The sequence below is a fragment of the Acinonyx jubatus genome, chromosome B3 (assembly GCF_027475565.1).
Source record: "Acinonyx jubatus isolate Ajub_Pintada_27869175 chromosome B3, VMU_Ajub_asm_v1.0, whole genome shotgun sequence".
Lineage (NCBI taxonomy): Eukaryota > Metazoa > Chordata > Mammalia > Carnivora > Felidae > Acinonyx > Acinonyx jubatus.
Genome location: NC_069386.1, coordinates 35,820,543 through 35,892,631, shown reverse-complemented (window position 1 = coordinate 35,892,631; position 72,089 = coordinate 35,820,543). Strand labels below are relative to the sequence as shown.

General features: G+C 37.0%; 1 protein-coding gene across 1 annotated transcript; it reads left to right on the top strand.

Annotated features, from left to right (window-relative positions):
* The first annotated feature begins 13,098 nt into the window (after positions 1-13,098).
* SPESP1 (sperm equatorial segment protein 1) lies at positions 13,099-48,528 on the top strand. Its single transcript, XM_015078593.3, has 2 exons — positions 13,099-13,347; positions 44,872-48,528. Exons 1-2 carry the CDS (start codon positions 13,287-13,289, stop codon positions 45,888-45,890), a joined length of 1,080 nt encoding a protein of 359 aa, XP_014934079.1. The 5' UTR covers positions 13,099-13,286; the 3' UTR covers positions 45,891-48,528.
* The last annotated feature ends 23,561 nt before the right edge of the window (positions 48,529-72,089 follow it).

Here is a 72,089-nt window from a genome sequence, read left to right as displayed (position 1 = left end):
AAAGAAGCAGTAATGGAGAAAATGGAGGAACAAAAAAGGTATAAGATATACAGAAAAAAAAAAGGTAAATGAAAAGGTCTTTTATCAATAATCACATTAAGTATAAATGAATTAAACTCTCCAACAAAAGGCAGAGATTGGCAGAATGATTTTTTAAAAAACTATGATGCAATATTATTGATTAAAATAGACTCATTTATTTTATTATTATTATTATTATTATTTTAGTTTCAGGTATAAAATTTACTGATTCATCACTTACATACAACGCTCAGTGCTCATCACAACATATTCCCTCCTTAATACTCATCACCCACTTAACCCATACCCCCACCCACCTCCCCTCCAGTAACCCTGCTTGTTCTCTAAGAGTCTGTTTTCTGGTTTGTCCCTTTTTTTTTTCTTTTTTTCCCCTACGTTCATCTGTAATGTTTCTTAAATTCCACATATGAGTGAATTCATATGGTATTTGTCTTTCTCTGCTGACTTATTTTGCTTAGCATAATACTCTCTAGCTCCATCCATGTCATTGCAAATGGCAAGATTTCATTCCTTTATATGGCTGAGTAATATTCCATTACACACACACACACACACACACACACACACACATACACACGCACGCCTTCAATTTGGCTATTGTTGATAATGCTACTACAAACATTGGGGTGCATGTGCCTCTTTGAATCAGAATTTTTGTATCCTTTGGATAAATATCTAGTAGTGCAATTGTTGGGTCATAGGGTAGTTCTATTTTTAACTTTTTGAGAAACCTCCATACTGTTTTCCAGAGTGGCCACACCAGTTTGCATTCTCACAGCAGTGTAAGAGGGTTCCCCTTTCTCCACATCCTTGCCAACACCTGTTGTTTCCTGTGTTGTTAATTTTAGCCATTCTGACAGATGTAAGGTGATATCATTGTAGTTTTGATTTGTATTTCCCTGATGGTCAGTGATGTTGAACACCTTTTCATATGTCTATTAGCCATGTGTATATATTCTTTGGAAAAATGTTGATTCATGTTTTGTGCCAATTTTTTAACTGATTATTTGTTTTTGGTGTTGAGTTTTATAAATTCTTTTTATATTTTGGATACTAACCCTTTATCAGATATATCACTTGCAAATATCTTCTCCCATTCCAAAGGTTGCTTTTTAGTTTTGTTGATTGTTTTCTTCACTTTGTAGAAGCTTTTTATCTTGATGTAATCCCTATAGTTCATTTTTGCTTTTGTTTCCCTTGTCTCAGGAGACATATCTAATAAGAAGTTGCTATGGCCAATATCAAAGAGGTTTTGCCTGTGTTCTCCTCTAGGATTTTGATGGTTTCCTGTCTCACATTTATGTATTTAATCCATTTTGAATTTATTTTTGTGTACAGTGTAAGAATGTGGTCCAGTCATTCTTTTGCATGTTGCTGTCTTTTTCCCATTGGATAATCTTTCCTGCTTTGTTGAAGATTAGTTGACTATATAGTTATGTGGTCATTTCTGGGCTTTCTATTCTATTCCATTGATCTATGTGTCTATTTTAGTGCCAGTACCATACTGTCTTGATTACTACAGCTTTGTAATATAACTTGAAATATGGAATTGTGATGCTTTCAGCTTTGCCTTTCCTTTTCCAAGATTTCTTTGGCTATTTGGGATCTTTTGTGGTTTCATACAAATTTTAGTATTGTTTGTTCTAGCTCTGTGAAAAAGGCTGTTGGTATTTTGATAGGGATTGCATTAAATGTGTAGATTGCTGTAGGTAATATAGACATTTTAACAATATTTATTCTTCCAATCCATGAGGATAGAATGTTTTTACATTTCTTTGTGTCATCAATTTCTTTCATGAATGTTTTATAGTTTTCAGAGCACAGACCATTCACCTCTTTGGTTAGGTTTATTCCTAGGTATCTTATGGTTTTTGGTGCAATTGTAAATGGTATCCATTCCTTGATTTTTCTTTCTGCTGCTTCATTATTGGCATATAGAAATGCAACAGATTTCTGTGCATTGCTTTTTTATCCTATGACTTTACTTGATTTATGTATCAATTCTAGCAATTTTTTGGTGGAGTCTTTTGGGTTTTCAATATATTATATAATGTCATCTGCAAATAGTGAAAGTTTGACTACTTTTTTGCTGATTTGGATGGCTTTTATTTCTTTTCATGTCTAATTGCTAAGACTAGGACATCCAGTACTATGTTAAATAACAGTAGTGACAGTGGAAATCTCTGTCTTATTCCTGATAGTAGAGGAAAAGCGCTCAGTTTTTCCCCATTGAGGATAGTCTTAGCTGTGGCTTTTCATATATGACCTTTATTATGTTGAGGTATGTCCCCTCTATCCCTACTTTGTTGAGGGTTTTTTTTTTAATCATGAATGGATGTTGTACTTTGTCAAATGCTTTTTCTGTATCTGTTGAGAGGATCATATGGTTCTTATCCTTTTATTTTTAAAAGATTTTTTTAAATGTTTATTCACCTTTGAGAGAGAGAGAGAGAGAGAGAGAGAGCGCGAGCGCAGGGGAGGGGCTGAGAGAGAGGGAGATACGGAAACCTAAGCAGGCTCCAAGCTCTGAGCTGTCAGCACAGAGCCCAATGCAGGGCCCAAACCCACCAACCGTGAGATCATGACCTGAGCTGAAGTCAGATGCCTAACCGACTGAGCCACCCAGGCGCCCCATATCCTTTCTTTTATTAATGTGGTGTATCATGTTGATTGATTTGCAAATATTGAACCACTCTTGCAGCCCATGAATAAATCCCACCTGCTTGTGACAAATGATTCTTTTATGTACTGTTGGATTTGATTTGCTAGTATTTTGTTGAGAACTTTTGCATCTGTGTTTATCAGGGATATTTACCTGTAGTTCTCTTTTATAGCAGGCTCTTTGTCCAGTTTTTGAATCAGGGTAATGTTGGCCTCATAGAATGAGTTTGGAAGTTCTCCTTCCATTTCTATTTTTGGAATAGTTTGAGAAGAATAGGTATTAACTTTTCTTTAAATGTTTGGTAGAATTCTCCTGGGAAGCCATCTGGCCCTGGACTTTTGTTTGTTGGGAGATTTTTGATTACTGAAACAAATTCTTGGCTGGTTATCAGTCTGTTCATGTTTTCAATTTCTTCCTGTTTCAGTTTTGGAAGTTTATATGTTTTTAGGAACTTACCCATTTCTTCCAGATTGTTCAATTTGGTAGCATATAATTTCTGATAATAATTCTCTTGTAATTGTTTATATTTCTGTGGTGTTTGTTATTTCTCCTCTCTCATTTGTGATTTTAGTTATTGGGGTCCTTTCTCTTTTTAATAAGTCTGGCTAAGGGGTTATCAATTTTGTTAACTTTTTCAAAGAACTAGCTCCTGGTTTCATTGATCTATTCTGCTGGGTTTTTTGTTTGTTTCTGTATTATTTTTTTCTGCTTTAATCTTTATTATTTCTCTTCTGCTGCTGACTTTAGGCTTTGTCTATTGTTCTTTTTCCAGCTCTTTCAGGTGTAAAGTTAGATTTATTTGAGATTTTTCTTGCTTCTTGAGGTAGGTCTGTATTTCTATATACTTCCCTCTTAGGACTGCTTTTGCTGCATCCCAAAAGTTTTGGACTGTGTCGTGTCCTTGTTTTCTTTTGTTTCCATGTATTTGGTTCCTCCTCCTCCCCCTCCCCCTCCTCCTTCTTCTTCTTCTTCTTCATCATCATCATCATCATCATCATCATCATCATCATCAATTTCCTGGCTGACCCCGTCATTCTTTAGTGGCATGTCCTTTCACCTCCATGTATTTGTGTTCTTTCCAAATTTTTTCTTGTGGTTGACTTCAGGCTTCATAGCATTGTGGTCAGAAAATATTCATGGTATGATCTCAATCTTTTTGTAGTTGTTGAGGTCTGGTTTGTGACCTGGTATATGATCTATTCTGGAGAATGTCCCATATATACTTGAAAAGAATGTGTATTCTGCTGCTTTAGGATGAAATGTTTTTACTATATCTGTTAAGTCCATCTGCTCCAGAGTGTCATTCAAAGTCACTGTTTCCTCATTGATTTTCTGTTTTTGGGTGATCTGTCCATTGATGTAAGTGGGTTATTAAAACCCCTTACTATTATTGTATTATAATAGTATTTTCTAGTTCCTTTATGTTTGTTATTAATTGTTTTATATATTTGAGTGTTTCAAGTTGGGGGCATAAATATTTTCAATTGTTAGATCTTGTTGGATCTAGTCCCCTTTATTACTTTATGGTGCCCTTCTTCATCTCTTGTTAGAGTCATTGGTTTAAGATCTAGTTTGTCTGATATAAGTATTGTAACTGGTTTTCTTTTGACACCATTTGCATGATTAATGTTTCTCTATCTCCTCACTTTCAATCTGCAGGTGTCTTAGGTCTAAAATGAATCTCTTATAGGCAGCATATAGATGGGTCTCTCTCTCTCTCTCTCTCTCTCTCTCTCTCTCTCTCTCTCTTAATCCATTCTGTTACCCCATGTCTTTTGATTGGAGTGTTTAGTCCATTTACATCCAGAGTAATTACTGATAGATATGTATTTAATGCCATTTTCTTATTTATTTTTTTTGTTGTTTCTGGAGATTTTCTCTATTCTTTCTAGTTTTTGTCACTTTTGGTCTTTTCTTCCCGCTCAAAGAGACTGCTTTAATAATTCTGGCAAGGCTGGTGTAGTGGTCACAAACTCCTTTAGTTTGTTTGTCTGAGAAACTCTTTACCTACAAGAGAGTCACTTTAGATCTAAAAACATGCATAGGTTGAGAGTGAAAGTTTGTAGAAAGAGATCCCCATGCAAATAGTAACCCAAACAGAACTGTATGACTATACTAAAATCAGGAAAAAATAGACCTTAATTCAAAAACTCTAATGAGATAAACAAGGACATAATATGTAGAAGAGTCAATTCATCTGAATAACAGCTAAGTTGTTTCCAACACTTTTGGTTATTATGAATAAAGTTGCTATGAAGAATCATGTCAAGGTTTTTGTATAAACCTAAATTTTCAGTTCTCTTTGATAAGTGCCCAAGATTGAAACTGCTGAGTCATATAGTTGTTTTGTTTAGTTTTATAAGAAAATGCCAAACTGTCATCCATAATGGTTATGCCATTTTACATCCCAACAGCAATTATGAATAATCCTGTTTCTCTGCATTTTTTTTAATCTAAATAATCTCTATACCGAAGATGGGGCTTGAATTCATGACCCCAAGATCAAGAATAACAGGCTCTACTGACTAAGCCAGTCAGCCCCTTTCCCTGCATTCTTGGCAGCATTTGGTGTTATCACTATTTTTATTTTAGTCACTCAAATTAATGTGTGAAGTCGTACCTTGTGGTGATTTTAATTTGCAATTCCCTAATGGCTAATGATAATTAAATATCTTTTCATGTGTATTATTTGCCACACGTAGAATTTCTTTAATGACGTGTGTCTCGCCCATTTCTAATTGAATTTTTTCTTACCTGCTGAGTTTTGAGAATTCCTTGTATATTCTAGATAATAGTGCTTGTCAGATTAGTTGTTCACAGATATTTTCTCTAAGCTATAACTTGTGTTTTCATTCTTTTAACAAGGGTCTTTCTTGGAAAAAAGTGTCATTTTGATGAAGTCCAATTTTTCAATTTTTTGTTGTATAGATCATGCTTTTAGTGTCAAATGTAAGAAATTTTTGCCCAGCTCTAAATCCTAAAGAGTTTTTCTATTTTTTCCCTAAAATTTTACAGTGACCCTTTTTGAATTAATTTTTGTGAAAGGTGTGAAGTTTAGGTTCAGTTATATTTTTTAACCTATGGATGTCCAATTGCTCCAGCTATATTTCTCGAAAAGCTTATCCTTTTTCCACGGAATTGGTTTTGCTTTTATCTATCTATCTATCTATCTATCTATCTATCTACCTATTTTTAGAGAGAGAGCGAGAGAGCGTGGGCAAACAGGGGAGAGGGGCAGAAGGAGAGAGAGGGAGAGAGAGAGAGAGAGAGAGAGAGAGAGAGAGAGAATCTTTAGCAGGGTCCCTGCTCAGCATGGAGCCTGTTGTGGGCCTCAATCACACAAGCCTGGGATCATGACCTGAGCTGAAATCTGATTTCACTCTGAGCTGAAATCAAGAGTCAGACATTCAACCAACTGAGCCACTCAGGTACCCCCACTTTTGCATTTTGTAAAAAATCAGTTGGGCATGTATGTCTGAGTCTCTTTCTGGATTTTCTGTTCTGTTCCATTGATCTATGTGTCTATCCCTCTGCTGCCAATACCACAAAGTCTTGATTACTGGTTATTTTTAAGAAGCTCTGTACTGAGGCACCTAGACAGCTCAGTCAATTGAGTGTCCAACTCTTGATCTCGGCTCAGGTCATGATCTCATGGTTCATGAGTTTGAGCCCCACGTTGGGCTCTGCGGTGACAGTATGGAGCTTGTTTGGGATTCTGTCTTTCCCTTTCTCTCTGCCCCTTCCCACCAAAGTAAATAAATAAACTAAATAAAAATTTTTTAAATAAATAAAAAGCTCTGTACTAACTCTGTGCTGTGAGGACTGAGAATCATTGCTGGGGCCAGAAAAGCAGTTTGAGGAGACTGATTAGTACAATTATCTTTTTAAAAATTTTTAAATGTTTATTTATATTTGAGAGAGGAAAGAGAGAGCATGGGTGGGGGAGGGGCAGAGAGAGGGGGTGTCAGAGGATCTGAAGCGGGCTCTGTGCTGAAACAGTGAGCCCAATGTGGGGCTTGAACCACAAACTATGAGCTCATGACCTGAGCCGAAGTCAGGTGCTCAACTGACCGAGCCACCCAGATGCCCCGTCTCCAGGTACACCCGGAGAAGTACAGTGAAAAGCATGCTGTACTTAGAGGCAAAGACCTGTGTTTTGTAGTTTTAGTGCATGAGGATGTGGCGAGGTAACCAAATCTTTTAGCCTGAGTCTCAATTTTCTCATATATGGAGCTGGGATGCTAATACATATTTAATCTACCCTTCTGTTATACTTGAGTATAAAAGGAAATATAGAGTCTGTAAGGTTTAGACTGAAGCAAGTATTCAAATACAAAGGGTTATTATTTGAAGGAAAAGGAAAATGAGATCCAGAGAGATTAAGGTCCTTCTTACCCAAGGTCACTTTCTATTTTATTTGGTGGTTTTGGCAAGAAAATTTCAAGTTATTCAACAAATACTTATAGAGTACATTCTGTGAAAAGTCCCTGGGACACAAACACAAAAAGGTACAGTCCCTGTCCTTCAGAATCTTTCTATTTAGTGGGGACATGTAACATTTCTCAAAAGTTAAGTGAATTAAAATTTAATTTGTATTGAGAACTCTTTTAGAATTCCAGGACCCTCCTAAGTAGATGGATCCATGGGGCAATAAATCATTGTTCTGACATCTCTGTAAGTCACCGACTACATTCTAAGACTTTCATGGGATTTTGCACACTGACTTTGTAGAGCTAAAAGGAAAGAGGGAGAGTTTCCCTGGAAAGAACTAAAAACATTCCTAGGTTCACATACTTCCAACCCCTTCCCAGCTCTTCTCATCCACATTCCAAAATTTCTTTGCCACTCATACATTAAAACAAAATAAATACATCCCATGGATCCAATTCAGAATCCTGTATTGGGAATAAAAAATGCATTTGCCTACCTCAAGTGGTGCAGAGCCTAGTGAAAGAGGGCAATCCTAACAGTAAGCCTACCTCCTCTGTGTGCTTCCAGGTCTCATTTTACAAATTGATTTCAGGCAAGGTCTGTCTTTAATGTAAGTGCAAATAGAGTAGCTTCAGCAGTTAGTGGAAGACTCGATGTGCAACATTCCTCTAGACAGCCTGCGCTGAAGAAAATCTCTGTTGGAGGACAAAGGCTATTATTATGTAATCATTTTTACTATTATTAAATGCTATTTGGTGTGTTCAGAGTGCAAGGCATGAAAATAAGACAAAACACACGAGAGCAAAACATGTTCCAGCACAACAAAATCAGAACCCACTTCCCAGACTCCCAGCCAGAGTGATGCTCAGAAGTAATTGCAAGTACCATGCCAGCCATTGGCGAGGCTCTGCCGCCCCCAGGTGGCTGAAGTCCTTCTCTGACAAAGTTGCTGGTGCTCCTGTTAGGATTTTTAGTGTTAGGATTTTTAGAACTGTGGAGTAGATGGTTGGGTAGGGAGATGGGTGGATTCATTTAGTAAATATTGAGCTTCAGCTATTCTTCCAGAATAGTGCCAAGTGCTGTTAGGAAGTGACATTTGAGATCTCAGATCTGAAAATTGCATTGGCATTACATAAGGCAAGGGCTATGATCAGGCTTCCCTGTGCTTTGGTTCCAGAATAGTGGGGGAAGTGGCAAAGATTGGGGAAATGACTTACAGTGATGGGGGCAGGACTTCCCAAATATGCTTCATTCTCCAGGGAGACAAACATAACTCTAGCTAACCATAGCCTATGAATTCGAACCCATTGGGTCGGGGCATCTGGGTAGCTTAGTCGGTTAAGTGTCTGACTTTGGCTCAGGTCACGATCTCACAGTTCATGGGTTTGAGCCCTACATTGGGCTCTGTGCTGACAGCTCAGAGCCTGAAGCCTGCTTCAGATGTGTGTCTCCCTCTCTCTCTGCCCCTCCCCTGCTCATGCTCTCTCTCTCCCAAAAATAAATAAACATTTAAAAAAATCCATTGGGTCAACAGGTGAAAGAATACAGAGCAGGTAAATGCAGGCTTCAGATACAACCTAGAAGAAGTATAGGGCAAGTTCTAGGTGGGGGCAGGGAGGGAGAGTAGGCAGAATTCTTTGCCTCACTGAAAAACAAAGTGAGACAGATTAAAAGAACAAGATACCATATTTAATATGGTTGGTCTTCAAAGATGATGACACCCAGGATTAGTAAGTCATTATACTATTGATGGGTATGGAAGTTGGTACAATCCATTTGACAGAAATTCCACAATTAGGAATTTATTGTTCAGAATTACTTGGAGGGGTATATGGAGAAAAGAGCAGATGATGAAACCAGTGCCATTTGTTTCACCTGGGCTTAAATAATGGCGTCACAGACACTTCAGAGCTGAGGAACTCCCTGAAGTTGTCTCTGCAGCTGAGTAACTATTCTTAGTTTCTTTTGGGATTCTGTAAAAGCCTACATAAAAGTCCCAACCTTTTGATTTCCTTTGAACTCAAACATGCATTTATCGAGCAATCCATGAATGCAGGACATTGGCTGGGCTGGGGAGGGTGCAATGCAGGGATAATTTAGATCTGCTTCTTTGACCTCAAAGACTTTAGTCAAGAGGGTCGACTTGTAAAAATGAAATGCAGCAATTCAATGAAAAATGGCTGTAATAGAACACTGTGGAAATATGGGATAGGGAAAATACAATATAATCTAATTGAGGAAGGGGTGGATTCCTAGCAAACGTGGCATTTGAGCCTTGAAACACAAGTGGATTTTGATAGGTCTGGGAAGTTCAGAGGGAGGGAAGGTTGGTGTCTCTTCCTTTAGGTTGGAAGAGCGTGAGCTGTTATGTTAGTATATCTTTATGGGCACCAACAAGGTGCTGTGTGTGATAGAGAAGCATAAGAATCATGATAAAGCGGAGATACAATACATCCCTGAGAAAAAAAATCATATAATAGTAAATGATATTTAACTTAATACTGTGTGATTAAGTTTCAGAACAGTCCACAGAGTCCAGAGGTGAAACAGAGATACAGGCAAAATACTATTTTTGTTTTGTTGTTGTTAGTGAATTAGTCACCTTAAAAATATTTCAGTTAATCAGTAGGAGAAAGTACGAGGCATAAGATATCCATTACTTTTGCTACTGTTTCTCTTCTAAGCTTCTAGATTTTGTAAAAAGTTTTCATTTTTAATTACATGAGAAATTAATATATAATACACTCTTGTTTGGAAAAATTCAAGGGATAAGGAAAAAATTAGAGTAAAGAGAAAAATTCTCCCTTCAAAATCTCTTCTTTCCACCCAATATCATTCCTTTTCCTAGAAGCAAGCACTGTTATCAGCTTGCTGTGTTTTCTTTCAGAAAGATTTCTGGAGTATTCATGTAAATATTTAACTGTGCTATGATTTCACATAAATTGATATGTATTTTTCTGCACTTTAAAAGATATTCAATACCCTATTTTGGATATTTTCCTATGTTAGTACATAGATCATAAAGTACACAGAGTTAAAAGTCATTCTTGGTAACTAAAATTCCACAGTAAGGATATCCTTTGGCTACTTCACCAGGTCCATTTGGGTTTTTTTTTGTTTTTTTAAGCTTATTTGCTTAAGTAATCTCTATAGCCAACATGTGGCTTGAACCCACAACCCCAAGACCAAGAGTTGAACGCTCTTCCAACTAAGCCATCCAGGTGCCCTTCAACACATCCATTTGGATGATCCATGAGAGCCGCTAAGGTGTTACCGGATTTATATAAACACACAAAAAAGCAAAAAACAACCCAACCCTGGATCTAACAAACTGACATCGTATTTGAACCTCTCACTTACAGCCTTTCACTCAAATTTGGGAGAACAAATCTCTGCAACCACCAAAACCTATCAGGGGGGTTCTGTCTGCAAACCACAGTCTGTGTTGGGGTGATACCCCCAATCTATAGTTTATGCTCTCCTGTCCTCAGTTTCCTTGGCTTTTGATATTCAAAGTCAAGCATGTCCAATAAAAATACAAACAAAACAGATGAACAGAAACAAAACTTTTCACCTAAGCACCCACTCCTATAAAGGTGGTTTAACTTTCAACTACATCATGAATTGAAAAACAAAATCCAGCCCCTCTTTTGACTTGTCTGTTCAAGATTCTAGCTGTCTTTCACTGAGGCTCATGCATTAAGGTGGAATGAAAGGTAGTGGGGCAAGGAAGCCAAGGGAGGGTGGGACCTCAATTAATAACTCAAATATAATCCACTCCTATGAGAACATTTCCCCCAAATTAGATATACTTTATGAACCCCATTTTAATAGTTGCCCAGTATTCTAACAGTATTTTAGAATGTTCTTTTATAAACAAAATGTACCATTCTCTTATTTTTTTTATTATATTATAGATAATGATCCATTACGGCTATCTTAGGACATATCCCCCTCTGAATTTATGTTATATAACTTATAAAATAGTATTTATATTATGTTAAGGGTTGTTACATATTCCAAATTGCTTTCCAAGTAGTTGTAATCATTTGATTCTAGAAGGCTGCTAAGACACTGGTAGAGCACCTCCAAGACTCCCGCACCAACCTTGAAAAAGTTGTCTGTGCTAGCTGTCCCTATTTCCTTGGCTCTTGGTCATTCCTCAACTCACATGGTCTGGATTCTGCATAAACCACTCCACTGAAACTGCTTCTGCCAAGGATCCTGTTGCTAAATGGAAGTTCTCAGAAGCATGTGACAGCCTTAGACTCTCCCCCTCCAATGAAGCTTTCATTCTCTCCTGGTTTTCCTCTCCCCACTTTCAGTCTTCTTTGCAGGTCCCTCCTCCTCTTTCTAGCCTGCCATGTTTCCTAGGATCTGACTTAGGCCCAGTGGCCTTCAACCCTGAAAGCTCTCCTCAGGCAATCTCACACTTCTCCTCTTCTAGATTTTGATGCCTCCTACACCTCCCTCTTCACCTCAGCTCTCTCTGGGGCCCTGCATCCATCTGCTCACTGGACAGTCCCCGCCAGTAGTAGTTCCAAACCCATCTCAACAGAACAATGTTGAAACTAAACTTCTCTTCCTCCACCGCCCCTCCCAAACTCCTGTATTCCCCATCTCACACCACATGCCAGGGGCTCCAGCCAGAAACATGAGCATGATCTCCTCCCTCAGTCCTCACATTCAGACAATCTCCCAGTTTTGTCGATTCTAATTAAATGTCTCTCAACTCTGTCCACAGGCCCCATGTCCTCTGCCAGTATGAGTCCAGGTCTCTATCAATCCATGCCAGGATTTCTGGAACAGCCTTCTCACTTGGCTCCCTGCCTCTCAGTCTTGCTTCCTTCCTGCCAACCCATTCCTGACATTGCAAGGAGAGCTTTCTGAAATGCAAATCTAATTATACCTTTCCCAGCTATGAACCTTGCAGTATTTCCCCATTGCCTCAGAATAAAACCCAGGCCCTTTGCTTCCTGAAGCAGAGATATGGGTGCCTATGGATTTTTTTAAATTACCATATGGTAAACTTATTCTTGGTGGTGTACAGTTCTAAGAATTTTAAGTTTTGTTTATGTATTCTTGAGAGAGAGACAGAGAGTGAGTGGGGGGTGAGTGGGGGAGGGGCACAGAGAGAGGGAGAGAGAGAGAATCCCAAGCTGGCTCTGCGCTGTCGGCACCAAGCCCTATGTGGGGCTCGAACTCACACATGTGAGATCATGACCTGAGCCGAAACCAAGAGTCGGACTCTTAACCGACTGAGCCACCCAGGCGCCCCAACAGTTCTAAGAATTTTAACACACGTATAGAATGAGGCCACCACAACTCTCCATCACTCTTCTCTCATACATACTTTTATAGTCACGCTCTCCCCAATCCTAACCCCAGACAACCCACCCATCTATTCGCCATAGCTTGTCTTTTCAAAAAAAAAAAAACAAAACAAAACAGGGGGGGGGCGTCTTTTGAACAAAACAAACCCAAGCCCCTTAAAGTGGCTTTAATGACTACCTAGCTCTCCTCTCTCACTTCCAACATCTGCTCCCTCCCAGTCGCTGCAATTAGACGGAACGATTTCCGGTTCTCTGGGAGTGGGAGCGCCCAGCTGTCTTCACGTGGGGGGACCTCCTCCCCGCCCTTTTGGGTTGGGGAGGGGGGGGCTCCTCTGTGCCCACAGTGCCTAGTGCTTCCCCCACTACAGCACTTCCACGCGGCTGCGACTGCCAGGCTACTTGTCCATGTCTTCCATCACATAGCTCCCTCCAGGCACCGCCACACGCCCAGCTTCCACCGGCCGGCCGAGCTCTGCCACATCCCAGGCCTCGTAGCTCCAGAAGTCGCCCGGGCGTCAAGACATTCGGAGCCGGCGCCCGCCACGGAGGTTGGAAGCCAAAGCGAGCGTGCACACCGGGGCGGGGCAGAACGTTGTGGCCCAGTCTCCTGCGCGCTGGTCCAGGAAGGGGCGGGCCTCGGCCACTCGCGCTCCCCCAAGCCCTCGCTGCGCCTGCGCGCTGGGGACAACCGTTGCAGGGCGCCCACGGCCCTGAGGAGGGACTGTCGCGGCTGACACCCTCTCTTTTCGGCCCTGAGGTACCCGGCCTGGTGGCCCAGGACGTTCCCGTCGTATGGCGGAGTGCTGCGGACGGTGCCCATGAAGTCCTTAGTCCTAGTTGTGCTGTTGCTATGGCTTTCATCCGTGCCTGCCTTTCCGAGTGAGTGACCGACCTGCGGCGGCAGCGACCCAGGGGACAGTCCTGGGGGAAGCTCCCTGCTCCGGGGTCCGCCGGAGACCCGGTCCTGCACTCTTCCCACACCTCACTGCCCGGGGTCCTGGCCTCCGTTGTGGAGGTGTATCCCTCTCCTACTCGCGCCTTCCTCCGCCGCGACCTGCGCGCCGCCGGTAGCGATGCAGCGGGTCCCAGGCGTCACCCGGGATGCGCCCGGCTGGGCACACTGGGCTGGCGGGTGTGACCTCCTAACCCTTGGCGGATACGTTCCTTGACATTAACCTCGTTCCCCTTGGCCAGAGTCGCTGCGTGTGAGAGAAAGCAGGGGTCTGCAAACTGCTGCCCGTGGGGCCAAGGGGGCCTGTTTTTGTAAGGTCGGCTGGCCAAGAATGGCTTTTACGTTTTTAAAGGTGAATATGAGATATACTCGTTCCTGACTTGTGGAAAACTATGAAACTCCAGTGGCATTGTTGATAAATAAAGTTTTATTGGAACACAGCCATGCGCATTCCTTTATTAATTGTCCATGGCTGCTTTACCGCATTGTTTAACAGCAGAGTTAAGTAGTTGCCACAGAGACGGGATGGCGTGCAAAGCCTAAAATGTTTACTTCGGGCCCTTTACAGAAAAAGTTTGACCCCTGTGGTAAAACACGGAGAGCAGGTGGATTGTCGTGGCTGTCTAGGACACTCTGTGTTCCCCTATGCCCCCCAACAGTGGATCCTCCAGTGCACAGGATTCAAAACCTCCGTTGAGCAGAATTCTAACTTACGACTTGTTCCTGCCCCTCCCCAATAGCTGAAAACTAGTAAGATCAAGATCAGACGTGCTAAGACTACTATGTTGACGAGGACACCTTGAAATATTTAAGTGCATGTCTGATATTCCAGATGTAACTGTGAGGCTCATCCATCTAGTTTAACTGTAGTTCGTTGTAACTTTTATTAATGTTGGGGTTGACCTACCCAAGTAAATAAAGTTTAACAGGTAGGTGTGAAAAAAGTACTAAGGAGCATGCCAGTTATGAAGAACTCTATTTCAGAATTGTTAAAAGGTCTTAGTAAAAAATTAGATTTAAGAAGTGAAAATACAACACAACCTAAATCGTGAATACTGGTGAGAAAAGTTCTGGATAAAGTGCCGTATACCAAAGTCAACCCTTTAGGTACTAGCATTTATGATTGTTAGCTATTTTAAACAAAGATCTTTTGTAAAAATTTTCTTCTTTGCCATAAAGGAACAATATACTGACGATGATGATATCTTTTCGTGATGTCTGATGGTCATTGTAACTAACATCAGTTATTGCATTTTGGTAGCTATAGAGTAAGTCGCAACTGACTGACATGTATGGAGACTTTAATTGAAGAGACGTTAATATTGTCACACACCACACTCTGCGATTGCTGGATCCTTAACTCAGTGCAGTCTCCTGCTTAACTGCATCATTTCATGGCTTGTTCTTTTTTGTATGTGTGCCCTCTTCCCTAAGCTTTCGTAAAGCTCGCAGGAAATGAAAAGAAAAAGGAGTGGTATTGTGTTGAAGATACAGATGACACAAGACATAAGGAAAATATATACAGATCACAGAGGATATCTTGGAAAATGTAATTGACTTCTTTTCCACAGGATTGGATTAAGGGATATGTAGAGCAACGTTTACATGGCTACTTTCTCTGTCTCTCTCATTCTCTTTCTCTTGGTGATTTTAATTCTGTTTATTTATTTTTTGGAGTAAGTACACCAAAAGAAAGCAGGCTTATCCTTGTGTTTGGTTTAAATCCAATTTGTATTTTTATTTTATATGGCCACTATTCCAACATTTGTGGGTGAGAGTCATATAAAAAATGCTATCAGGCCAAAGAAAAGGCACATAGGTTTTTATAATGAAAAGTACAGTTTTGCCTTTTTTTTCAAGAATACTAAGACAGTTTTGAGGTCATCTTACACAAGTATCATAGCTATTTTATTAAGTAATTACATTTTTTTGAAAACCTCAGTACTTCTTTTAACTGTCCATACCTTTCTAATGTGCCCAACCCAAGTTTAGCTAGTACCAATTTAATCCAAGTTCAGTTTGACATGAGTGAGGCTTGGATTCTTCCACATGCATACACCTCCTGATGGTGCATGCATCACCTTTGTACCATATACTTAAATTTATATACACTCAATTAATTTTCTTGTAGCTGATTTTTCCATAGTTTTAGTTTTAAATATTACCAAATTTAAAAATCATACCCCTTTAATGTGTTGGTGGTGTATAACTTGCTTTACTTCTTAATGAGAGTTCTGGTTGCTTTAAAAGAAAATTATAACTTCGAAAGTATCTATAGTTATATATTTAAATATTATTAAAATAAATTATACAATTTGCCTTTTATAATTTTAAGTCACCAAATATTCATAAGCCTGAAGCTACAAACACAAGAATGTGAAATACTAGCTTTTGGGCTCTTTTTCTTTTTCTTTTTTTTTTTTAAGTTTATTTATTTTGAGAGAGAGAGTGGTCATGTGTGCTTACACATGTGAGCAGGGGAGGGGGAGAGAGAAAAGAAGAAAGAATCCCAAGCAGTCTCCCAGCCATCAGCAGGGAGCCCCACGCGAGCCTTGATCACATGACCTGAGCCAAAATCAAGAGTCAGACTCCTAACCAATGAGCCATGCAGGCTCTTTTTTATATCTTATAATTAAATTGTTTTTTTTCCCCTGGTTATCTCTTTGGATCGATCAGCAAAAGTAGAGTTAATGATATAGGATTGTTAATGATATAGGATAGAGGATCCGAAAACCTCTTAACTTGCTTCTCTAGATTGGTGTTTAAAGAAGGCTAAATATATAAGTTTTTTTGGCATCTATCTTTGTCCCTAGGAAGGCCTTTGTCCTAATAGACCACAGAAGGCAAAGGAAGTAGTAAAGCAGCAAACAGCAATAATAATTGTTGAAATGTATTGGCAAATAAATTCAAAAGAAAAGCAGATTCCTTTTATTTATTTCAAGTGCAATCAAAAGATCAAATTCACTTGGTTCTGGTGATGCAAGTTCACTTTACACTGTTTCAAGGCCCAAGGCTATGGCTCTGGGAGGGTCTCTCAAACCTGTACATGCAATGTTGTGACATACCTCATTAATGTTTATGAGGAGCATGTTATCTAATATGGAATGTCCAGAGGGGAGGCGTAACAGTAGTTGCATTAGGCTGTCCTTTGATGTTTTATCAGAAAAAATTCCTGTCTTTCTGTTCTTTTGAGCTGTTTTTTGTGTTGTTTTGGTAGGATCTCATGTGTTTTTAAAGACTTCTTGTTTTCTCTTATTAGCTGCTTGTCCCAAGACCACTTTTTATCTTCCCTTCTTTCAGTGGGATCGACCATCCTTCTGAGGAGACATAGGACATAGTATTAGAGACTAAAGTACCTGGGATACATATCAGACTTACATGATGGGGTGATATTGTTATTTACATCATTTTATTGAACAGAACTAGAAGAGATATATTTCAAAGTCATCAGTTTGTTTTGGTTCCAATTAAAATTTAACATTACTCCTGGGATAACTTTCTGATTTTTAACCTTTTACCTGAATTAAATTTGTATCCCTTTTAAAAAATATAATTTGGGGTGCCTGGCTGGCTCAGTTGGTAGAATATGTGACTCTTCGAAAAAAAAATTTTTTTTAACATTTATTTATTTTAACAGAGAAAGAGCATGAGCAGGGGAGGGGCAGAGAGAGAGGGAGACAGAATCTGAAGCAGGCTCCAGGCTCTGAGCTGTCAGCACAGAGCCCAATGTGGGGCTCAAACTCATAGACTGCGAGATCGTGACCTGAGCCAAGTCAGACACTCAACTGACTGAGCCACCCAGGTGCCCCAAGAATATGTGACTCTTGATGTCAGGGTTGTGAGTTCAAGCCCCATGTTGGGTGTAGGGATTACTTAAAAATGTGTGTGTGTACATAAATATATGACACTTTTTTGGTTATGTGTTGCAGAATAAAGTAACACCCCCCAAATTTATTATTTCTCATGATTCTATGGGTTGACTGGGCTCAGCAGGACAGTTCTGCCCCATAAGGTGGAGTTGAGGTCAGTCATTCAGCTGTATTCAGCTGGAAGCTCAAGTGGGATGAGAACATCCAACATGGCTTCTTATCTTCCAAGGTCTTTCTCTACATGATTTCTTATCTTTCAGTAGTCTAGCCCAAATGTCTCTCTACCACGGCAGCTTGCTTCTAAAAGGGAGTTTTACAGGACCCCAGTATGTAAGTTCTTATCAAGCTTAAGCTGTGTCAGACTCACTAATGTCTCTATAGGCCAAGATAGTCACATTGGGCAAGCCCATATTCATTATGGGAAGACACTAACCAAGAACATAAATACCAAGAAGTGCAAAGCCCGAAGTTACAGTTCTTTTTTCTCCCCCAGCCTTATTGAGGTGTAACCGAGAAAACTAATATATTTAAAGTATACCATGTGATGATTTGATACATGTCTATACTGTGAAAGGATTCCCACTATTGAGTTAATTAGTGCATCACCTCACATAATTACCTTTTTGTGTATGTATCAACCATAGTCCCCATGTTATATATGTTATACATTATTGCTTCTCGGCCTTTTGGCTAAGATCAAGTGTATGTATGTTATACATTAGATCCTCAGGCCTTACTCATTTTTTTTTTAATTTTTTTTTTCAACGTTTATTTATTTTTTGGGGACAGAGAGAGACAGAGCATGAACGGGGGAGGGGCAGAGAGAGAGGAAGACACAGAATCGGAAACAGGCTCCAGGCTCTGAGCCATCAGCCCAGAGCCTGACGCGGGGCTCGAACTCCCAGACCGCGAGATCGTGACCTGGCTGAAGTCGGACGCTTAACCGACTGCGCCACCCAGGCGCCCCCTTACTCATTTTATAACTGCAAGTTTGTACGCTTTTACCAGACTCTCTCTCTGTTTCCTCCACCCCCAACCCTAAAGTTATATTTCTTTAACTGGAACACTTAATTCATGGGAACATAATTGTTCATTTTACCTGTCAGCAAAAATTTAAATGTGAACTAACAAATTATAGGAAAACTGCTGGATGAATAACAAGATAGAATGTTTCTCTTTGTGACCATTCTTTGAGTGTACCCCACTAATGAAGCACGGTTATTAGAACCTTGATTTGAGTTGGAAGTACTTCATCTTTGTGATTTAAGTTCATTTTAATTTGAAGGTGTTGGTGTGTTAGCTGGCAGTTCTTATGTGATGAAATATTTCAGATATTAATTCTTATTTGCAGCACTTCTATAGAATAAGGGAAGTCTATTTGTGAGCCCACTTAATGACATGGATGGAAAATAGAAAGAAATTGTTCTCCAAAATTAAGGACATTCAACCAGAGTCTGGTCCACCTATACATGATTCCTTGCTTGGGTCTATATTAAGCTTTATATACATGAGTTCCTTATCAATAAAACCATTCCGTTTTTCATTCTTGTGGTAATAAAAATCCTAGTTATATTTGAACCTTTAAAAAAATGGGCATCCATGATTCTTAGTTAAATTTTGAGTGTGATCACCAGTTTCCCTATCGAGGTTACAGGCCATGGGCAAAGTAAAAACATGTGAGTCCTTAAAGCACAAGGACCAGAGGTATTCCATTGAACTTTAACTTCTTTGTCTTTGTATGAAAGTTAAAAAGTTTACTGAGTTTCCCCCAATTATAAGGAACATTTTACTACTACCTTACCAGGTAGGTATTCTTATACCAAACCACACATTTAAAAATTAACAGTATTTTTGGGCTTTAAAGCCTTCATTTTTTAGGGGCACCTCGGTGGCTCAGTCAGTTGAGCTTCCAACTCTTGAGTTTGATTCAGGTCATGATCCCCGGGTCGTAGGATAGAGCCCTGCAGCGGGCTCTGTCCTGAGCATGCCACCTGCTCAAGATTCTCTCTTCCTTTCTCTATCCCCCCACCACTTTTCCTCTCCAACACTACTCCTCTCTCCTTCTGCTCCTCTCCCCCATTCGTATGCTCTTTCTCTCTCTCTCTCTCTCTCTCTCTCCCTAAAATTAAAAAAAAAAAGCCTTTGTTTTTTTTTAAAACATAAGTTGTATATTACATGGTCAGAAGCACCCATCTTATATTGAGAGATACAGATTTTTTTTTAGAATTCCATCTGACTTAAGGTGTTTTTGAGTGTATTTCTTTGTATAACCTACGTATTACATTATGCATATATAACTTATCACGGTCTATTGGTATCAACATTTTACCAGTTTGAATGAAATGTCAAAACCTTACCTCCCTGGGGCACCTGGGTGGCTCAGTTAAGCATGCGACTTCAGCTCAAGTCTGATCTCACGGTTTGTGGGTTCGAGCTCACGTTGGGCTCTGTGCTGACAACTCAGAGCCTGGAGCCTGCTTCGGATTCTGTGTCTCATTCTCTCTTTGCCCCTCCCCCATTTGTGCTCTGTCTCTCAAAAGTAAATAAATGTTAAAAAAAATTTTTTTAAACAAAACCTTACCTCCCTTTATGTCCTTTACCTCTCCCATTTGCAGTATAATTGCCTAATTGCGTTAAATATTTCCTCTACATACACTGAGAACCATATCAGAGTGTTGCAAATTTTGCTTCAGCTGTCAAATGTAATTTGGAAAACTCAAGAGAAAGAAACTGTTGCCTTTACTCAGGCTTTTACTCATGCTTTTGCTCTTCCTTTTGTTCTTTCTCCCTTCTCAGTGTTCCAAGATTCCTTCTTTTATCAGTTTCTTTCTATTGAACAAACCTCATTTAGCCATTCTTTTAGGGTAGGTCTTTGGACAGCAACTTCTTTCAGTTGTCCTTCATCTGAGAGGTATTGATCATTCTTTCATTCCTGAGGGATATTTTCCCTTGATAGAGAATTCCAGGTTGACAGTTTTGGGTTTTTTTTTTTTTTAACTCTTGACAAATATTGCTGATCTCCATGGTTTCTCATAAGAATTCCAGTTGTCATTCAGATTGTTTTTCCACTATAGATAAGGTGTTATTTCTTTTTTTTTTTCTTTGTCTTTAGTTTTCCGAAGTTTGACCATATGTCTTAGCATGGATTTCTTTTGGTTTATTTTGTTTGAAGTTCACTTAGCTTTTTGAATCTATAAGTTCATGTCTTTTGCCAAACTTGGAGTTTTTTCCAGTTATTATTAATATGTCTTTGATTACTTTTTCAGACTCAACCTCTTTCTTCTTGGATGACTTGAATGTTCCAAGACTTAGATGACATGAATGTTAGGCCTTTTCGTTACAGTCTCACAAGTCTCTGAGGCTCTGTTCATTTTTTTTTTTTTTCCAGTCCATTTTCTATTTTTCACATTAGGTATTTCCCATTGTTCTGTCTTCCAGTTCACTGATTCTTTCCTCTGTCCCCTCCATTCTGTTGTGAGCCTATCCATGAAGGTTTTTTTCATTTTAGTCTTTGTGTTTTTCAGTTCAAAACTTTCAGTTTGGTTCTTCTGTTTCTTTGCTGAGATTTTCTTGTTCTTTGCTGAGACTTTCTATTATTCATTTGTGTCAAGCATGTGCATGATGGCTTGTTGAAGCATTTTTATGATAGCTGCTTTTAAATCCATGTCAGATGATTCTAACATCTGTGTCATCTTCGTGCTGGCTTCTTTTGCTGCCTTTGCTCATTCAAATGGAGATTTTCTTGGTTCTTGTTGTGACCAGTGTCTTTTGATTAAAACCTGGATATTTTTGGTATTATGTTGTAAGACTCTAGATCTTATTTATATCTTCTGTTATAGATTGACTGAATTAGAGATTTAACTGATTTATAGATTTAAATGAATGTTGCCTTGTTACCACATGGTGAAGATGAAAGTCCCAGCTGCTCCTCAGCCTTCTCTACCAGAAGAGAAGGTATTAATTCATACCTGGTAGCAGCACTTCTATGAGATAAAGGCAGAGAGGTTGGAGCACCTTACTGAAGCCTGCCTGATGAGAGTAAAAGTCTGGGTTCTCCACTCAGCCTTTGCTACTGGCCATAGGGCTATAAAGTTTTCTATGGTGTTTGCCTGGAATAGGATGGTTATTGCCTAAAAGCTTTCCATCTTGCTAGGCTACCGTTTTACTTGTCCTTTGGCTATAGAGAGCAGTCTTTTCTCGGAAAATTTTTTGTCTGCATCCATTGGTGTTTCTCAGTTGCCAGCTTCTCCAGTCTCTAGTCTGAGGTGTGTGTGGCAAAAAGAAAACCCAGGGAACTCACTGCTGTGTCATTCCTTAGGTCTTGAAGTTCCTAGTTAGTCTGTCTTCTCTCTGCCTTTCAGATTACTTGTTTTGTATATGGTATCCAGGGTTTTTAACTCTACTTAGTGGGAAGAATAGAGGAAAAGTGCATGCTATGTTTTTGGAAGTGAAAGTCCAGATACATTGTTTTAAAACATTTTATTTGGGACTTAATGGAAGAGACCATGTGTTTTACAAATAAGCAAGAATACCTAAGTAGAGCATACATGGGAATTATGTGATAACCTGATTTTATTTTTAATTTTGGTCAAAATATGTTGGAAGTATGTTTGCAATGCTTTTCTTTATATTATTTCCTAGTTTGTGTATAAAGAAAGTACTAGATATTAGAAAGGAGAGAGGAGTCTTAAAGACCATCAGACATCTAAATTTAGATCGAGTTTTATCTGACTAGTGATTCATAATACTCTACCTAAATAATTGAGATAGAATGTAAATAAATTCAATATTTTGAAAGTTTGTCTAAAATTCTCCGTTAAGTTTTTATTTTTATAGGCAGTTAACCAGTGCACATTACTTTATTAGCAACATTCCTTTTAACTTACAGGCAGTTTGATGCCAAACCTCAATGTTTTTCTTCTAAGTCTTTAGAGAAATACATATTATTAATTTAAATGTTAGCTTATACATCCATAATTAAGAATGTCAGGAAATATAATCAAGTTAATGTCAAAATAAAATACAATTCATGTTAAACTATCAGTGAGTTGTAACACTTAAAATCTATACATAAAACATTTTAATGGAAAAATTCTGTTGGTCATTATGATTTTATAATATTATAACTAATTTTTAAGACACCAGATATTTTGTTTATAGCACATTTTAAGTGAAATTGCATATTCACATTATATTTATGTTTTTCAGTACATTTCTCAAAAAGTTTAGGTACATTAGCTTAAATGCAGAAATCCAAATTGTGCATAGGTTTGGATATGCCTTATTTACTTTTGAGTTTTGTATTCTGTGATAGCAATACAATCACCACACAAATGAAGCACATAAAAAAAATACTTTTTTAAAAAGTAAAGTTTTTTAAAAGACCTACATTTTACCAAAATTCTACCAGAATTTTAAATTGTAGCATTAAGTAAGAAACTCCCCAAAGAAATATTAAAATTACTTACTTTTATTAGAGCCCTGTATTTTTTTATCCTTTAAAGTATGAAAGTTCTCAAATTTGAATTACATGTATATTTTTATTTATTTTGAGAGAGAGAGAGAGAGAGAACACAGGAGGGGCAGAGAGAGAGAGGGAGAAGGAGAGAATCCCAAGCAGGCTCCACACTGTCAGCACAGAGCCTGACATGAGGCTTGAACCCACAAGGTGAGATCATGAACTGAGCTGAAATCAAGAATCAGATTCCCAACCGACTAAGCCACCCAGGTGCCCATGAATTACATGTATATTTTTTAAAAATTATATTCCCCCTCCTTTTTTTTTTTAACCAAAGGAGGTGGGAGTGGTTTAGTTTTCCTTAAAAAAATTTTTTTTAATGTTTATTTATTTTTGAGAGAGAGAGAGCATGAGCAGGGGAGGGGCAGAGAGAGAGGGAGACACACATCTGAAGGAGGCTTCACGCTCTGAGCTGTCAGCACAGAGCCCAATGTAGGGCTCGAACCCATGAACTGTGAGATCGTGACCTGAGCCGAAGTCAGACACTTATCTGACTGAGCCACCTAGGCGCCCCTAGTTTTCCTTTTTTTTTTTTTAATTTTTTAATGTTTATTTACTTTTGAGAGGCACAGAGACAGAGCTTGAGTGGGGGAGGGGCAGAGAGAGGGGGAGACACAGAATTCTAAGGAGGCTCCAGGCTCTGAGCTGTCAGCACAGAGCCAGATGCAGGGCTTGAACCCATGAACCATGAGATCATGACCTGAGCCAAAGTCGGACGCCCAACCGACTGAGCCACCCAGGCGCCCCTAGTTTCCCTTTTTAGTTCAGCTTAGAAACTATTGACTCTTTGCCCAAGATTCAGAGTGACATGTTTTTCCTTTTTTAAAAAAAAAAAATTATTATTATTTTATTTTATTTTATTTTATTTTATTTTATTTTATTGTTCTGAAATTAGTTAACATACAGTATAGTCTTGGCTTCAGGAGTAGAACCCTTTGATTCGTCTCTTACATATGACATGCAGTGCTCATCCTGAAAAGTGCCCTCCTTAATGCCCATTCCCCATTTAATCCACCCCCATTCCCCTATCAACCCTCAGTTCATTCTCTGTATTTAAAAGTCTCTTATGGTTTGCCTCCCTCTCTGTTTTTATCTTATTTTTCCTTCCCTTCCCCTATGTTCATCTGTTAACTTTCTCAAATTCCACATATAAGTGAAATCATATGATACCTGTCTTTCTCTGAGTGACTTATTTCACTTAGCATAATACCTTCCAGTTCCATCCATGTTGTTGCAAATGGCAAGATTTCATTCTTTTTCATAACCAAGTAGTATTCCATTGTATATATACATATACCACATTTTCTTACTGCATTCATCAGTTGATGGACATTTGGGCTCGTTCCATAATTTGGCTACTGTTGATAGGGCTACTATAAATGTTGGGGTGTATGTGCCCCTTCAAATCAGCATTTTTGTATCCTTTGGCTAAATATCTAGTAGTGCAATTGCTGGGTCATAGGGTAGTTCTAGTTTTAATTTTTTGAGGAACCTCTATACTGTTTTCCAGAGTGGCTGTACCAGTTTGCATTCCTACCAACAGTGCAAGAGCATTCCCATTTCTCCACATCCTCACCAACATGTGTTTCCTGTGTTGTTAATTTTAGGCATTCTGAGGTAGTGTCTCATTGTGGTTTTGATTTGTATCTCCCTGATGATGAGTGATGTTGAGCGTCTTTTCATGTGTCTGTTTGCCATCTGGATGTCTTCTTTGGAAAAGTGTCTATCATATCCTCCGCCCATTTCTTCACTGGATTATGTTATGGATTATGATAAGTTCTTTATAGATTTTAGATACTAACTCTTTATCTGATACGTCATTTGCAAATACCTTCTCCCATTCTGTTGGTTGCCTTCAGTTTTGTTGATTCTTTCCTTCACTGTGCAGAAGCTTTTTGTCTTGTTGAGGTCCCAATAGTTCAGTTTTGCTTTTATTTCCCTTGCCTCTGGGGACATGTCAAGTAAGAAGTTGCTGTGACTGAGGTCAAGGAGATTGCTGCCTGTTTTCTCCTGTAGGATTTTGATGGTTTCCTGTCTCACATTTAGGTCTCTCATCCATTTTGAATTTATTTTTATGTATGGTATAAGAAAGTGGTTCAGTTTCATTCTTTTGCATGTTGCTGTCCAGTTTTCACAGCACCATTTGCTAAAGAGACTGTCTTTCCATTGGATACTTTTTCCTGCTTTGTCAAAGATTGGTTGGCCATATATTTGTGGGTCCATTTCTGAGTTCTCTGTTCTATACTGTTGAGCTATGTGCCTGTTTTTTGTGCCAATACCATACTGTCGTGGTGATTACACCTTTGTAATATAGGTTAAAGTGTGGGATTGTGATGCCTCCAGCTTTGGTTTTCTTTTTCAACATTACTTTGGCTATTCAGGGTCTTTTGTGGTTGCATACAAATGTTAGGATTGTTTTCTTGAGCTCTGTAAAGAATGCTGGTGCTATTTTGATAGGGATTGCATTAGGTAGATTGCTTTGGGTAATATTGACATTATTAACAATGTTCTTCCAATCCATGAGCTTGGAATGTTTCTCAATTTCTTTGTGTCTTCTTCAATTTCTTTCATAAGCTTTCTATAAGTTTCAGCATACAGATCTTTTACCTGTTTGGTTAGGTTTATTCCTAGGTGTTTTATGCTAGGTTTTTGGTGCAATCGTAAATGGGATCAATTCCTTGGTATCTCTTTCTGTTGCTTCATTATTGGTGTATAAAAATGCAACTGATTTCTGTACATTGATTTTATATCCTGTGACTTTGCTGAATTCGCGTATTAGCTCTAGCAGTTTTTTTGTCGAGTCTTTTGGGTTTTCCATGTAGAGTATCATGTCTTCTGCAAAAGGTGAAAGTTTGATTTATTTGCCAATTTGGGTGCCTTTTATTTCATTTTGTTGTCTGATTGCTGAGGCTAGGACTTCTAATACTATATTAAACAACAGTGGTGAGAGTGGACATCCCTGTCGTGTTCCTGATCTCAGGGGTAAAGCTCTCAGTATTTCCCCATTGATGATGATATTAGCGGTGAGTCTTTCATAAATGGCTTTTATGATGTTAAAGTATTTTCCTTCTATTCCAACTTTCTTGAGGGTTTTTTTTTAAAGAAAGGATGCTGTATTTTGTCAAACGCGTTTTCTGTATCTGTTGACAGGATCATATGGTTCTTATCCTTTCTTCTATTAATGTGATGTATCATGATTGATTTGTGAATATTGAACCAGCCCTGCAGCCCGGTAATGAATCCCACTTGATCATGGTGAATAACTCTTTTAAAGTACTGTTGGATTAGATTTGCTAGTATCTTGTTGAGAAGTTTTTACATCCATGTTCATCAGGGATATTAGCCAGTAATTCTTCTTTTTAGAGAGGTCTTCGCCTGGTTTTGGAATCAAGGTAATGCTGGCTTCATAGAATGAGTCTGGAAGCTTTCCTTGCATTTCAATGTTTTGGAATAGTTTGAGCAGAATAGGTATTAACTCTGCTTTAAATGTCTGATAGGATTCCCCTGGGAAGCCATCTGGCCCAGGACTCTTATTTGTTAGGAGATTTTTGATAACTGATTCAATTTCTTTGCTAGTTATGTGTCCATTCAAATTTTCTATTTCTTCCCGTTTGAGGTTTGGTAATGTGTGAGTATCTAGGAATTTGTCCATCTCTTCCAGATTGTCCAGTTGGCATATAATTTGTCATAGTATTCTCTAATAATTGTTTGTATTTCTGTGGTGTTGGTTGTGATCTCTCCTCTCTCATTCATGGTTTTATCTATTTGGTTTCTCTTTTCTTTTTGAGAAGTCTGGTTAGGGGGTTATCAGTTTTGTTTATTCTTTCAGAAAATGAGCTCTTAGATTCATTGATCTGTTTTTTTTTTTTAATCTATTTGTGTATCTCTGCTCTAATCTTTATTATTTTCCTTCTTCTGCTGGCTTTGGGCTTTATTTGCTGCTGCTTTTCTAGCTCCTTTAGGTGTACAGTTGGGTTGTGTATTTGGGACCTTTCTTGCTTCTTGAGATAGGCCTGAATTACAATGTATTTCCTCTTAGGATGCCTTTGTTGCATCCTAAAGGGTTTGGACTGTCATGTTTTAATTTTCATTTGCTTCCATGTATTTTTAAATTTCTTCTTTAATTTCCTGATTAACCCATTCATTCTTTAAGAAGATGTTCTTAACCTTCAAGTATTTGGGGGCTTTCAATTTTTTTTTCTTGTTGCTGATTTCAAGTTTCCTAGTGTTGTGATCTGAAAATATGCATAGTTATGATCTCAATCTTTTTGTACTTGTTGAGGGCTGTTTTGTGACCCAGTATGTGATTTGTTTTGGAGAATGTTCCATGTGCACTTGAGAATGTGTATTCTGCTGCTTTAGGATGAAAAGTTCTGAATATATCTGTTAAGTCCATCTGGTCCAATGTGTCATTCAGAGCCGTTGTTTTCCTTATTGATTTTCTGCCTAGGTGATCTGTCCATTGACGTAAGTGGAGTGTTAAAGTCACCTACAATTATAGTATTATTATCACTAAGTTTGCTTATGTTTGTGATCAATTGATTTATATATTTGGGTGTTTTAAGTTGGGGGCATAAATACTTATAATTGTTAGCTCTTCTTGATGGATAGACCCCTTAATTATGATATAATGCCCTTCTTCATCTCTTGTTACAGTCTTTGTTTTGAAATCTAGTTTGTCTGATGTAAGTATGGCTGCTCTGGCTTTCTTTGACATCCATTAGCATGAGATGGTTCCCCATCCCCTCACTTTCAATCTGCAGTTGTTCTCAGGTCTAAAATTAATCTCTTGTAGGCAGCATATTGACAGATCTTGTTTTTTTATCCATTGTGATACCCTGTGTGTTTTGATTGGGGCATTTAGTCCACTTACATTCAGAATGATTATTTAAAGATATGGATTTAGTGCCATTGTGTTACCTGTAAGTTTTGTGTTTGTGGTGATGTCTCTGGTCCTTTGTAGTCTTTGCTGCTTTCCACTCACAGAGTCCCCCTTTGGATCTCTTGCGTGGCTGGCTTAGCGGTCATGAACTCCCTTAGTTTTTGTTTGGGAAAGCCTTTATCTCTCCTTCTATTCTGAATGACAGCCTTGCTGGATAAAGGATTCTTGGATGCATGTTTTTCCTATTCAGCACATTGATTATTTCCTACCATTTCCTTGTGGCCTGCCAAGTTTCAGTGGACAGGTCTCCTACTACCCTTATGTGTCTACCCTTGAAGGTTAAGGACTGTTTGTCCCTAGCTGCTTTCAGAATTCTCTTTATCTTTGTATTTTGCCAGTTTCACTATGATATGTTGTGGGGTTTTTGTTTTTGTTTTTGTTTCATTTTTATTTTGAAGGGAGTTCTCTGTACCTCTTGGATTTGAATGCCTGTTTCCATCCACATATTAGGAAAGTTCTCAGCTATAATTTGTTCAAATAAACCCTCTTCCCCTTCCTCTAGCTCTTCTTCTGGAACTCCTATGATACGGATATTGTTTCGTTTCATGGATTCACTTAGTTCTCCAATTCTCCTCTCATGATCTAGTAATTTCCTTTCCCTCTTGTTTTCAGCTTCATCATTTTCCATGATTTTATCTTCTATTTCACCTATTCTTTCCCCTTCTTCTTCCACCCTTGCTGTCACTGTGTCTAGTTTATTTTGCATCTCAGTTACAACATTTCTTAATTCATCAGGACTAGTTCTTAGGTCTTTGATGTCTATAGCAAGGATTCTCTGGTGCCTTCTATGCTTTTTCAAGCCCAGCTGTTAGTCTTATGACTGTTACTCTAAATTCTTTTTCAGATATATTGTTTATATGTTTTGAGCAATTCTCTGGCTGTGATTTCTTCTTGAATTTTCTTTTGGGGAGAATTCCTCCATTTTGTCATTTTGGCTAAGTTTCTGTCTTTTGTGTTTTTTAAAAGCTTGTTATGTGACCTGCACCTGAGAGTATTACTATATTAAAAAGTGCTCATACCCTGTCCAGGTCCTGGGACTTCAGGAAGTGTTTTTTTGTGTATGTTTCATGCATTCTGTTGTTGAGTTTCGGCTCCTCTATCCCACCTCTGCAGAGCTCTTTACTTGCTTATAGTGGTGGAATGTTTGGAACCTTCAACCCGGTGTGCTTTGATTTGTTTGTTGAAGTAACCCTGGAAAAAGAAAAGGAAAAAAGGTGGAGTGGGGGTGGGGGGAAGCCTGATCCCATAAAAAAAGAAAAATTAAAGGGTAAGAAAGAAGACCAAACAGAATCAAAAAACTGTAAGGCTAAATCCAGAGAAAGAGAAAGGAAAATAAGAAGAAGATAGAGAAAAGGTGGAAAAAGAATAGAATAAAATGCCTGATCAAAAAAATTATATTTATATTTATATTTATAATGTATACAAAATAAGAATTGACCAAAACAAACAAACAAACAAACAAACAAACCAGGAACTATGGGCTTGATTCCAAAAGAAAAAAAAAAAAGAGAGAATCTAGAATAATAAGATAAACTAAAATTAAAAAACAAAAACAATTGTCTGTTGGCTGTGCTGGTCTGGAGGAGAGGCTGACTTTGTGTTGGGTCAGTCTTGCTCCAGTAGATAAGCAGTTGCCAGGCACCAAGGGGCAGGGTTTGGTGTAAATTGGTACCACCTCCATTGGGAGCCCACCGTCCTGCTCCCTGCAGTCCCTTCATGTTGGTGTTGAGGAGGAAAATGGCGACACCCAATCTGTCCTCCTCTGACCAGGTGTTGCAAATCATGCTGTTAAGGCAGCCCTCACAGAGTATGGAGGGCAGTCAGCTTGCCCTGTGCCACGGTTCTCCTGTGCCTCTAGGAGCTCAACTGAGATTCAAAATCTGATGTCTTAAATGACCCTGCACTATGCAGACCCTGTTCTGGAGTAGCACCACTCTGCCCTGCTGATAAAAGGCCTTTGGCTGGCACCTGCAGGGTGTTTTGTCCTTGGGGAGGCAGTAAACCCTCTTCTTACAGTACTCTGGGAAGAGGACTGTTCTCTCCCAGTGTGCCCCTGAGATGGCTACACTCCACCATGCATTCCAGGGCTGGCTCCCTCTTCCCCAGGAGCATGGCAATGGCTTCCAGCTCCGTTTGGAGAAAGTCGCTCACTTTTGTACCTCCAAGTTTTAGCTCCAGAGGCTCCATCCTGCCAAGCTGTCTCCCTCCGACTGTGGAGATCTTGATGTCACTCCACATCCATTCCCTAGGTGCTCCGAGTGATCTGACCTCAATACAGCTGTGTTTGAGGGACAAGGAAAATCCCGGTCCCCTTACTTCTCTGCCATCTTAACCCATCCCGAAATCAAGCTGTTTCCATGGTTTTCCTCTCTTAAAACTTAGTCTTAAGGAACTGGGTATATTACTGTATAAGATTTTTAATATTAGCATTTTATTATTATCATTACATTTTATTGTAATTTTTGGCATACTGTCACTTCTTAGAAGCATAGTCTTTTTTCCTTTTTTTTTCATTTTTGAGTGTAAGTTTTTTGTGGAAAAAAAATTGTTAGTTAAAACAGTTAATGCATAATACCATTTTAGCTTTACCAATTAGGAAATCTCTCCAGAAACAAATAAAGGTGTAGCCTTTTGGATTTTTATGAACATAATCATATATATTCGTTCTCTTAAATAGACATTGTACAAGAAATTATTTGGTTTTTTACACCTCTTAACAATTGGAAGTTTTATGTATACAATTAGATATTTTAATTGATGCTTGATAGTGCATTTGTAAGAACTTGAGACTTCCAAATATTTTAAAAACTCAATTAATTTACAATATATTTGCATAGATAATAGGGCACTAGGTTTTCTTGGGTTTGTTATTCAGTTTCTTTAAAAAAAGAAAAGAAGCCACTTAATTTACATGTTAAAACCATGATTTGTGGTTTAAAATGAGTGACTAGAGGTAAAAATCACATTTTTTAATTTCTAAAAATTTGTAATATCTCTGGCCACAAAAACCATAGTTTCTCAGGTGAGACAAGGGAACCAAGCCACTCCTAACTCTTTGGTAGAAGAAAAAAATCTTATGAATTATACTGTCATATCCATAATCTTAAATTTAAGAAATTTTATGTTAATTTTGTCTCAGTTTAAAGTAATAAAATTTATGGCATGATGAAACTAGGAAATATAGCTTTGTTTATAGAATGTGTTCAATTAGTTACATTACAGTGAAAACAGCATCTACTGATAAAATTAAATTTTATAAACTAGTTCTTTAAAAATGATATTTTTGTTTTATCTTTGTGTTAATGTCCAGTAACTATAATGCAAAACAGAGTTATCAGCATGACATTTTAAATACATAATATACATACAATGAGGTACACAAATCACAGGCCTGAACTAAGTGATAAAATATTACCAGCCTAGACTAGTTTACAAGTATTTTATTTTAATGCTTGCAATTATTTAAAATCTTGCATAGGAATTTAAGTGACTGGAATTTTCTAAATTACTTACACTTACAAAACTGGGTTTCTCCAGAAAGAACTTATGTAGAGAGAAAGATTATTCATGTAACTACATGAGTCATTAGGTTAACCAAATAAGATTCTTGAATATGACAGCTCAAACTGTTTATATTTTTCATCCATCTCATAAAGTGTACTAAAAAATAACAAGCTTTTTTTAAACTCTAGTACTGTAATGCTGCACTAAGAAAAAAATGTCAGTTAAAACATTAAAATTAAGCAATTAGAACGGAGAATATATCAGACAGTGGTGTATTTAACAACAAAACGGTTTTTGAAATTACACAAAACCCCAAACAAGATAATTTAACCATTCATTAGTTGGAGTGGAATGTAGTCCGATTATACAAAAGCAATTGTAATGTTTAACCTTGTTATTCATTAGTATTTTTATGGTAAGTTTTAATATTAATAAATTGTTATTGACAGAACCAATAATTATGTCAGTTTTAATCAAGATTTCCAGCTAAAATAATAGTTGTATGGCTTATTATATTATAAAAAGGAATGCAATTATAATTTAGATAGGGGGTTTAAAATTCAGGTTGGTGTGCCTTAATGTTAAAACTCAGCTGGCAAAGATCAGTAAAAATGAATGTCTGTTCATATATATTTTTTAGTTCTGTTGACTAAAATGGCTTGATAACAATATCACTTCTTAATGTTAGTCTTGATATGTACCTCTAGCCCTCAGATTTTTATCTCTAATATTGTTTTCCGTGAAAAGAAACCAGGATTCCTTGAAAGGATAGCTGATTTTCATCTTTAGGAAAATAAAGTCTAGATTTGAGGGGTAAGGATGAGAGTGGGGTAGAAGATGGGAGGGAGGCAGGCAGCAGTAACTACCAGACAACAAACAAGGATACTTTAAAAATTCAGTGGTTCCCTCAAAAGGATACAAGAGACAGCTTACAGTGGCTCCAACTGACTAAGTTGTGACTATTTGAGCATAAAAAACCAAAATGATAGTTTGAAACTGTTAAAAAAAATCTAAGAGTCATAATGAAACTCAAAAGTATGAGAACTACTTTTTAATACCTAATATTTTACTCAGGTGAAGTTTATTCAGATATTTAAAAATACTGTTTACATTTAATTTTATTTATGTGCCCAAGACAGGCAAAAGTGTTTCCTTACACAAAACTAATACAAATCAATGCTTTACAAGATCTTACTTTCTTCCTGTAAAATATCTATGGACAGACTCATGATTCTTTTGCTACTACCCACCCCCATAGGCTACCCACCAACAGGATTCACATATTAGAAGATATACTACCATATTGTTTCGGAAGTTAATGAAATGTATTCAGATGGTCCATGCACATGAAGGTGCTCTCTCAACTGATCCTGATAGCTATACCACAACAGGATAAAGAAAACTTGATGCCAAAGTCAAGTGACCTTTTAAATGTGCTTAAAATACATAGAATTATGGGGCACCTGGGTGGCTCAGTCAGTTAGGCATTCAACTCTGGATTTCAGCTCAGGTCTTGATCTCACAGTTTGTGAGTTCAAGCCCCACATTGGTCTCTGTGCTGACGGCGTGAAGCCTCCATGGAATTCTCTCCCTCTCTCTTTACCCCTTCCTAGCTCACATGCACACTCTCTCTTTCAAAAATAAATGAACATTTAAAAAGTAATAAAAAATAGAGAATTGTGCTTTTTCTTTACATTTGTTTGCTTTTTGATGGGTTTAGTAGTTGTTGCTGGTGGCTACTTTAACTTCTTTCCTTGCCCTTCATGGTTCTTAAAAAGAATGGAGTGGATGAAAACATCCCCAAAGACAATGTTAGAAGCCAAGAACTGACACACTAGGCCTAATAATCTTGCTCTGAAAATTTCATTTGTACCATTTAGTCATAGAAGATGAAATGAACAATAAATTGTGTTGCTTACACTTCAGATGAAAAATACCCATTTTTTTAGATTCTTGGCTTTGTGTCTTCATTAAATAAGGACTTAACAATGTATAAAAGGCATTTCAATAAAAACTTAAATGTTGATCAAATATAATAATATATTACGATCCTATTTATATAAATATGTATAATCTTGAATTCTGTTAAAAAATCTATCAGATGGAGGGGTGCCTGGGTGGCTCAGTTGTTAAGCATCTGACTTTGGCTCAGGTCATAATCTCACTGTTCCCGAGTTCGAGCCCCACAACAGGCTCTGTGCTGACAACTCAGAGCCTGGAGCTGTTTCAGATTCTGTGTTTCCATCTCTCTCTGCCTTCCCCTGTTCATGCTCTGTCTCTCTCTTTCTCTCTCAAAAATAAATAAACATTAAAAAATTAAAAAAAAAATCTATTAGATGGCAATACTCCCCAAATTGATCTACAGATTTGACACAATCCATTTCACAATCTGGCTTGCTTTTTTTGCAGAAATGAACAAGCTGATACTAAAATTCATATGGAATTGGAAGGGACCCAGAGTAGCCATAACAATCCCGAAAAAGAACAAAGTTCAAGGATTCACACTTCCTGATTTCAAAATTTACTGTTACAACTGCAGTAATCAAGACAGTGTAGTACTGGCATAAGAATAGACATATAGGTGACAAATTTAATTCAGAGTCCAGAAAGGACCTTTTACATTAATAATGGTCAGTTGCTTTTCAACAAGGATACCAAGACAATTCAGTGGGGAAAAGAATAGCCTTTTCAGCAAATGGTGCTGGGATAACAGCCAAAGGAATGAAGTTGGACTCTTGCCTCAGGCTATATACAAAAGTTAATTCAAGCTAGATCATAGATCTAAATGTAAAAACTAAAACTATAGAACTCTTAGATGAAAATGTAGGTGTAGGTCTTTGTGCCCTTGGATTTGGCAATGGTTTTTTAAGATGTGATATCAAAAGCACAAGTAGCAACAACAAAATAGATAAATTGAACTACATCAAAATTAAAAACTTTTGTGCTGCAAACGATAACCTTAAGAAAATGAAAATACAACTAACAGAGTAGGAGAAAATATTTTCAACTCATATATATGCTAAAGGACTTGTCTCCAGCATATATAAAGAATTCTTACAACTCAATAAAAAGACAACCCAATTAAAAAATGGGTAAAATATCATCAGAATACAGATTTATCCAAAGAAGATATATAGGTGGCCAACAGGCATGTGAAAAGATGTCCAATATCATTAGCCATTAGAAAAATATAAGTCAAAACTCAATGGGATATGACTTAACACTCACAAGGATGTCTGTAATCAAAAGAACAGAGGATGATCTGGAGAAATTGAACCCCTTATATATTGTTGGTGGGAATGCAGCTGCTTTGGCAGTTCTTCGAAGCTTAAACATAGTATCACTATATGACCTAGTAATTCCATTCCTAGACATGTACAAGAGAAATGAAAACACACATCCACACAAAAGCTTGTATGTGAACATAGCAGCATTACCCATTGTCACTAAAAAGTAGAAAGAAGCCAAATGAGCAGCAACTGATGAATTCATAAATTGTGGTATATGCATACAATGGAATATTATTTGGCCATAAAAAGGAATGAAATACTGATGTGTGCTCCCAAATGGATGAGTCTAGAAAACATTATGCTAAGTGAAAGAAGCCAGTCATAAAAGAATGCATATTATATAATTTCACTTATATTAAACACCAAGAATAGGCAAATCCATAGAGAAAGAAAGTAAACTTGTGGTTGCCTAGGGCTGAGGGAAATGGGGAATGAGCTTATTTGGGGGATGATGAAAATGTTTTAATGGTTATGGTTGCACAACTGTGACTATACTAAACACCACTGAATTGTATACTTCAAAATATGTAAAAGATAAGTTATGAAGGAATTTTATTCCTAGTAACCCTTAGGGATTTTTAATCCCTAAGATTGTAATTTACTTAAAATTATGTTAATTCAATGTTACCTTAGAGATTGATAAAGTGAATTAAAAGGGGATTAATAGAACTTAAACAAATTTAGTTAAATTTATGTGATCTAAATTTATACTAGGCCATTTAGTAAGGGCCAGTTTAAGGAAGTGCAGGGACTTTCTGAAAATTGTAGCTATTTAACTGCAATATTTATGATACTGTTGATAAACTTCAGACTTAGAAACTTAGAAAAATATAATTAAAGCGGTATCTTTTATTGTTGTAAAAAAGTGCCTCCTTTGCCTAAAATAAGAGGACTTTTTTTAATGTCCAGATTTTCTCCCTAATAATAATTGGACTGTTAGCTAAAAACCAAAACCAAACAAGCAAAAACAAACCAAAAGACAGTCTTTAGACCAGCAGATTTATTTTAAACATAACATGATGTTTAGTTTTCCTCTATAGCATTCTTCTATAGAACTGTTTTAACCTGCTATTATTTCTTTAAGATAAATCACTGGAGGTACAATTAATTTATATACTTACCAGCATTTGGTTCATTTATTCAACCATTCATTTGACAAATGCTTTTTGACTGTCTGCTATGGCTGTAGGCTCTGGGTATAACAGGATATAGAGAACAAAGTAGACATGGTCACAGCTTTGAAAGAGTTTTCAATATGTAGTAGTTAACAGACATTAAATTTAGATAGTTAAGATGATCTTGAATTCTATAAAGAAAAGATCAGTGTGCTAGAGAGAGACTGATGAAGGATCTGGGATTCATAAAGGAGGTATTGAAGTTGCTTTTGTTACTAAGGAAGTAACTATACATACACATGCCAATCCTAGGTTTTATTGTTTTTAAAAAATTTTATCTCCCTGACTGGCAAAATAAAGATTGTTTTTAACGTGCATTTCTTTTATGTACAGTGAACTATAGCAACTTTTCATGCTAATGGGCTTTTTATTGGTTATACTCTCTTCTTCCTTCTTTAAGTGGCCATTCTAGGAGAAGGAATATATGTTTTGAATATATTATTTTTTGATTGAAGTTTTATATTTCATTGCTTATTTTAAATCATGATTTTATTATTTTCCTCAAAATAAACTCAAAAGTAACTTATTTTTGCTTCTGTGTGAAGTGAACGGATCCTTTTTGCATCATTGACTGTCAGTTCCTATGTATACTTTGTAGTACCAAAACATATCTAATTTGGATCAGTTTTAGACATTTTTCCAAAGAAGACATACAGATGGGCAACAGACACATGAAAAGATGCTCATCATCACTTATCACCAGGGAAATGCAAATCAAAACTACAATGAGATATCACCTCACACCTGTCAGAATGGATAAAATCAACACAAGAAACAACAGGTGTTGGTGAGGATGTGGAGAAAGGAAAACCCTCTTGCACGATTGTGGGAATGCAAACTGATGCAGCCGCTGTGGAAAACTGTGGAGGTCCTTCAAAAAGTTAAAAATATAATCCAGCAATTGCACTATTAGGTATTTACCCAAAGAATACAAAAATATGAATTCAAAGGGATACATGCACCTCAATGCTTATAGCAGCATTATCTACAATAGCCAAACTATGGAAATAGTCCAACTGTCCATCAATTGATGAATGTATAAAGAAGATGTATAAAGAAGAATGTATACACACACACACACACACACACACACACACACACACACACACAATGGAATATTGTTCAGCCATAAAAAGGAATGAAATCTTGCCATTTGCAATGATGTGGACGGAGCTAAACAGTATCATGCTAAGAGAAATAAGTCAGAGAAAGACAGATACTGTATGATTTTGCTCATATGTGGAATTTAGGAAACAAAACAAACAAGCAAATGGAAAAAAGAGAGAATGGGAAACCAAGAAACAGAGTCTTAACCATACAGAAACAAAATGATGGTTACCAGAGGGGAGGTGGGTGGGGGAGAGGGGATGGGTGAAATAGGTGATGGGGATTAAAGAGTACACTCGTTATGATGAGCACCAGGTATTGATTCTATGGAAGTGCTGAATCACTATATTGTACACCTGAAACTAATATTATACTGTATGTAACTAACTGGAATTAATTAATTAATTTATTTATTGAAAGAGGGAGAGGACATATTCAAGGAGGGGAGGGGCAGAGGTAGGAGAGAGAGAGAGAGAGAGAGAGAGAGAGAGAGAGAGAGAGAGAGAGTCCCAAGCAGGCTCCATGCCCAGCTCAGGGGCCTGATGCTGAGCTTGCTCCCATGACCATGAGATCGTGACCTGAGTTGAAATCAAGAGTCTGACTCCCAACCAACTGAGCCATCCAGGCACCCTGTTAACTAGCTGGAACTTAAATAAAAATAGAACAAAATAAAAATTAAAAAAAAGTAAAACATTTTGGGATCAGTTCAAATGTTTCCAAGTACATCTTAATATATGAATGGGGTGTATTTTTGTCCAGTTGACAGTAGAGCAAAATTCTGTATATTTTACTTATGTATTGATTGTATTTTCATATTTACATGTATTTTAAAAGAAAGTTGTATTCCTCCAGGATAATTTTATTATCATACTTCTACTTTGCCAGCATCCTTATGTCATGTTTTTATGACAACATTGTGTAGTTATTATGTGTATTATGTGTACCTGCTTTGAAAGAAGGCAGCCTGTTTGAATGCCATTCTTCCCACCTACAAATTGAATATAATCTTAGGCAAATTACTTGTCCTTTCTCAGTATCCTCCTTTTCCTCTTTATAAAAACATTCCTCACATTCATAGCCCTCAGTGTAGTGCCAGGCACGTAGTAATCCCTCAGTCAGTCAGAGCTATTATGGTCTTTTCAATCACTGTCTTGCAATTTTGCCCTTCAGATTTGGTGCCACTTTTGTTCCCTGCAGTTGTTTTACCATTTTGTTTAGTTTCCTATAATTCCTGTCATGTGACTCATTCTCCCTGTACTATTTCAAGAGAAGAAGTGCAGATAGTCTCAAGCACAGCTGTGACATCCATATCTATGATTCATGTTAAACTGTAAACCTGCTTTGCAGGGAGCCATCCTGCTTACTAGAGGCACTGGAAAGCAGCATTATGATTTCTCAAGGTGGAAGAGGTTCTTACTTGTCCTCATTTGGAGACATTGCTCTGTTTAGCTGGAACATTACCTGGAGACATTGCTCTGTTTGGCTGGAACATTAACTGGTAAAGAGAGAGGGGGGATATTATAAAGCGTGCCAGGGTAAACTACAAGTATCCAAAGTACAAAAACTCAACTTCTAGCAGAGTAGTCTGGTCTTTGTAAGAATTTGAATTTTGTTCATCTTTCTCGTAACTTCTGAAGAAAGAGGAAAAGCAGGTTTTCATAGTGGCCAGAACCATTTGCAGGGATATTGGAGGCTTGACTATCTTTTACTACCTTGCTTGCAAATATCTGTACAGAGATCAAATTGATTTGCAAGAGCAGTCCTGATTAGTACAACTATGAAGTCACTATGAAGTATGTAGATTTTTTAGGGGGACAAAAGTAGGAGGTGGGAAGTGTGTGGGAGTGGATGGATTTAACAACAGAACAATATGGAGACAAAAGGTACATGAAGAAGGGAAGAAAAGCAAGGTAGAAAGTAGAGTGCTGTATCGTTCAGCAGCCATGAACAGGCTTTTTAATGCTGCCTAAGTAATAGTGTAAAGGGATAATGAGTACTTCAGGTTTTTTTAGGAATCCACTAGCAGTAAGGATGTCCTTTTCCAGTCCTTTGACAATCTACTTCACCTAATAGTAACTTGGGTGTCCTGTTTACTACTTTGAGAAGGGACAAGCTAAATGATTAAAAATGGAGGGTTTAGCAGCCTACCGTCTAATGGCAATGTCTTTTTAAAAGCACTTAGGCCTTTGTTGGCTGCAGATTTTAGATTTGTATGTGAATAGTGGCCCAGAATTGAAAATTTTCCAAAGCATATATAAAAAAAATTCTTTATGGAGAAATTTAAATATATACACAAGTAGAAATAATGGTATAATAAATCTCCATATATCTATAACCAGCCTCAACTACTAACCCATAATTAATCTTGTTTCATTGATATTCCTTTCCCTCTCATCTTCCTGGTCCCTCTCTCTAACTTCTCAGATTTGAATTTTTTAGAAGCAAATTCCAAACATCATATAATTTCATTAGTAAATATTTCAATATGAAGACTAAAATATAAGTACTTAAACACAATAACAATGTTAGTTTCACACCTAAAAAGATAATAATTCCTGAGTATTATCAGATATCTGGCCAATGTTCAAACTTTCCTGATTTTCTCTCTTCAATTTTGTTTGGATGAATTGGGATTCAAATAAGATTCATACATGTAATTCATTGATATGTCTTTTAATTCCATTTTAATGTATATTCTTCTTTCATCTCTGTTTTTCTCCTTGCAATGTAATTGTTAGGAAATTGGATCATATGTCCTATAGTTTCCCACAGTCTAGATTTTGCTGATTATATCCCTATGGCATAGTTTATATCTTCCTTTGTTTCTTGTCCTATGGATTTTCAGTATATTGCTAGTTAGACCTAGAAAAATTGTTAGATTCAGGTTTTTACTGTTTTTGCAAGACTGCTTCATCGGTGGTATTGTATTCTTTCATCAGCAAATAGATAATATCTGATTTTGTATCTTTGGGGGTATAAACAATCACTGATATTAATAATCATTGCAAAATGTCATATTCTAAGTGGCTTCTCCATTTATTAGCTAGAATAAGTTTATAAATTGAAAGCTTCCCTCACTTTGAGCTATTTTTCCATATACAGTTGGGTCTGTTTCTATCTTTTCTGTTCTGTTCCATTTATCTGTATATTCATGTGCAGTGCTATACTAGATTTATAACAGAGGCTTTATAATATAATTTCATGTCTCTTGGGTCTAGCCCCCATTTTTTGGGCTATTCTCACTCAGTTTTCCTTCCAGATGAGCTTTATAATCCATTTTTCTAACTCCAGGAAATAGTGATATTTTGTTAGAAGCATATTAAATGTATACCTTAACAGAGAGAACATGACATCTGAGCATCTTTATGATGTTGAATCTTTTTTTCTAAGAACATGGTATATCTTTCCATTTGCTAAAGCTTACATTATGTCTTTCAGAAGATTTTATTATATTCCTATATCAGTTTTCTGTGGCTGCTATATAACAAATTACCATGAACTTGGTGTCTCAAAATAACAGAAATTTATTCTCTCACAGTTTTAGAGGCTGTAAGTCTAAAATCAGTTTCACTGAGCCAAAATCAAGGTGTAAGGCAGAGCTGTGTTCCCTCTGCAAGCTCTAAGAGATTTTTTTAAATGTTTATTTATCTTTTTGAGAGAGAGAGAGAGAGAGTGAGTGAGTGTTAGCAGGGGAGGGGCAGAGAGAGAGGGAGACACAGAATCCAAAGCAGGCTCCAGGCTCCAAGCTGACAGCAGAGAGCCTGATGCGGGGCTTGAACCCACCAACCGTGAGATCATGACCTGAGCCGAAGTCAGATGCTTAACTGACTGAGCCACTCAGGTGCCCCAAGAGATAATATTTCAATTGGCTCTTCTAGCTTCTGGTAGCTGCCAGCATTCTGTGTTTTATGTCCATTTCACTCTATTCTCTGCTTCCTCCTCTATATTACCCTCTTCTTCTTCTGGGTATCAGATCTCTGTCTCTCTCTTATAAAACATTTGTGATTGGATGTAGAGTTCACCCAGATAATCTAGGATAATCCCCTGTCAAGATCCTTAACTTAATCATATCTGCAAAGACCTTTTTTTCTTATAAGGTAACATTTACAGGTTCCAGAGATGAGGACCTGACCTCTGCATGCCTATATTCAGCCTAATATAATTACTGCTATAGTTCTGGGCATGTTTTTTTAAATTTATGATTAGATATTTTCTTTCATTATTTGTTATCAAAATAGCATCTTCTTTCTCATCTTTTAACTGATTTATATTTGTATATTGATTTTCATAGATTGATTTTATAACTTGCTACTTTACTAAATTCTCTTAGTCCTTATAGGAGCTTTTCAATGAATTCTTTTGCGTTGTCTGGAAGATTATTATATCGTTTACACGTAAAGATAGTTTAACCTTTTTCTTCCCAATTCTCATGCTTCCAATTATTTTTGTTGTCTAATTACTAATAACCTCCGACACATTGTTAAGTGGTAATGGAAATCTTAGTATCCTGATCTTGTTTCTGTCTTTAGTGGGAAAGGGTCTAAGGTTTTTTATAGATAGGATCCAAGACATATTTTTAATGTTTTTTTTAAGGATTTAAATTTATATTTTAAACTGAGAAATGTCAGGAGTTATCTTTATAGAACTTTTAAAGTGTTTTCAAGTATCTGTTTGGTTCCAGGTAGATACAGTATCTTAATTTTATAGTTAAGTAAATGTTCAGAGAAATTAAGTAATTGTCTAAGGTCATGATGTTAGAAAGTGGTACCCACAGGACAAAAATCAAAAAAAAATTTTCACTGCAGTAGGCTACCTATTACTTTAATATTTTCCTCCAGGAAAACTATAGATTCAGGACAATGATTTACATACCCATAAGAATACATAAATAAGTTATTTTCCCTTTTAAAATGTGAGTTTTACTGGTTTACTATATTAAGTGATTGGGTGTGTGTGCTTGTGTGTTTTTAGAGAGTAAGATACTATATACAGAGAAGGCTAGTCCTCTTTAATGACCAACTCTGGTCCCATTTCCTCTCCTCAGAATCAATGGAGTATAAACCCTGACAGTTGTAGTATTTTTCTTTTTTGTAATGCAAAGGCCAGACTTAAGCTTTGATTGTAGAGGCATCTATTTCAAAGAGCCATCCATTTCAAAGACTGCTATCTTGAATAAACACATTGCCAGCAGGCCACCCTGGTTCATTTATTTTAGAGATCTTAATTGATTTTGATAACTGACCTTTTGGGCTACTTGTTTTTTCCTTTCCTGCACTTCAAATTCATGGTCTTATGTTTTAAATTCAATAAAGAGTGAACCCTAGGGTCCCCACATTTGACCCCAATAAAAAAAGAACCCCCGGCCCATTTGCACTCTCCACCCCTACCACCCTCTCTCTGGTGCTTTCTAGGGTGCTCTCTCCCTCCCTCTCTTTCTTTCTCTTTCTCCACCCCGTCCACCCCGTCCTCCTCCCCCAGTGTGGCCCCAGGTGTGCTATGCAATTTCAAGATCTTGTAAGTAATAAACCTTTTTCCCCCCAAATTTCCTGATGGTTGTTGCTGAAGGGTGTTTTGCCATTATAGTAAGAACCACAAGGGTCAGTCCAGTGGTTACATTGGTTTGGAAAGGGGACTCTTCTGTGGAAACAGCTGCCCCCACCCCACAATGGCCAAGCCCAGGTGAGTACCACCAGGCATTTCTAGCTGGTAGTCTTACTATAGGTAGGCTGAGACTGACACAAAATAGGCAATAGCTCACAAGAGTTAGGTATGTTAACCTTCTAGTTCCTTTTTAAAAAAAATCCACAATTCACAGACAAAAATGTATGGTACTGTGTCAGTGATTTTAAGAAAATTATTACAAGGTTTGGGGCGCCTGGATGGCTCAGTTGGCTAAGGAACAGACTCCTGATCTCAGCTCAGGTCTTGATCTCAGGGTTGTGAGTTCAAGTTCTGCGTTGGGCTCCACACTGGGTGTGGACCTACTTAAAATATATATATAAATATTACAAGGTCATTATCAAAATCTACCTCTTTTTTCCTCACCCATCATCATCATATGGATCTTGAAGTATGCAAGGCTTTTCTAAGCATAACATAAAACACAGAATCTACTTTTAGAGTCAGGTCTCCAGACAAGTCTGGTATCTTTCCACTGTCTCTGCCTCACTAAAATGTTCTTATTAAGAAATTTTTAAAATTGAGAAATAAGCTATCAATTTTGGTTAAATATCCATCTGGTCTCTCTAAGTTGCAACAGAAGAGTTAAGGAAGAGAGGAAAAACATGTAAATGTAAAGCTTTTTTTTTTTTTTTACTGTTTTGTGCTTGCCAAAGTGCTGAATAGAAGTGCCTTCTGAACAGAAAGTTTGTTATTTCATTTTGCCTGAAGAGGGAGGGTTTAGGTATGAGTTATGTATGAGAGTTTGGTAAAAAGTGACTTACTTTCTTCAATTAAGCCATTTATATCCATGATAGTGGCAAAATGATTTCAAAATGACATGTATAAAATCCCAGCACTTAAAATTAAAAGCTGTTTTAAGAAAAGGGGAGTTGAGCAGAATTTCAGAATATCTTATTCAATTATCTTTTTTGTTTTCCATGTTGGAAATGAGAAGCTTCATCAACCACTCAGATGCTGCAAAATACCAGTATAAATAGAACTGCCATTTTTGAACTAGAGTGTATTATACTAAGTGAAATAAGTCAGTCAGAGAAAGACAAATACCGTAATTTCACTCATGTGTGGAATTTAAGAAACAAAACAGATGATCATAGGGGACGGGAAGGAAAAATAAGGTAAAAACAGAGAGGGAGGCAAACCATAAGAATCTTAAATACAGAGAGCAAATTGAGGATTGCTGGAGGAGAGGTGGGTGGGGGGATGGGCTAAATGGGTGATGGGCATTAAGGAGGGCACTTGTTGGGATGAGCACCAGGCGTTATATGTAAGTGATGAATCACTGGGTTCTACTCCTGAAACTAATACTACACCGTATATTAACTAACTTGAATTAAAAAAAAAAACAACTGCCATTTTGTGTTGAGAGTGAAATGTTGATGGTTTAGAGCAGGAATTGGCAAACGTTTTCTGTGAAGGGCCAGATAGTAAGTATTTTCAGTATTTGTATACCATATGGTCTCTATTGCAACTACTCAATTCTATTGTTGCAACCCAAAGCAGCCATAGATAATACATAAACAAATGGACGAAACTGGCTGGATTACAAGAAAACTTTATTTACAAAAACAGTTAGGTGGATATGACCCACAGGCTGTAGTTAGAGCTTTGCTGGGTTGAGGGCAGTTGGATACTGGTAAATGTTCAACAAATGATTTTTTGGAGAGACTAGTAAACCCAGATTTATAGCATTTGCCCATTTATATGATGTAAATACTCCCACCATCGTTGGTTTCAAGCTATGTATTTGACATTACTGAACAGGGACATAGAAAGAGATATAGAGTAGTACACTATTACAAGCATTTCTGCCATACAGCTATGCAAGATGTAAATAACCTCAAGACCATAGATAATAGTAAAATTACATAAAAATAAGAAGTGATGAATTTTGAGTATTTATTACCTTTATTTCTGATACAATTTATCTAATTGCAAATTAAAATAATTTTTAAGAGTGTCTATGTTTAATATTTGGCTTACAAAATTCCTAAAAAATTAATAATTGGCTCTAGTGAGCCAGTATGAGGCAATTCCAACACATCACTTCTAGAGATTATAATCAGGAATTTTGTTTTAATAAACTGCCTACAGAATCATAAGTTATATGGGAGGTAGGAGCGAAAAAATATAGAGAATTGTGTTAATACGCAACTTTTACACTAACCTTGTTCATCTGTTTTAACAATCTGAAAAAATAATTTTGTTTATATAAGTGAGAGTTGACTGAGTCAAAAGTGCTTTATTTCTTGGTTCTTTATCTAAACTTTTAAGTGATAATATATGAAGTAAATTTAGGTCAGTAGATTCTGTCAATATGTCAATATGTAATACTAAGTGTTACCATTTGATTTTTTTCCCCTTAAGGTATAACTGTGACGCCTGATGAAGAACAAAACTTAAATCATTATGTAGAAGTTTTACAGAACCTAATACTAAGTGTTCCTACTAGGGAGCCAGGTCGTGAGGAAAAATCAAAGTCTCCAAATAATGCTCATTCTATAGGACCAAAGTTATCAAGATTTAAGGAGATAATTACACATGGAGACACTTCAACTAAAAATGATGTTTTAACGAATCCTGTCAGTGAAGAAACCACAGCATCTCCCACTGGAGGCTTCACAATGCCAGGAAGGAAGGAAAAATCTACTGAAAGTACAGCATTCTGGTCAATTAAACCAAATAATGTTTCGGTTGTTTTACATGCCGATGAACCTTATATTATTAAAGAGCCAGAGCCAGAGCCAGATTCAGAAGTAAGATCCACTGAGGTGCCAAAGCCATTGACAAATGTTGCTAAATCATCCACAAGTCCAGATGTCACCCCTTTAAGTAGGAGCACTGACATGGATACTGTCACAGAACCAGAAGATGTTCCTCAGCTCTCAGGCGAATATACAGTGGGAACACTTGAAACAATAACATTTGGAAGACACCCACAGATTTTGAATAATGAAGACATTTTGAAAAAAATTTCAGATATTAGTTCACAGGTGCGACAGGCACCTCTTGTTGAAAGCCTCAAGCCAGAATACAGAGAGGACATTCGAGCCTCTAGAGAGCACCTAAAACGAAGCCTTGCTTTAGCAGAAGCAGCAGAACATAAATTACAAAAAATGTATAGATCCCAGTTCTTACCACTTGGCCGAAGCAGTAGTGGAATTGATGACATTGAAACTGTAATTAACATGCTGTACAATTCTAGGTCTAAATTATCTGAATATTTGGATATTAAATATGTTCCACCAGAGATGAGAGAAAAGGCTACTACAGTCTTCAATACATTGAAAAAAATATTATGTGTAAGTCAACTAGAAACTCAAAACCTTATTAGGAAGTTATTAAATAATAATATAAAAATGTTGCACCTACTTGATATTCCATGACAAAAATTGATTGAAACGAACTATGCATTCACTTCACGGAAGAAATAAGCACATTAGTGATTCACAAGTTGTATAAAAATATTTTCTACTGTTCAATGTGCCAACATCTCTACATGTCATATGTTCTAAAATATTCTCATGTGCACTAAAGCCTAATAATTTAAAATAAAATTTTGGTTCAGGAGTTCATAGTTTTTTTTCCTCATTAATTAACTTAAAAAATTATGAAGATCTAATCTTTAAAATGTTTAAGCTTTGATTTTACTTGAATAGATTAAATTCACTTGTTTTATTGAGAGTCAAGAGACTGTGTGCAATCTGTATGTAGCCTGTTTTAAATAATTGAATATAAATGTAAGATGTTAGTACATATGGTCTTTATTACTCTTTCAGAGAATCTGAGAGTTTTCAGTCTGAATAGCAAAGTTGGAACTTGAATCAGAACTTTTATTTGTATATATGTCTGCCTCCTTTGAAAGGTGGATGGTAGATGAAGATACAACCCTTTTTCTTTGTTATTAAGTACTTCTGGAATATCAGTGAGTGACTGTAATTTGGGCTTATAACGTAGTCATTCTCACTTCCTCCTTTTGTTTGTTTCTATACATTTATATTGAAGCTTTGCAAATCTTTTGTTCGGAGTATGACTAATGAAATTAAGGTTAACTGTGTAGTATCATGATCATGGGGCAAGTAATTCTCTTTCATGATTTGATCGGTATTATATTTAAATTCATTTATTCATTCACCGAGCCAGTAGTTTTAGCTTACTGGAGGCTTATTGACCTCCTACACATAGGTGCAGGACAAAATGCTAGGCTTTGGGGATATAGTAAGACCTAGTTCCTTCTCTCTTTGAGAAAGACAGATGTTAAATAAATGACTTCAATAATTTTTAAATTTCAGTTGTGACCAATCAGTAAGAATCTGTGAGAAATTTGACCTCACCTAGACCAAAATAATGGGAAAGCTACCCCGAGAAAGTAGCATTTAAGGTGAGATCTGAAGGATTAAAGTGTGTGTAGGGAGAAGGAGGCATTCCAAGCAGAGGCAACAACAGGTGTGATGCTCTGAGTTGGGGATGAGTATGGCAAGTTCAAGAAGTAACGAGTGTAGAAAGGTAGGCAGAACATCTCAAGATGGAGCTGGTCAGGTACACAGGGTTGGAGTAGATCCTGTGAGGCTTTAAAGCGTGTACTGACGATGTCAGCTCTTATCCTATGATCAGTGAGGAGCATTTGTGGACTTTAAGCAAAGGATGAGGTATGATCAAATTTGTGTTAAAAAAAAAACAACACTCTGGCTGTAGTTTTGAAGGTAGACAGAAGTAGAAGTGCACTATGCAAAGGCCAAATTTAGCTTGGACTAGTTCGAAAGAAGTGTTAATTTAGAGGTAGGAATCAACAGTATTTGGTGATTGCATGGATATGGAGACAGAGAGTAGCAGGGATCAAAAAGAATTCCTACCCAAAAGACCACATGGATTTTGTTTCACAACAACACTCTTCACTGGATTTTTTTGTTTGTTTATTTATTTTGTGCATGTGTGTGTGTGTGTTGCTTATTTTAAAAAATAATTTTACTTTAGAAGATTTCAAACATGTGAAAAGTCAGCAGATTAACGTAATAAACCTATGTGACTGTCATCAGGTTTCGACAATGATCTGCTAACGACCAGTCCTGTTTCACCCAAACCCCCACCCTTTCTCCTCTTTCCTACTTTATGTTGAATTAAATCCCAGATACTTTTTCATTTCATTTGTAAATATGACAGTGTGAAGCTCTTTAAGTTTAAAAAAAAAAAACTACCACAATTTCATCACATGTACAAATTTAATGATTCTTTAGCATCATCAAATAGCCAGTCAATGTTCAAATTTTCAACTAATAAATTTTAAATTTAGAATTTGTATGAATCAAGATCAAATAAAGTTCATACACTGAGATTGGTTGATATGACTCGTAAGTCTTTTAATCTTTTCCCCTTGAAACTTATTTGTCAAAGCAATTCGTCATTTGACCTATAGTTTTACACCTGTGGATTTTGCTGATTGTATCCCCATGATGCCATTTAGTATGTTTTCCTGTCTTCCGTATTTTCTGTAAATTGATAGTTGAGTCTGTCAGACTTTATCAGACTCAGGTTTGTCTCTTTTTTTGTCAAGATAGTGTAGTATTCTTCCATCTGGTTGTGTTTGCTTTTGTATTTATAGAGCAGCCTTTGATAATCATTATCTAGATAGATTATTGATCAGGTGTTGCAAAATGGACGTATCATTCCTTCCTTATTAGCTGGAATATGTCTGTAATGAGAAACTTCCTCTCTATTATTTGATTCCCTAGGGGTCTGGGATATATTGGAAAGACATAAAATCTTTCTTTGTTTAACAGTTTTCAAAATAATTTAGTTCATAGAATCCTCCAGTGGTGACTTGTTTTTTTAAATTAGAACTTTATTGGGGCTCCTGGGTGGCCCAGTCGTTTGAAAGCGTCCCACTTTGGCTCAGGTCATGGTCTCACGGGTTCGTGGGTTTGAGCCCCATGTCCAGCTCTGTGCTGACAGCTCAGAGCCTGGAGCCTGCTTCCGATTCTGTCTTTCCCTCTCTCTCTGTCCCCTCCCCCACTTGCACTCTGTCTCTCTCTCTGTCTCTTTCTCTGTCTCTCTCTCTCTCTCTCAAAAATAGACATTAAAATTTTTTTAAATTAGATCTTTATTCTTTTGGAACAATTGTAGTCTTACAGAGAAATTGATGGGAAAATACAGAGTTCCTACATACCTCCCTCTAGTCTACCATAGTTTCCTGTATTATTTACATCTTATATTAGTGTGGTACATTTTTTACAAGTGATGAACAAATATTGATACATTATTATTAACTGAAGGTCCATAGTTTACATTAAGGTTCACTCTTTGTGTTGTACATTCTATGGGTTTTGACAAATGTATAGTAACATGTATCCACCATTACAGTATATCATACACAGTAGTTTGCCCTAAAAATTCCCTGTGCTTCACCTATTCATCCCTCTCTCTTCCTCCCCCATCCCTCCAAACTCTGGTAAAACTGATACTTTTACTCTCTCTATATGTTTGTCTTTTCTGGAATGTCATGTAGTTACAGTCTTATAGAATATAGCCTTTTAAGATTGGCTTCACTTAACAATATGCATTTAAAATCCCTCCATGTCTTTATGTGGCTTAACAGCTTTCTTTTAGTGCTAATATTCCATTGTATGGATGTACCACAGTTTATACATTCACCTATTGAAAGACATCTTGGTTACTGTCAAGTTTTGGCAATTATGAATAAAACTGCTATAAACATCTGTGTGCAGGTTTTTAAGTAGACATAAATTTCAATTATGCCAGTTTTTTTTTCATATCTTTGAACATGCAAAGTTAGCAAACTTTTATATTTTGGCCAATCTGATAGATGAAAAGTGTTACCTAGTTGTTGCTTTAATGTATATTTCTTTAATTATGAGTGAGGTTGGGCATTTTTAAAAAATTTTTATTTCTGAAAATGGCTTGCTCATGTTTATTTCTCTACTGGTTTGCTTTTCCTTAGTGATACATACAATCTTTTTGTGTAACAAGGGAATTGGAATTGTGTGTCATATTTTTACAGCTGTTTTGACTAGTTTACTATTTGTATTTTGATATTTCCATGTATAAATTGAAAATATTTATAAATTCAAATTTATAATTTTTTTCCTTTGGGTGCATTTATGTTTTGTGTTTTGTGTCACCTTTCCCTCTCTGAGATTTTACAAAATTCCTCTTTTTTATTCTAGTGTTTTAATAGTTTTACTTTTTAAAAAATGAACTTTATTTTTTAGAGCAGTTTTAGGCAAATTAAGCAGAAAGTGCAGGGATTTCCCATATATACTCACACATGTATAGCCTCTCCCATTATCAACATCCCCCACTAAAGTGGTATATTTGTTACAATTGCTAAATCTACATTGTTGTATCATTATAACTCAAAGTCTGTATTTTAAATTAGGGTTCACCCTTGGTGGTATATTCTGTAAGTTTGGCCAAATGTATAGTGATATTTTTCCACCATTATAGTGTCATAAAGAGTAGTTTCACTGCCCTAAAAATCCTCTCTGTGCTGCCTATTCATCCCTCCCTCCCATCAACCCCTGGCAACCACGGATCTTTTTACCGTTTCCATAGTTTTGCCTTTTCTAGAACATCACATAGTTGGACTCATACAGTATATAGCCTTTTCACATTGGCTTCTGTCACTTAACAATACACATTTAAGATTTTTCTGTGTCTTTTCATGGCTTATTAGCTCTCTGAATAATATTCCATCATCTGGATGTACCATAGTCTATTTATCCACTTACTAGTAAAGGACATTTTGGCTGCTTCCAAGTTTTGGCAATTATGAATAAAGCTGCTATAAATAACCATAAGCAGGTATTTGTATGGACATAAGTTTTCAATTCCTTTGAGCTAATACCAAGGAGCACAATTGTGTTGTGGGGTTGTATGACAAGAGCATTTTTAGGTTTGTAGAAACCATGAAACTGTCTTCCAAAGAGGCTGTACCATTTATCATTCCCACCAGCAATGAATGAGAGTTCCTGATGCTCCACATCCTCACCAGCATTTGGCGTTGTCAGTGTTTTGGGTTTTCATCATTGTAATAGGTGTGTAGTGCTCTCATTGTTGTGACCTATTATTTTTTAATTAAAATTTTTATTTTTTGATAACTATAAACATGCAGTTGCAAGAAATAATATGAAGAGATCTAGTTAATGAGCTCTTTACTCATTCCATCCAATGGTAATATCTTTTAACACGATGGTAAAATATCACAACCAAGATAAATATGTTGGTATAAGATACATTAACCATTCCATGAGGATCTCTTATGTTACCCTTTTATAGCTACACCAACTCCCCTCCTGCTTTCACACCCCCCTAACCACTGGTAACCACTATTATCTGCCCCATTTCCATAATTTTATCATTTCAAGAATATTACATAAGTAGAATCATACAGTATATTGTATACTTTTGAGATTGACTTTTTTCACTTGGCTTAATATTCTGGAGATTTATCAGGGTTGTTGCACCTTATCAATCCCTTCCCTTTTACTCGAGTCATGCCGCACACTTTGTTTAACCATTTACCTGTTTAACAGCCTCTGGGTTATTTCCAGGTTTGGGCTATCACAAAACTCGTGTAAACATTCATTTACAGGGTCTTTGGGTGGAGATAAGTTTTCATTTCTCTGGGATAAATGCCCAGGAATGAAATTTCTGTGATATGTGGTAGTTACATATTCAGTTTTATAAGAAACTGCCCACCATTTTCCAGAGTGGCTGTGCCATTTCATAATACCGCCAGCAATGTATGAGTTTCTCTGAAACCTCACCAGCATTTGGTGTCCACCATTACTTAACATCTATTTATTTTAAGATGTACAATTCAATAGATTTAGTATATTTATAAAATTTTACAACCATCACAACTGTCTAATTCCAGAATATTTCAACACCCCCATGAGAAACCCCCATACCCATTAGCAGTCATCTCTCCATTCCTCTCTCCCCCAGTCCCTGGCAACTGTGTTCTGTCTCTATGGATTTGCCCATTCCAGACACTTCATATGAAGTAATCATACAATATGTGTTTGTAACTGGCTGCTTTCACTTAACAATGTTTTCAAAGTTTACCCATATTCTAGCTTGTATCAGCACTTCATTACATAATGGAATAATGGAATTATGGATTCCATTACATAATGGAATATTCTATAAACATATTGCATTTTGTTTATGCATGTCTCAGTTGATAGACTTCAGGTTGTTTCCACTTTTTGGCTATTAGGAATAGTGCTGCTACAGATGAACATGCTTTTGTGTGCACGTAAGTTTTAAATTATCTTGAGTGTATACCTAGGAGTAGAATTGCTGGGTCATATGGTAACTTTATGTGTAACTTTGGGAGACTGCCAAACAGTTTTTGAAAGGGGCTGAACCACTTTTTACATTCCCCCCCCCCCCGCAATGTATGAGGATTTCAGTTTCTCCACATCCTCCCCAACATTTACCAATGTCTTTTTTTATTATAGCCATCCTTCTCTGATGGCCAATGCAGTTACATACCTTTTCATGTGTCTGTTGGCTATTTGTACATCGTCTTTGGAGAAAAGTCTATCTGGATCCTTTGCTATTTTTTAAGTTTAATTTATTTTTTTTAATTTACATCCAAATTAGCATCTAGTGCAACAATGATTTCAGGAGTAGATTCCTTAATGCCCCTGACCCATTTAGCCCATTCTGCCTCCCACAACCCCTTCAGTAACCCTCTGTTTGTTCTCCATATTGAAGAGTCTCTTATGTTTTGTCCCCCTCCCTGTTTATTATTTTTGCTTCTTGTATGTTCATCTGTTTTGTATCTTAAAGTCCTCATATGAGCAAAGTCATGGTATTTGTCTTTCTCTGAATGACTAATTTCTCTTAGCATAATACCCTCTAGTTCCATCTACGTAGGTGTGAATGGCAAGATTTCATTTTTTTTGTTTTCTGAGTAATACTCCATTGTGTGTGTGTGTGTGTGTGTGTGTGTGTGTGTGTGTGTGTGTATAAATATATATACCACATCTTCTTTATCCACTCATCCATTGATGGACATTTGGGCTCTTTCCATACTTTGGCTATTGTTGATAGTGCTGCTATAAACATTGGGGTGCATGTGCCCCTTGGAAACAGTATACCTGTATCCCTTGGATAAATACCTAGTAGTGCAATTGCTGGGTCGTAGGGTAGTTCTATTTTTAGTTTTTTGAGGAACTCCATACTGTTTTCCAGAGTGGCTGCACCAGCTTGCATTCCCACCAACAGTGCAAAAGAGATCCTCTTTCTCCGCATCCTCGCCAACATCTGTTGTTGCCTGAGTTGTTAATGTTAGCTATTCTGACAGGTGTGAGGTGGTATCTCATTGTGGTTTTGATTTGTATTTCCCTGATGATAAGTGATGTTGAGCATTTTTTGATGTGTTGATTGGCCATCTGGATGTCTTCTTTGGAGAAGCGTCTGTTCATGTCTTTTGCACATTTCTTCACTGGATTGTTTTTTGGGTGTTGAGTTTGTTAAGTTCTCTATAGATTTTGGATACTAAACCTTTATCTGATATAGCATTTGCAAATATCTTCTCCCATTCCATTGGTTGCCTTTTAGTTTTGCTGATTGTTTCCTTCACTGTGCAGAAGATTTTTATTTTGATGAGGTCCCAATAGTTTATTTTTGCTTTTGTTTCCCTTGCCTCCAGAGATGTGTTGAGTAAGAAGTTGCTGTGGCCAAGGTCAGACCCACTCAGACATTCTCGAGGAGGGTCTCACCGATCAAAGGCCAGGTGCTGGCCACACCCAGGAATGTTCACGGGACCTTGCTGCTGCCGATACCCAGAGACTACAGCTGGGTGACAGCCCACCCCAGCAAAAGTTCACATGATCGTGTAGCAGCAGCATTTCAGGGATTATGGAAAATCACAACACACATCTGGCACCAGGCTTCACCCTTAACAACCTTATTCCAGCACCAGTGAATGTGGTTGTTCTCTGGGGTCTGCTGAGACCTTTGCCTGTGGGATGGCCGCACAGCCTCTACCAAATGTTCTTCCAACAGTGGAACTGCTTCTCCCCATGTGGCCCAAGGACCCCCTCACCACCCCCCACCCCGCCCAGACCTCACTCTGCTCCTGGGGATTCGCCCTTCCCACCAGAGCACTGCCAGGTATCAAGCTACAGAGTTTCAGACTCTGTGCTCCCCGTTTGTAGAGTCTTAATGGATATTAAACCCTCTTCTTTCTCCTTTCTCCCTTTTTAGTTCAGTCCCTGTGGCTGTTTCCATTTTCCCACTTTCTCTCAGCTGTTTTGGGGGGTATGTGCTTTTCCTGTACTCTCCCCCCCCATCTCCTTCCTCTCTCCCCAAGCAAAAATAGCTCCCTGCCCTCCATGGCTTTTCTCAACCCCAGTTCACCTCTCCACGCTGCGTACCTGCTGAGTTCTGTGGTTCAGGTTATGCAGATTGTTGTGTTAATCCTCAAATCAGTTTTCTAGGTGTGCAGGATGGTTTAATGTTGGTCTGGCTGTATTTCATGGATGCGAGATGCAAAAAAAGCTTCCATGCTTCCTTTTGCCATTTTTTTAATTGTCTTTTTTATTATCGAGTTGTAATTCTTTATATATATATTCTGGATACTGACCCCTTATTAGATATATAATTTGAAAATATTTTCTCATTTTGTCAGTTGTCTTTTCACTTTCTTAATGGTACTGTTTTCAGCACAAAAGTTTGTTTGTTTTTAATTTACATCCATGTTAGCGCACAGGGCAATAATGTTTTCAGGAGTAGATTCCAGTGATTCATCCCCTATGTATAACTCCCAGTGCTAATCCCAACAGGTGTCTTCCTTAATGTCCATCACCTATTTACCCCACCCCCCACAGCCCCTCCAGCAACCCCCAGTTTGTTCTCTGTATTTAAGAGTCTCCTATGTTTTGTCCCTCTCCCTGTTTTTATATCCTTTTTGCTTCCCTTCCCTTATGTTCATCTGTTTTGTATCTTAAATCCCACATATGAGTGAAGTCATATGATATATGTCTTTCTCTGACTGACTTATTTCGCTTAGCATAATACCATCTAGTTCCACCCACATTGTTGCAAATAGCAAGATTTCATTCTTTTTGATTGCCAAGCAATACTCCATTTTATATATATATATATATATATATATATATATATATATATATATATATATATACCTCATCTTCTTTATCCATTCATTTGTCAATGGATGTTTGGGCTCAACGACATGCAGAAAAATTAACCTAGACCACTTTCTGACACCAAACACAGAAATAAACTCAAAGTGGATGAAAGACCTAAACATAAGACAGGAAGCCATCAAAATCATAGAGGAGAAAGCAAGCACAAAAGTTTTTAATTTTAACATAGTCCAATTTACATTTCCTTTTGCTACTTGTGCTTTCATGTTATGTCTAAGAAACAATTTCCAAATGCAAGTTCTCTTATTCAGTATGACTGGTGTCCTCATAAGAAGATTAAAAAGCCATATGAAGACTGAGACAGAGAACACAGTGTGATGACAGAGACATAGATTGGAAGGACAAGGATCAATGGCCATCACCAAAAGCAAGGAAGAGGAAAGGCAAGATTCTGCCCAGAGTCTCAAAGGGAGAATGGCCTTGCTGACACCTTGATTCTGGAATGCTAGCCTCCAAAACCATGAGAGAGTAAATTTCTGTTGTTTAAAGCCATCTAGTTTATGGTACTTTGTTATGACTGTCCTACGAAACTAAAATAGTCTTAGTGTTTAATTCTTTCATATATATTGCTTAATTCCATAGGCTAGTGTTTATTAAGGATTTTTGCACCTATATTAATGAGCAATATTGGTCTGTACTTTTCCTATTTTGTACTTCCTTTCAGTTTTGGTATCAGAGTAATATTAGCTTCATTTAAGGAATTAGGAAGTGTTCCTCTCTCTTCAATTTTCAGGAAATGATTATGTAAATTGGTTTTAATGCTTCTTTCAACATTTTCTAGAATCCTCCAATGAACCTTCATATTTTGCTTGTCTCAAATATCTTCATTTTCCTATCATGCCTGAAGGATATTTTTTCTGGATTATAGCCTGTTGGGTTTATAGTTCTTTCTTTTCATCACTTTAAAAGGGTTGTACTACTCCCTTCCTGCCTCCATGGATTTTGGTGAGAAACCCATTGTCATTTGCATTGTTTTTCTTATTGGTAAAATGTCATTTCTCTCTCACTGCTTTTGAGGATTTTTCTGGGGTTTTTTTCACATTAATTTTCAGATATCAATTAATTAATTAATTTCTGAGAATGAGCAGGGGAGAGGAGCAGAGAGAGAGAGAGAGAGAGAGAGAGAATCTTAAGCAGGCTACCTGCTCAGTGCAGAGCAAGATGTGGGGCTTGATCCCACAACCCTGGGATCATGAAATTAAGAGTTGGATGCTCAACCGACTGAGCCACCCAGGTGCCCCAATTTTCAGATATTTAACTATAATGTCTCTTGGTGTAGATTACTTTGGATTTATCCTATTTGGAATTTGTTCGGCTTCTTCAATTTATAGGTTTATGCTTTTTGCCAAACTTGGAAAAGTTTTATCTATGATTTCTTTGAGTACTTTTTCAACCCCAACATCTTCTTTCCTTCTGGGACTCCAGTGATGTGACTACTAGATCTTTTATTATAGTATCATGTATCCCTGGAGTGCTGATAATTTATTCTTTTTAGTCTATTTTTTCTTTATTGTTCAGATTGAGTAATTTCTATTATTCTGTCTTCAAATTTAGTTATTTATTTCCTCTGTTCCCTCTGTTCTTTGTTGAGCCCATCCACTGAGCTTTTTGTTTCAGTTATTTTGTTTTTAAGTTCTAAAATTTCCACTTGGTACTTCTTTTTATCTTCTAATTATTTCTATATCTTATAATTCTCTATATCTTTGGGGGAGATTTTATACCCTTTTTCATTTATATCAAGCATGTTTATAATGTTCATTGCAGCATTTTTATGGTGGCTGCTTTAACATCTTTGTCATACAATGCTAATATTACTGTTATCTTGGTGTTGACATCTATTGATTGTTGTATCTGCTTGGTAGTGGTGAAAGTCCTGACTCTCTGCTAGGCCTCCTCTGACACCATTCTAGTGGTGAGAAGGAGGGATGACTCATTTACTGCTGGATAATGGTGGAAGTTCAGCCTATCCACATACTCTTCGCTAACATGAAGTGGGAGATTAAGGACACCTATTGGGGATGAAAGTCCTGGTTTCCTACCCAGCCTTCTCTGATACACCCTGGTGAGGAAAGGGTCCATATTTAGCTTTTGCTGGTGGGAATGGGGATTGGGTTGGCAGTCACAGTTTTTCTGTAATATTTGGCTGGAATAGGGTGATTGCTGTCTAAAAGTTTTGTGTGTTGCTAGGTTGCCCCTTTCTAATCCTTTGGCTAGAGAGGATGGCTTTTGTTGGGTTTGTTATTTCAGTGCCTGCTCGTGTTTCTGGGTTGTCAGCTTCTTTAGCTCTAAGTCTGAGATATATGAGGGAAAAAAGTCTGGAGAATACACCACCATGTTATTTTTTGGATTCAGAGGTGTCTTGCGAGTGTACCTTCTTTTTTTCCACCATTTTTTTCTTTTTTTCCACATAAGTCTTCTTATGTTTTTAGTTGTGTTTAAGAGTTGGTACTTTATCCTAAAGACAGTGAACATATTTGAAATATTTTAGGCATTTTTTAACAAGTCATTCCAGTTGGCTGCAGTGTAGATAAAGGATAAGAGGAAGCAAGACTGGAAGTAGAGGCCAGTTAGGAGACTGCTAGAGGAATCATAAAGACAATTATGTCCCGCACTTGGATGGTAACAAAGGAAATGGAAGTAAGTAGTTGAATCTGAGAGATATTCGGGAACTAAGAATCAACAGAACTTGGTGATTGTTTGATATCCAAGATAAATAAGGGAGGCAGGAATAACTTCTATGTTTCTGACTTGCACCACCAGGTGGGTGTTAGTGTATCTTGTTCTTTAGTAGCATTTGTCACAATTATAATTTTATAGTTATTTGTATATAGTTTTTGTTTAATGTTTGTCTCCCCTCATTAGACTAAGCCTGAGAGAAGAGGGGCCATGAGAGTTTTGTTCATTGCTGTAATTCCAGCACCTAGCACAATGTTTGGCCGGTAATTATATGCTCAATAAATATTAATACATTACAGTATATTTAAAAGAGTGAGCATTATTGTGGGGAAGATGATTTTGGAAATGTTATTTTTGAATATATTAAGTTTAAGGTGCCTATGAGACTGTCCCATTTAAACATTGGTCTAGAGCTTAAGAGGTAACAGTAAATAGGGATTTGGTAACTCTCTGCGTATAAATGAGAATCTAAGCCATTGAAATAGAGAGATTCAGGGGCGCCTGGGTGGCTTGGTCGGTTAAGCGTCCGACTTCAGCTCAGGTCATGATCTCACGGTCCGTGAGTTCGAGCCCCGCGTCGGGCTCTGTGCTGACAGCTCGGAGCCTGGAGCCTGCTTTGGATTCTGTGTCTCCCTCTCTCTCTGCCCCTCCCCTGTTCATGCTCTGTCTCTCTCTGTCTCAAAAATAAATAAACATTAAAAAAATATTTAAAAAAAAAGAAATAGAGAGATTCTTCATGGAGTATATAGAGAAACAAAGAAAGCCTAGAGCTAAGGCTTAAGGAACTCTGCCTTAAAGTGACAAAAAAGGAAAAGGAGCTCCTAAAACAACTGGGTAAGAATAGTCAGAAAAGTAGGGGGCATACAGGAAAAGTGTAGTCAAATATAAGGCAAAGGAAAAGTGTTTAAAGAAAGAGGGAAGAGTTAAATCTGTTGTAAGTGAGAAGTCAAACAAGATAAAGATTGGAAATCATCCACTGAAGTAGTTAAAAAGTTGTTTTGGTAGAGACATTGGAAGAATAAGTTGAGATAAGAACATGGAAACAGAAAATACAGACAACTCTTGAAATATGTAACTGACTAGAATAAGAGAAAAAGATGATAGCTGGAGGGGAAAGTAAAGCCCAAGGAAGATATTAGTTTCTTTGTTATTTTCAAATAGACTAGACTAGACCATGTCTAGAAGCTGATAAGAGGAGCCAATAGAAAAGAAGTTGAAGACCAGGTGGGACAGTGGAATAGTCAGTGGAGCAAATAAGATCCAGAACATTGGTAGAGGAGTTTTACTTTATTTTTACTTTTATTTTTTTTAAGTTTTTATTTAAATTCTAGTTAACATACAGTGTAATATTAGTTTCAGGTGTACAATACACTGATTCAGAACTTCTGTACAACACCTGGTGCTCATCACAAGTGCTCCCCTTAATCCCCATCACCTATTTCACCCATCCCCCAAACACCTCCCCTCTGGTAACCATCAGTTTTTTCTCTGTAGTTAAGGGTCTGTTTCTTGGTTTGCCTCTCTCTCTCTCTCTCTCTCTCTCTCTCTCTCTCTCTTCCCTTTGCTTATTTGTTTTGTTTCTTAAATTCCACATACAAGTGAAATCATGTGGTATTTGTCTTTCTCTGACTGACTTCTTTCACTTAGCTCCATCCATAATACGCTGTAGCTCCATCCATGTCATTGCAAATGGCAAGATTTCATTCCTTTTTATGGCTGAATAATATATATAGTACACGCACACACGCACACATGCACACACCACATCTTCTTTATCCATTCATCAGTCCGTGGACACTTGGGCTGTTTCCATAGTTTGGCTATTGTAGAGAATACTGCTATAAACATCAGGGGGCATGTATCCCCTTTCCTCTACAGTCAGGGACAAGACAGGGATGTGCACTCTCACCACTGTTATTTAACATAGTGGGGGAAGTCCTAGCCACAGCAATCAGACAACAAAAAGAAAGAAAAAGCATCCAGATCAGCCAGGAAGAACCCAAACTTTCACTGTTAGCAAAAGACATGATGCTATGTAGAGAAAACCCAAAAGACTCCGCCAAAAAACTGCTAGAACTGATAAACGAATTCAGTAAAGTCGCAGGATACAAAAATCAACATTCAGAAATATGTTGCATTTCTATACACCAATAATGAAGCAGCAGAAAAAGAAATTAAGGAATCAATCCCATTTGCAATTGCACCAAGATGATAAGATACCTTAGGAATAAACCTAACCAGAGAGGTGAAAGATCTGTACTCTGAAAACTATAAAAGACCTATGAAAGAAACTGAAGAAGACACAAAGAAATGGAAGAACATTCCATGCTCAAGGATTGGAAGAACAAATATTGTTAAAATGTCCATACTACCCAAAGCAATCTACACATTCAATGTAATCCCTATTAAAATACCAGCAGCATTTTTACTTTAGATGGAAAGATGAGCATTTCCTTTATTGCAGTGGTGGGGTGGGGTGGAGAAAGAATGGATTCAGATAAGACAGGCTTATAGATTTGGTAGCAAAAATTGAGGGAATTCCAAATTATAGCTGCTGCTGTTTCTTTTTCTTCTTCTTGTTCTTATTCTCCTTCTTTTTGTTCTCCTCTTCCTCCCCCCTTTGTCCTCCCCCTCCTTTTCCCTCCCTTCCTCCCCCTCCTCCTCCCCCACCCCTCCTGTCCTCCTCCTTCTCCTTCTTCTCCTCCTTCTCCTTATTCCTCTTCTTCTCCTTCCCTTTCTTCCCCTCCTTCTCCTCCTTCTTCTCTTTATTTTCTCTTCCTTCCTTTTTTAAATGATGCATAAATTAAGGATATCTGCTGAGATTGAGTGAGTTAGAAGGTTTAAAAAGGATAGTATAGGTGAAGGGTCTAGTACATAGGAGGTGTTAATGAATAGTAGTTTTGTGTTACTTATAGCTTTAAAGAATATGATTATATAGGACCAATGTAGTACAATGTGATTTGAGAAAATTCAAACATCTCCCCTATAGTCTGACAAAGTGCTTGAAACTCTACTTTGAGAAAACATTTAAATTGGATTAAAGCATTGTCAGAAACTGCTTTATCTGTTTTGTATGTTCTTGTTTTGGTGGAATATATTATTTTAAATTGAAACCAACTTCTACTTGATTTCAAACTGTTATTAATTCCTACTAAAATCCATTTTAAGTTGTTTTTTTTTAAATTAATCTCAATCCAACATGGGGCTTGAACTCATGACCTGAGATCAAGAATCGCATGTTCTACTGACTGAACCAGCCAGGAGTCCCTCTACTAAAATCTCTTTTGGTGTTTCCTGCAGATTGAGACTTGAACCTAGGACCAGCTTTGACTTTAAGCAGGAATAATATAACTCAACACTTTTGGATTTAACATCAACTCACCTTGACTATTACACTGGCCTTGATCTTGTGAGCCAGTTCTAAGATCCCTATTTCTTCTTTATTCCTGAGACTTCATCGCCACCTCACACCCCAGGTTTAATAACCAGAACCTTGTACCTGAATCCCAACTTTAGTAATCTATCATTCCTTTCGTACTGCTCTAGACTAATTCCTGTTCAGGGGCTAGAATTTTGCCAGATCCCAGCCCACTGGGTTGACACTAATAGGCTTACCTGATGCTTCCTGCCTTCATGAGTGTTCTTTTCCTCTACATCACTGGTTGTCAGACTGTGCTCCTCAAACCAGCAGCATGAACATTGCCTAGGAACTTGTTGGAAATGCACATTATTGGGCCACACACCCAGAGTTTCTAATTCTGTGGTTCTGGGAATGAAGTTTAGAAATCTATGTTGTAATGAGCCCTCCAAATGATTCTGATGCATGCTAAAGTTTGAAAACCACTATACCATAAACACCTGCTCCTTTCTAGGGCACCCAGTCACACTGTGTTAACCACTGGGAGCACATCAATGTTCTATATTCTCATCCATGTGTTCTGCCTGATAGACTACATATTCCGTGTAGATACTTGTATCTGATCCTCACTGCCTACCACATCTTTGTGAATTTAGTCGAGTATTTGTTCCTGCCAGACTGCTCAATCCTGTTTGCCTTCATGTGCAATTAGGAAAGCTTTAATACGTAGTCAGAGGTTTGATAGACAAAAATCTACATTATGTCCTAATTCTCAAAGAATAAGGTCACAAATTAGCATATATAAGTTTCATTAAATTAACACAACATGTATTTATTGTTTTTTATTTTTTTATTTTTTTTAATATGAAATTTATTGTCAAATTGGTTTCCATACAACACCCAGTGCTCATCCCAACAGGTGTCCTCCTCAATGTATTGTTTTTTAAAGAACAGCATTTAGTAGACAACTATTGGGCTGTACTTTGCATTTTGCTTTGTAATAGACACTATGAAGAAAAATGATCATTTCTGATTCAAATATGATATAAAAACAATGAAGGGTATTCTGTAGAAAAAAATACACTAGTGACTTTGCTAATATTTCCTATAAGAATTTGCTAGCATTTCTTTTACAAAATGGAAGTTTGTTTTCTATAAATTATTTTATGCTTATTTTTTTGTCATATTTCTTATTTAAGAAATAAGGTATTTATTTATAATAAGGTATTTATTATAAGGCTTTATTAAGGTATAACTGAAAAATAAAATGGTAATATATTTGAAGTATACAATGTGATAATTTGATATATTATACATTGTGAAAGGATTCCCACAAGTTAATTAACACATCCATCACCTCACATAATTACTGTGTTTTGTTTTGGTGAGAACACTTAAGATCTACTTTCTTAACACATTTCAATTATACAATACAGTACTACCAAATAGAGTCAGCATGCTATACATTAGATCCTCAGACCTTATTCATCTTATAATGGAAAGTTTGTACCTTTTTAACAACCTCTCCCCATTTCCTCTGTCCCCTATCTTCTGGCAATCACCATTGTACTCTCTTTTTCTATGATTTTGTCTTTTCCTTTTAGCTAACACATGGAAAAATACCAGGTGGTATTTATGTGATTCCCTGTCGAGTTTATTCAATTAGCATAATGCCCTCAAGATTCATTCATGTTGTCATAAATGCCAGGGTTTCCTTCTTTTTTGGGGGTGGGGGATGAGCGGGGAGGGGGCAAAGGGAGGGAGGGAGTAAGAGAGAGAGAGAGAGAGAGAAAGAGAGAATCTTAAGCAGGCTTCATGCTCAGCGTGGAGCCCAATACAGGGCTTGATCCCACAATCCTGGGATCATGACCTGAGCCAAAATCAAGAGTCAGATGCTCACTGACTGAGCCACCCAGGTGCCCCAGTTTCCTTTTTTAAGGCTGAATAATATTCCAACACACACACACACACACACACACACACACACACACACACACACACACTTTATTTATTTATCCACTAACAGACACTTAGGTTGTTTCATATTTTGGCTATAGTGAACAATGCAATGAACGTGGAAGTACAGAAAACCCTTCAAGATCATGATTTCATTTCCTTTGGATATATAACCAGGAATGGGATTGTTGAATCATACAGTAGTTCTATTTTTAATTTCTTGAGGAGCCTCCTTACTTAAAAAATTTTTTTAATGTTTATTATCTATTTTTGAGACAGAGACAGAGCATGAGCATGAGCAGGGGAGGGGAAGAGAGTAGTCCCAATTGTTTATTTTTGCTTTTGTTGCCTTTACTTTTTTTTGTCAAATCAAAAATCATTGCCAAGATGTTAAGGAACTTACTTCTTTGTTTTCTCCCAGGAGTTTTACAGTTTCAGGTCTTACATTCAGATCTTTAATCATTTTGAGTTGATTTTTATGTATGGTGAAAAATAAGGCTCAAATTCCAATCTTTTCCATGTGAATGCTCAGTTTTCCCAACACCATTTATTGAAGACACTGTTTTTTGGCATCTGTATTGAAAATTAATTCACTGTATATGAATGGATTATTCCTGGGTTCCCTCTTCTGTTCCACTGACCTATGTGTATGTTTTTATGCCAGTACAATACTGTTTTTTGATGACTATAGCTTTGCAATGTAGTCTGAAATCAGGAAGTGTGATGCCTCCAGCTTTGCTCCTCTTGGTCAAGATTGCTTTGGTCATTCACAGTCTTTTGTGGTTCCATATGAATTTTAGAATTGTTTTTCCTATTTATTCTATTTCTGTGAAAAAAAAGCCATTGGAATTCTGATAGGGACTGCATTAAATCTGTATATTGCTCTGGGGGTATGGATATTTTAACAATATTAGTTTTTCTAATCTATCAGCATGGAATTATTTTTTATTTATTTGTGTCTTCTTTAATTTCTTCCATCAGTTTTTTTAGTTTTCAGATGACAGATGTCTCACCTCCTTGGTTTACATTTATCCTTAGTATTGTATTCTTTTTGTTGCTATGGTAAATGGGATTGTTTTAATTTCTCTTTCTAATGGTTATTAATGTATAGAAATACAACAGGTTTTTGTATATTAATTTTGTATTCTGCAACTTTACTGAATTCATTTATTAGTTCTAACAGTTTTTTAGGGTAGAATCTTTAGGGTTTTCTATATAGAAGATCATGTCATCTGCAAACAGACATACTTTTACTTCTTCTCTGATTTGGATGCCATTTAGCTTAGTTTAGTTTAGTTTAGTTCAGTTTAGTTTTTCTTGCCTGATTGCTCTGGCTAGGACTTCTAACACTATACTGAATAAAAGTGGTGAGAGTGGGCAGCCCTGTATCGTTCCTGATCTTAGGTACAAAACTTTTCACTATTTAGTATGATGTTACCTGTGGGCTTGTCATATATGACCTTTATTATGTTGAGGTATAGCTTTTCAAATAATCTGATGTTAGAGTTTTGTTGATCTTTTCTATTGTCTTTCTAGTCTTTGTTTCATTTATTTCCACTTTAATATCTGTTATTTCTTTCCTACTCTCTTTGGGATTTGTTTTTTCTTTTTCTCATTCCTTGAGGCATAAAGTTACATTATTTATATGGAATCATTCTTATTTCTTAAAGTAGGCATTTATTGTTACGAACTTCACTCTTAAAACTGCTTATAAAAGTAAATGTTCCAAAATACACATCAGTATGACAAAATAAATTTTATTAATCAGATATTTTAATATAAAGACAGAAATGTTATTCAAATGACTTTCTCTAAGCAAAGTATTAAAAGAAACTTATTTTTTTTAAGTTTGTTTATTTCGAGTGAGAGAGATAGCACACAAGCAGGGGAGGGGCAGAGAGAGAGAGAATCCCAAGCAGTCTCCATGCTCAATGCAGAGCTTGATGTGGGGCTTGATCTCACAACCCTGGAATCATGACCTGAGCTAAAATCAAGAAGCAGATGCTGAACTGACTCAGCCACCTAGGCACCCCTGTTGAGCATCTCTTTATGGGCATATTGGCCATTTATAGATCTTCTTTGGAGATAGGACTGTTCAAGTCCTTTGCCTATTTTTTGATTGAGCTGTTTTTTGTTTGTTTGTTTATTTGTTTTGTTTTGAGTTGTAAGAGTTCTTTATATATTCTGAATGCTATACCATTCCTTTGCAGATGTATGGTTTGCAAATATTTTCTTCTATGAGTTATCTTTTTGCTTTCTTTTTTTAAAAAATTTCTAACATTTATTCATTTTTGAGAGACAGAGTATGAGTTGGGGAGGGGTAGAGAGAGGGAGACACAGAATCTGAAGCAGGCTCCAGGCTCTGAGCTGACAGCACAGAGCCTGATGTGGGGCTCGAACTCACAAGCTGTGAGATCATGACCTGAGCCAGAGTCAGATGCTTAACCGACTGAGCCACCCAGGTGCCCTTCTTTTTGCTTTCTTGATAGTGGCCTTCAGTGCACAAAAGGTTTTAATTTTGATGTACTCCAATGTGTCTATTTTTTTTTTTCTTTTGTTGCTTGTGCTTTTGGTGTCCTTTTAAAAAATCCATTGCCTAACTTGTTGGGATGAGCACTGGGTGTTGTATGTAAGCCAATTTGACAATAAAAATATATTCATAAAAAAATAAAAAATAAAAATAAATAAAAATCCTTTGCCTAATCCAAAGCCATCAAGATTTACTCTATGTTTTCTTTTAAGAGTTTATAGTGTTAGCTCTTTTTCTTTGTTCATTTGAAAATTCTTTCTTTAGTCCTTGCTTTTGAAGATACGTATGATCATGTATATTTTATTAAGTGTTTTATAGTATTAACTCTTATATTTAGGTCATTGATCCATTTTTAGTTAATTTTTGTATATAGTATGGAATAGGAGTCCAATTTTATTCTTTTGCATGTGAATATCCAGTTGTCCCAGCACCATTTTTGAAGAGGCTATTTTTTTCCCAATGAATTGGCTTGCACAAATTCAGTGTTCAAAAACAACTGACAATAGATAAATGAGTTTATTTTTCGACTCTCAATTCTATTCCATTGGTCTATATGTTTATTTCTATGCTATTACCACACTGGTTTGGTTACTGTACTTTATAGTAAGTTTTGAAATTGGGAAGTATGAATCCCCCAAATTTGTTTTTCTTTTTCACGATTGTTGTGCCTATTCAAGGCTCCTTGTAATTCCATATGAATTTAAGAATTGGCTTTTCCATTCCTGCAAAAACAAAAACACAAACAGAAAAACAGAAACTGCTGTTTGAATGATGATAGGGATTGCATTTAATCTGTAGGTCTCTTTGGATAGTGTCACTATATTAAAATAGCAATATATCATGAACGTAGGAATTTTTTAAAAATTTAGCTCTTCTTTAATGCGTGTTAGCAATATTTTATATTTTTCTGTGTATGAACCTTTCACCTCCTTGGTTAAATTTATTCCGAGGTATTTTATCCTTTTGATGCTATTGTAAATAGAATTATTTTCAGCTTTGCTGGTCTATAGAAGCACAACTGATTTTTTGTGTGTGTGTTGATCTTGTACTTTCCAACTTTCCTGAATTTGTGTATTAGTTCTAGTAGCTTTTCTTGTGAATTATTTGGGATTTCTATATATAGAAACGTGTTCGCAAATAGAGATGGAAGGTTTACTTCTTCCTTTCCTTGTGAATGCATTTATTTTTATTTTCTTGCCTAATTCCTCTTGCTGGAACATCCAAAACAATATTGAGTAGCAACAGTGAAAGTGAGCATCTTTATATAGTTCCTGATGTTAGAGAGAAAGCTTTCAGTATTTTGCCACTGAGTGTGATGCTAATTGTGGGTTTTTTATAAATGCCCTTTATCATGTTGAGAAAGTTCCCTTCTATTTCTAGTTTTCTCAGTGTTTTCTTTTTTTTATCATAAAATGGTGTTGAATTTTTTCAAATGCTTTTGCCGTGTCAATTGAGATTATTGCATTTTTTTTCCTTTATTCTATTAATGTGATATATTACACTGATTGATTTTCTATTTCTTTTTTTATTGTTTGTGAGTTTACTTTTTTTTACTTTTTTGATTTTTTTAATTTTAATTTTTTTTATCATTTACATCCAAATTAGTTAGCATATAGTGCAATAATGATTTCAGGAGTAGATTCCTTAGTGCCCCTTACCCATTTAGCCTATCCCCCCTCCCACAACCCCTCCAGTAACCCTCAGTTTGTTCTCCATATTTATGAGTCTCTTTTGTCCCCCTCCCTGTTTTTATATTATTTTTGTTTCCCTTCCCTTACGTTCATCTGATTTGTCTCTTAAAGTCCTCATAGGAGTGAGGTCATATGATTTTTGTCTTTGTCTGACTAACTAATTTCACTTAGCATAATACCCTCCAGTTCCATCCACCTAGTTGCAAATGGCAAGATTTCATTCTTTTTGATGGCTGAGTAATACTCCATCGTATATATATACCACATCTTCTTTATCCATTCATCCATCGATGGACATTTGGGCTCTTTCCATACTTTGGCTATTGTGGATAGGGCTGCTATAAACATGGGGGTGCATGTATCCCTCTGCAACAGCACACCTGTATTCCTTGGATAAATACCTAGTAGTGCAATTGCTGGGTCTTAGGGTAGTTCTATTTTTAGTTTTTTGAGGAACCGCCATCCTTTTCTCCAGAGTGGCTGCACCAACTTGCATTCCCACCAACAGTGCAAAAGAGATCCTCTTTCTCCGCATCCTCGTCAACATCTGTTGTTGCCTGAGTTGTTAATGTCAGCCATTCTGACAGGTGTGAGATGGTATCTCACTGTGGTATTTCCCTGACGATGAGTGAAGTTGAGCGTTTTTTCATGTGTTGGTTGGCCATCTGGATGTCTTCTTTGGAGATGTGTCTACTCATGTCTTTTGCCCATTTCTTCACTGGATTATTTGTTTTTTGGGTGTTGAGTTTGATAAGTCTTTGTAGATTTTGGATACTAACCCTTTATCTGATATGTCATTTGCAAATATCTTCTCCCATTCTGTTGATTGCCCTTTAGTTTTGCTGATTGTTTTCCTTGCTGTGCAGAAGCTTTTTGTTTTCATGAGGTCCCAATAGTTCATTTTTGCTTTTGTTTCCCTTGCCTCGGGAGACACGTTGAGTAAGAAGTTGCTACGGCCAAGATCAAAGCGGTTTTTGCCTGCTTTCTCCTCGAGGATTTTGATGGCTTCCTGTCTTACATTGAAGTCTTTCATCCATTTTGAGTTTATTTTTGTGTATGGTTTAAGAAAGTGGTCCAGGTTCATTCTTCTGCATGTCGCTGTCCAGTTTTCCCAGCACCACTTGCTGAAGAGACTGTCTTTATTCCATTGGATATTCTTTCCTGCTTTGTCAAAGATTAGTTGGCCATATGTTTGTGGGTCCATTTCTGGGTTCTCTATTCTTTTCCATTGATCTGCGTGTCTGTTCTTGTGCCATTACCATACTGTCTTGATGATCACAGCCTTGTAGTAGAGCTTGAAGTCCAGAATTGTGATACCTCCTGCTTTGGTTTTCTTTTTCAAGATTGCTTTGGCTATTCAGGGTCTTTTCTGGTTCCATACCAATTTTGGGATTATTTGTTCTAGCTCTGTGAAGAATGCTGGTGTTACTTTGATAGAGATTGCATTGAATATGTAGATTGCTTTGGGTAGTATTGACATTTTAACAATATTTGTTCTTCCTATCCAGGAACATGGAATCTTTTTCCATTTTTTTGTGTCTTCTTCAATTTCTTTCATCAGCTTTCTATAGTTGTCAGTGTATACATTTTTCACCTCTTTGGTTAGATTTATTCCTAGGTATTTTATTGGTTTTGGTGCAATTGTAAATGGGATCGATTCCTTGATTTATCTTTCTGTTGCTTCATTGTTGGTGTATAGGAATGCAACGGATTTCTGTGCATTGATTTTATATCCTGCAACTTTGCTGAATTCATGAATCAGTTCTAGAAGTTTTTTCATGGAATCTTTTGGGTTTTCCATATAGAGTATTATGTCATCTGCGAAGAGTGAAGGTTTGACCTCCTCCTGGCCAATTTGGATGCCTTTTATTTCTTTGTGTTGTCTGATTGCAGAGGCTAAGACTTCCAATACTATGTTGAATAACATGGTGAGAGTGGACATCCCTGTCTTGTTCCTGACCTTAGGGGGAAAGCTCTCAGTTTTTCCCCATTGAGGATGATATTAGCGTTGGGTCATTCATATATGGCTTTTATGATTTCAAGATATGCTCCTTCTATCCCTACTTTCTTGAGGGTTTTTATCAAGAAAGGATGCTGCATTTTGTCAAATGCTTTCTCTGCATCTATTGAGAGGATCATATGGTTCTTGTCCTTTCTTTTATTAATGTGATGAATCACGTTAATTGTTTTGCAGATATTGAACCAGCCCTGCATCCTAGGTATAAATCCCACTTAGTCATGGTGAGTAATTTTTTTAATGTATTGTTGGATCCAGTTGGCTAATATCTTGTTGAGGATTTTTGCATCCATGTTCATCAGGGAAATTGGTCTATAGTTCTCCTTTTTAGTGGGGTCTCTGTCTGGTTTTAGAATCAGGGTAATGCTGACTTCATAGAAAGAGTTTGGAAGCTTTCCTTCCATTTCTATTTTTTGGAACAGTTTCAAGAGAATAGGTGTTAATTCTTCCTTAAATGTTTGGTAGAATTCCCCTGGAAAGCCATCTGGCCCTGGGCTCTTGTTTTTTGGGAGATTTTTGATTACTAATTCGATTTCCTTACTGGTTATGTGTCTGTTCAAATTTTCTATTCCTTCCTGTCTCAGTTTTGGTAGTGTATATGTTTCTAGGAATTTGTCCATTTCTTCCAGGTTGCCCATTTTATTGGCATATAATTGCTCATAATATTCTCTTATTATTGTTTTTATTTCTTCTGTATTGGTTGTGATCTCTCCTCTTTCATTCTTGATTTTATTTATTTGTGTCCTTTACTTTTTCTTTTTGATCAAACTAGCTCGTGGTTTATCAATTTTGCTAATTCTTTCAAAGAACCAGCTTCTGGTTTCATTGATCTGTTCTACTGTGGGTTTGTTTGTTTGTTTGTTTGTTTGTTTGTTTGTTTTGGTTTTGATGGCATTAATTTCTGCTCTAATCTTTATTATTTCTGGTCTTCTGCTGATCTTGGGTTTTATTTGCTGTTCTTTTTCCAGCTCTTTAAGATGTAAGGTTAGGTCATGTATCTGAGATCTTTCTTCCTTCTTTAGGAAGGCCGGGATTGCTATATACTTTCCTCTTATGACTGCCTTTGCTGCATCCCAGAGGTTTTGGGTTGTGGTGTTATCATTTTCATTGGCTTCCATATACTTTTTAATTTCCCCTTTAACTTCTTAGTTAGCCCATTCATTCTTTGGTAGGATGTTCTTCAGTCTCCAAGTATTTGTTACCTTTCCAATTTTTTTCTTGTGGTTGACTTCAAGTTTCATAGCGTTGTGGTCTGAAAAGATGCACAGAATGATCTCGATCTTTTTGTACTTGCTGAGGGCTGATTTGTGTCCCAGTATATGGTCTATTCTGGAGAATGTTCCATGTGCACTGGAGAAGAATGTATATTCTGCTGCTTTAGGATGAAATGTTCTGAATATATCTGTTAAGTCCATCTGGTCCAGTGTGTCATTCAAGCCATTGTTTCCTTGTTGATTTTTTGATTAGATGATCTGTCCATTGCTGTGAGTGGGGTGTTGAAGTCTCCTACTATTATGGTATTACTATCGATGAGTTTCTTGATGTTTGTGATTAACTGATTTATATATTTGGGTGCTTTCACATTTGGCGCATAAATGTTTACAATTGTTAGGTCTTCTTGGTCTATAGACCCCTTGATTATGATAATGCCCTTCTGCATCTCTTGATACAGTCTTTATTTTAAAGCCTAGATTGTCTGATATTAAGTATGGCTACTCCGGCTTTCTTTTGTTGACCATTAGCATGGTAGATGGTTCTCCATCCCCTTACTTTCAATCTGAAGGTGTCTTTAGGTCTAAAGTGGGTCTCTTGTAAACAGCATATAGATGGGTCTTGTTTTCTTATCCATTCTGTTACCCTATGTCTTTTGATTGGAGCATTGAGTCCATTGATATTTAGAGTGAGTACTGAAAGATATGAATTTATTGCCATTATGATGCTTGTAGAGTTGGAGTGTCTGGTGGTGTTCTCTGGTCCTTTTTAATCTTTGTTGCTTTTGGTATTTATTTACCTATTTATTTATTTATTTTATTTATTTTCATCTTTTCTCCCCTCAGAGAGTCCCCCTTAAAATTTCTTGCAGGGCTGGTTTAGTGGTCACAAACTCCTTTACTTTTTGTTTTTCTGGGAAACTTTTTATCTCTCCTGTTTTGAATGACAGCCTTGCTGGATACAGAATTCTTGGCTGCATATTTTTCTGATTCAGCACACTGAATATATCCCGCCACTCCTTTCTAGCCTGCCAAGTTTCTGTGGATAAGTCTGCTGCAAACCTGATCTGTTTTCCCTTGTAGATTAGGGACTTTTTTTCCCTTGCTGCTTTCATGATTCCCTCCTTGCCTGAGTATTTTGTGAATTTGACTATGATGTGCCTTATTGAGGGTTGGTTTTTGTTGAACCTAATGGGGGTCCTCTGTGCTTCCTGGATTTTGATGTCTGTGTCTTTCCCCAGGTTAGGAAAGTTTTCTGCTATGATTTGCTCACATAACGCTTCTACCCCTATTTCTCTCTCTTCCTCTTCTGGGACCCCCACGATTCTGATGTTGTTCCTTTTTAATGAGTCACTGATTTCTCTAACTCTTAAATCGTGCCCTTTTGCCTTAATCTCCCTCTTTTTTTCTACTTCATTATTCTCCATAAGTTTGTCCTCTATATCACTGATTCTCTGTTCTGCCTTATCCATCCTTGCCGCTGTGGCATCCATCCACGATTGCAGCTCAGTTACAATATTTTTTATTTCATCCTGACTAGTTTTTACTTGTTTTATCTCTACAGAAAGGGATTGTAGTCAATTTTCAACTGCAGCTAGTATTCTTATTATCGTGATTCTAAATCCTGATTCAGACATCTTGCTTGTATCTGTGTTGGTTAAATCCCTGGCTGTCGTTTCTTCATGCTCTTTCTTTTGGGGTGAATTCCTTGGTTTCACCATTTTAAAGGGAGAAAAGGAATTAATGGGGTAGAAAAAATTAAAATTAAAAAAATTAAAATTAAAAAAAGTAAAACTAAAAAACTAAAACACACACACAAAATTGAATAAATGTTCTTAGATCCTAGGTGTGTTTTGGTCTGGGTGTTGAAAGTGGTTTGATAGATTAGAGAAAAAAAGGGGGGAGGGGGAAGAAATCATTTGAGAATTTGAAAAAAATGAATACAC

Excerpts from the sequence above, each read along its gene's own strand:
- SPESP1 (XM_015078593.3), top strand. The coding sequence starts at position 13,287 with ATGAAGTCCTTAGTCCTAGTTGTGCTGTTGCTATGGCTTTCATCCGTG. Across the intron at positions 13,348-44,871 it reads ATCCGTGCCTGCCTTTCCGA|GTATAACTGTGACGCCTGAT; the intron begins GTGAGTGACCGA and ends TTTCCCCTTAAG.